At 39.3% G+C, this 61,396-nt stretch overlaps 1 protein-coding gene and 1 long non-coding RNA gene across 7 annotated transcripts; one reads left to right on the plus strand and one right to left on the minus strand.

The window, feature by feature from the left end:
* Positions 1-15,480: 15,480 nt before the first annotated feature.
* On the minus strand, positions 15,481-38,549 carry LOC140895677 (uncharacterized). Its single transcript, XR_012154307.1, has 3 exons — positions 38,288-38,549; positions 29,086-29,203; positions 15,481-15,968 (listed from the first exon to the last, which is right to left on the minus strand). It is a non-coding gene; the product is annotated as an uncharacterized LOC140895677 (long non-coding RNA).
* On the plus strand, positions 37,215-59,924 carry HNRNPA3 (heterogeneous nuclear ribonucleoprotein A3). 6 transcript variants are annotated; one of them, XR_012154303.2, is made up of 14 exons: positions 37,751-37,875; positions 38,991-39,107; positions 42,314-42,416; positions 48,666-48,788; positions 48,878-49,024; positions 49,107-49,317; positions 49,569-49,658; positions 49,741-49,851; positions 49,948-50,022; positions 50,964-51,131; positions 53,681-53,806; positions 53,890-53,959; positions 57,733-57,808; positions 59,846-59,924. XR_012154303.2 is itself a non-coding variant. In XM_073305958.2 (13 exons), exons 3-12 carry the CDS (start codon positions 42,351-42,353, stop codon positions 53,940-53,942), a joined length of 1,170 nt encoding a protein of 389 aa, XP_073162059.2. In that variant the 5' UTR covers positions 37,215-37,292; positions 38,991-39,107; positions 42,314-42,350; the 3' UTR covers positions 53,943-53,959; positions 54,070-57,073. The 6 variants fall into 6 exon arrangements, 4 of the variants coding, with proteins under 4 accessions (XP_073162059.2, XP_073162060.2, XP_073162058.2 ...); XM_073305958.2 differs by lacking the exons at positions 37,751-37,875; positions 57,733-57,808; positions 59,846-59,924 and adding exons at positions 37,215-37,292; positions 54,070-57,073; XR_012154304.2 differs by lacking the exon at positions 53,890-53,959 and having other exon boundaries at positions 37,742-37,875.
* The last annotated feature ends 1,472 nt before the right edge of the window (positions 59,925-61,396 follow it).

Genomic DNA, 61,396 nt, shown 5'->3' on the forward strand with positions numbered 1-61,396 from the left:
AGCGGTTCCCTGAAAAAGTTCCCTCTTAACCTACAATAAACCCATTTGACCAGAGGCACATGAGCTTGCAGACAGAAAGGAAGGACTGGATAATCTAATTTGTTGTGTCACTTAAACAACTGATTTCTGTTAACCATAATCAAGGAAGGAGGCTTCACCTTTTGGCAAATATACATTAAGGCCATATCTATACTACAGATTTATATCAGTATAACTATGTCACTCAGGGGTGTGAAAAATCCAGACCCCTGAGTAATGTATTTATAGCAAACTAACCTCCCAGGTAGACAGCACTATCCTGTTGACATAATTACCATTTCTCGGGGAGATGGATTAACTACACTGACGGGAGAAGCTCTCCCATCAGCATACTAGCATCTTCACTAAAGCACTACAGCTGCACCACTGCAGCACGGTATGTGAAGAAAAGCCCTAAGTGCATTTGCTGGAAACGTTATATTTTTATCTTTAAAAAATATACTATGTAAATAGTGTAAGATAGCAAAAAATATTCGGCTTCTATAATTTGAATTCAGGGGTGTGAATGAGAAACAGGACTGGGCCCAGCTACCTGTGAACTCAACAAACTCAGGAGTCATCCTTCCTTCAAAATCACAGCAATCCTGTGGAAGCAGAACTTAAAGCGGGTGTAGTTTTCAATATCCTTTGTGGAGTAGGTACAACCCAGTTTTCATGTTATCAAAGAACTCTAAGGGTATGTCTGCCCTGCAATGAGACAGCCATGGCCCATGTCAACTGACTCAGGCTCATGAGGCTTTAAAATTGCATGGTGGATGTCCAGGCTTGGGGCCCAAGCTCTGGGACTCTGCAGTGGGGAAGGGTCCCAGAGCTCAGACTCCAGCCCAAGCACAAATGTCTACACTGCAATTTTACAGCTTTGCAGCCTAAGCCCCAGGAGCCCATGTCAGCTGACTCAGGCCAGCCACAGGACTTTGTAGACATACCCTGTGAGCTCTTTAAGCCCTGATAAAAAAAGAATGCATATGATACATTCATTGCATAATACTAACATTTCATGGAACAGAGAAAAACTCATTGAAAACACTGTATAATTTTAAATGTTAATATGTATTCTATAATACAGTATTTTCTTCATACTAAAACATCTAATAAACAACATGGCCCAAATTCAATACTGACTTACACCTTGTGCAAACCCAACGAATTGAATGGCCCAAATCCAACCACAATGTAAATGGGAGAAGCCAACATAGTTGCACCCGCTTCCACCATGACTGGATTTGGCCATAAGTCTATAAAAGGCTCCTGCTAGATACATTTATGTAACTTCTTCTAGTCCCTATTAATAACCTGATAAAAATAACTCGATTTTACCCCAGTGCCTTTTTTTCAAATTAAGTCGTGGGTAGAAACATTTTCTCCCATTCTGTCCATTCTTGCCTGAAATAAATAGATGTGTATAGTTCGTGTATGCAAACAGAAGACCAGTTAATGAGAAGCCAACTAGGAATAAAAACTACAGACTGTGCCAAAGTACCACCATCATTCATATCATTAGCACTGAACAAGTCTCATATGTAGATTCATAGGCAGCCAAGATGACACAATGTGGCACACAAGCCACACATCTGAGTGAATTTTATTTACTGCAGCTATTGACCTTCAACAGCAAAGTAAGGTTTTTCAAGTTCTCCAGAAGCAGAACTTGAGTTAAAGTCAGTGTACATTCCACATACAGCTTGACTGACTGACCAGACTCAAAATCCTTACGCCTGTATGTGCCTATGGGATACATATTACATACATTTGAATTATTATAGGCAGAGGTGGTAGCACCCCTTATTAAAGTTGCTCAACACTTCCAATTATAAGACCATGTTTTCAGTTGCTGATAACTTTACCAAACTTTAACTGTTCAGACTGAAATTTTCCATGCCAGTATCTGCCTACACAGTTCAGACATTTCCATGAACAAGGCTGGGCAGAAATATGATTTGTCCATGTTAGAAATCTTCTCTGAGAATCAATAAGGGCCTCATACTTTAGAGAAAGGGGAGTAGCCTTTGTATCAGCCTTCCCCATGAAAATCTGTCCACATTTGGCCAAGTTATAAGCACACCTAGTTATAAGTCTTTGGGGGAAAAAATAATAGCAGTTCACACATGCCCAGAGACTTGCTAGCCCTAGAGCTGGACACATCAGCAAATAAAGACAGATATAGTGATGGATTTTAAAATGCCTGGTGACATACCAGGCATTTTAAGTGGTTCCAGTATGGGGGTTACAGAGCTCCCTGTGACATATTATAACTAGAACCCTGCAAATCTGCGGATATCAACGGACCATTATTTGTGGATCACAGATTGGGCTCTAATTGTAACCCATAGGTTGGGGTAGGCTCTCCTCAACCTACCCTAAGATTCAGCTCACTCTTCTGACTCCTTTTGCCCCTGCCCTTGCAAGGAGGACAGAAATGGAAGGGACCTTGGTGCATGAAGGCCACAAAGTGTCCTCCTATCCTATTTGTAGAAGGCCCATCAGTAAAGTCCCAGAATGATCTTTTACATGTGGGAACCAGACCTTTTAGCCTTTTAACTGCACTAAAAACTGGCCTCAAGTTGCAATGAACTAACATACCTACTAAGTACTCCCACTAATCACTAACTCCTACTCCTATTTGACCTACCTGTGCCTCCACGATGCTGCAAGGCAGGCAAAAATCCCACCAGGGCTCTGGCATTTTGGCCCCAATGGGAAGAAAAAATTCCTTCCTGACCTCAATCAGGCAAGACCTGCAGCATCTGCGAAGCGCAGCTCTGAAACTACAGTTATAAGAGGGAGGGTAATAGAGTTTAAATTAATGAAATGGGAGAGTGAGGGACCAATAGCTCTCCTCATCCTCCAAAAGGCCAGTGGGTGGATAGAGCCTTTGGAGGATGAGGGGCCACCCCGGATTCCCCCAGGTTGTGCACTCCTTCCCCCTTCTAATGAGACTGTACCAATCATCAGTGGTCCCATCAAGTTTCCCCACACCTGGAGGTGGCTGGGTGGCATTCAAAGCTAAAACCTTTGAGGAGTCAATCCACACTGAGCAGACTCCAGCCTGGGGCTGAGCGCAACTTTCCCTGAAATTTCAACTCTGGGTTGCTGGCAGCCCAGGTGGCAGGTACTGGAAATGAGGGCAGGGAACATGTCTCTCCTGTGCTCTTAATGTTCCCCTACTCCATCCCTCTCCCTCCATCTCCTGCTGGACCCAGGCAATGAGGAGGAAGAAGCTGCCTGATTTGAATGCAGAGGGGACAGAAGTCAGACTTGGAGGGTTTATGTAGTGAAGGAGGCTGTTGTCTGTGAAGTTGGAAGCTGTGTACTCTTTGAAGTACTGGTGCCCGCAAGTCTAGGCTTGCCCATAACTAAGTGCCCTCCCCCACAATTAAGGGAGAGGAACAATTAAGTCCAAGCTCCAATTGATTACTGGGGGACAACAAAGGAAAACCAGGAACAGGAGTGAGGTCAAAGGTTGAAAATCAAGGAACCAGAAAGGGACACCAAGTAGAGAATCTGAGACCGCGCCCACCGCTCCTCACAGGCATTTAAGGAGTCAGTGGACACTGCCCAAAGGAACTCTCCCGAGAGATGTGAGCAGACAAGAGACAAGAAATAGGCCCCACAATTGCAGGGCACCCCGACCCCTTTCAGCTTCTATCTTGGACAGTGCCAGAAGGAAGTTGATGAGGAGATCCTGTGACTTTGTGGGGCCAAGGTTGCGGTGTGCATAGATCAGCAGATGTGGGGGAAAGTTTAGCCAGAAACTCAGTAGGAGGTTCTGGAAGAGCCAGAAGATGGGCTGCACTCTGACGCATCCTCTGTAGATGTACACCAGGGTCTCCCTCTTGCCACAGAAATGACAGATGTCAGGGGGTTTTGTGCAGAAGAATGTCACAAGGCAGTATCAAAAGAAGCATCAAAATCATTTTAGATGGATAAACAGCTAAAAGTGGTACAATACAAACAGGCAGCAAACATACCAAAATGGGGTTCCACACAGCTGTGGAAAACACAGAAAAACACCAGCACAAGTGGTAACTGCCCTTAAACAACTAAGGTCTTGTCTTCACTGCTATATGAGGATTTGTTTTTTTACCTCAGCATGACTAACATGTGAGCTATCTCAAGGGAAAAAAAAACATGAAAACAAAGCACTTTAGCTTTCTTGCCAGGTAAACTAGATGGGGTCAACCATAGGTGGCAGTAAAGTGCTGACCTTGACGGGTTTACCTCACAATAAAATGAAAGTGGGATTCACTTCTTCAAGGCAGGGATCCCACATCATCATTTGTGTTATATATGTGTATATTTATATATATGTATATATATATATTTGTGTATATACATATGTGGTATAATAGTAAGTTCTGTACAGTAGAAATACTACTGTGATGAGAGCAAGATCAGAATCTATATAGAATTGCTCCCTGATCCTATGATATGAGCATAAATATGAATATTAAATAATAATAATTCAAATGTATTTACATAGACAAATGTAAAAGAAATATTCCATTAAAATTTAGACTTTGTCCCACGAGACTAAGATTCTAAATTATATAAATGTCAAAGAAAAGTACTTCAAGAAGATTATTCTGATCAATTAAAAAGACTGGATTGTGCACAACTGCATAGTTAAGATACAAATAATTATGAAAGCAAAATAATAAGTTGTTGATTGTTAGTTGTAAATTAAATAAAAGTAATTTTCAAAATTTTGAAATAGACATTAAAGCAATTATTTTTCAGAATCTGAACAAAGCCTGTATTAATTTCAAATTTTGAAGATTGAGACTCTGAATTGTGAGACTCTCAAACTCAAAATTTCTCTGGGATTAAAGCAAATTTGAATAAATCTAAATCTGAATCTCAATATGGCAGCATATTTCTGTTCTGCCACTTCACTATCAGTACCTACTGATTTAAATCACATTCACTGTACATAATAATACTGAGAGATTGGCTGCCTCTGATCCTCAGTGCAAGTTCTACTCTCTGAATATTATGTTTTTGTCAGCAAAATGTAACTGTTCTAACAAAACACATTAATCAACACCAGGAGTCTTTTTAGACCTATCTAAATACTATCTAAATGAATTATAAAATATTTCTTTAGAAGAATTGGCTTTTCCTAAAACATCTTGAATTGGAAACAAAACTAAATTAATGCAGTAATGCCAAGACTTTTCATGATGAATAAACAAGACAAAAAGTGTATCCTTGAAATATGCAGAAGCAACATATTAAAGACAAGCAGATACGTTACATTTTCTCCTGATAATAATGTATATTTAAAGGTAGCCACTAAGGTGTCAATACTAATTTAGTGGATCAATTCCATTACATACTGTTAACTTTTCCCACTTAATCTCATTTATTAAAGCTGCTATATTTGTTGAAAATCTGCAACTATAATTTAATAAAATATTATAAATGCAACCAGGTCCAAGAAATATCTAATTTAGTTTATTTAAACATACATGCCTGTTTCTAATATAAACACTTGAGCTTTCCATCGAAAGGCCCCAGAAGCATTATTCCTTTATATTCAGGAATGAACCATTGCTAATTACAATACTGCTTACAGTAACTCATCCAGTTCTGTGTGCTGAAGAACAGGAGAATCCTGTTCAGAAAGATAGCCTTTAACATTTTTGTAAAATGTCAGGAGTTTAATAAGTGAGTAAAATATTATTTAAAACATTTGGTACCTATGTACACACTGAAAACTCTGATGGATGATGATAATTCTTTGCACCCACAGCAATTTAATTAAACTACCCTACAGCCCTGCAAGGCAAGTGAGTATCTGTATTCCGATTTATCCTGTACGGATGGCTTGAGAGTTTTCTGTACATCAGTGGGCCATGTAAAACATAATGACTCCAAATTCACTCTTTCAATGGAATCTCTGGGCCAGAATCACGGTTGATGCAAATCAGCATAATGATTTATACTACCAAAGGATCTGGCTTTCCATGTCTAAATAAACTCTTTCCGTATACTTGTTTAAAAGATATGAGTTCTTTAACTCTGCTAGCTATTAAACAGATTTGGCAGACTGTTCTCTTTGGGAAATCCTAAGTGTCCACATTTGCAGTTTTAATAACAACAATCTGCTTGAACGTAAAATGGATTTGACACATAGAGTTTGTAAATTGATAAAGGTTGAGCAAGAGAGTGATACATACAGATACACTATTAAATATACTGCATAGTACAGTATCTCATTTGTTTTGAGCTAGTCTTCTGATTCTATTTTTACTCACTGTGATTTACCACCAGTATCCTCTGGGTGATAGTTAAGGAAACAGATGCTGGGAATCTCTGTCCCTCTGGTTCCTGAGAGGAGGGCTCTGACTCACACTCATGCCCAGTCTCTCCTTTGTACTCACACATGCAAAGGGTGGTGGAGTGAAACTTAAATTACTGCTTGATTTCCAGTTTCTCATTGCCAGTTTCCTCAAAGTTTCCACTTACGTATTTTACTGCCTTACCAGTTTCATTTAAAACAGACTTTATTACATGTTTCCCCTTTCAAAACCTGAACTGCATGTTCCCAGGATAAAGTTAAATTCTTTTCTTTCAAAATATTCTTTATTTAGGATTTTCCAAATGTAACTAGATAGAAAAATGTACAGATCTGGGACTAAGTTAATTTTTAACAGATGTTTTATTCTGAATTTTTCCTCTGACACTGGGGAAAAAAATACATGTATAGAATTTAGCATAGAGTTTAGTACTTAAGAATGAAAGACATATTAGATCACCAGTTTCATCCCATAAAAGGGAAGAACAGAGCTCTCCAGCACAGGACATATATTATGAAGATATTATTATACCGAGTGTGTGCTTATTTATAAAGGCTATCATAAAACTATTGTGTGTTTGAATATATAGGCAAATCTTAACAGGATTGTTGGCTTAAAGTGACAAATGGGTTGAAAAAATGGGTTGAAAAAGCCGTAGGCCAAGGTAGTTTGTAGTGGTCCTCTCCAGTGCAGTAGGACATACCAGGTGTGACCTTGCACGCTATTGATCTCAATGGATGTTCTTTAAAAACTGGTGCCAAAACATGCAGGCCTGTAGCAGTGAAGGAGTTAAACTGCTTGCCTTCTACTGTTTAGAGGAGATGTCTGCTTGACTAGAATAAGTCACAGCACAATTCTGAGATGTGGTCCAGTGCCATTCAACAATGTGTTCTGGCCTGGCACAGTTTATAGAAGAAACAGTATAATTAATTTGGTGGAACAGCTGGATACACAGAATGCAATTAATTTTGCTCTGAATATTAACAGTTCCACAGTAGTGGGAAAGGGATGATATCAGTCAATAGATTTTTAGATTAACTAGTTTGTGAGCAATAAAGCAAATTAATTCTGGCATTCTAACAGAATTTAGATCAACTGGAATATGAGAATAAATTTAACAATTTAATAAATATGCACACAAATTTATATCAGAGTACATAACACCTAACTTTCAACCTCTAGCCAAAAAGTGAAGAGAAGATTCAAAGAATCAGACTACTCTGTTCATTAAATAGGGCAAACATGAATCTTCCTCAGTTTACTAGTTCATCTTTTAGTATGTAAATAGATATATCAGAACAGTGCATAACTAACATTCATATGTTGAAAAACTGTATCTCAGATAATCAGAGATATAGGAAATGTCTCTTTAATAGCTTCTTTCAGGAATATTTCTCTAGTAAATGCTGGACCTCCAGACAGATGGTCACTGAACAAGAAACAGTTGAACAGTGGCACCCAGAGGTGAAAAGTGTATTGCTCCTAGAGATTTATATTATTTACAGTAAATGTATTTCTCAGCTACCCCTTCTGTCACTGCCATCTTACTCCCTTCTCCCTCCCCCATCCAAGTAATCAATGCCAGAAATAGTCCTTTTTGCTGCGGTTTAGAAGAGCATATTCCAGTTTCCAAGAAAACCTGCTTTTTGTAGCAACTGCCTCGTGTAGTTGTGTAGAGAAACTTTCTTTTCCTGTTTATTTTCTCTCACAAAAATATGATAAAAATAATCATGACAAGGAGCAGTATCACCTCAGATGTAGTGCTGAAGACACAAAGCCCTGTACCCTCCCTAAACCAACAAAATGTAATGGGTAGGGACAGGGTATTAGAGCAAACTTTAAGGCCCTACTCTCAAAGGTTGGTGGATGTCTGGGGAGGGGAGCTGGGGAAGGTGGTAGGTGCAGCAGTGCCCCTGCCACAAGTGGTCCCTATTCTGCAACATGAGAACGCGTTCAATAGCTTTCTACAAGCTGCATTATAGAGAGCACAGAAATTCCAGCACCGAGAGCGTCACAACTCATCTGTACTAATCTCTCAGCACTCTACTGAACACACACCTAAGTGCCAGTTATTTATTAAAGAAAATGCGTGGTTCTCTTGCATCAATCTAAGCGAGGCCCAATAAAATCAGACCCACTGATTTTTAATTAAAAAGGCTGTCCACCTTTGCAATTAACAGTGGGTGCCTGCACTGCGCAGTTAAGAGTGGGGTTTGGTACCTGCGCTGAACTGCGGCAAACCACATCCACGCGCTCCCAGGCGCCTCCAATAAAGCTGCTGCTAGTGCGGCCAAAAGAGGGCAAGGATTTCTGCAAACATCTGTTTAAAAAAAACACACACACAACAAAACTGGCCTTTGTTTTTAGCTCGGATCTGAAAGACAACGTTTATTTAACTGGGGTAGGCAGAGGGGACTAGGGAGGTGGTTGGAAATAATCTGATCCCATGGATTTTCATTTGTTATTTAACCTTTATTGACAGCGCGATCCTTTTGTCTGCTATCTTCCCCACACGTTGATGTCAGGGCGGGGGGTATTATTATTATCACGCGTAAGAGGCAAGGTTGATGTGACAGGCGCCGGCATAAAACTCGTCTTTCTCGAGCTGTGCCTCCAGTTCAAGGGTCCATAAACTCCAGGCAGACAGGAAGAAAAATATTCCCAAACTTATCCTCTGCTCCAGCCCGCACAGGGTTTCATTTAAACTGCCTACCATCCCTGCGTCCTACAGGAGCCATCAGCTGAGGTTAATTTTCCATGATTTATGGGGCAAAATATTTCCCTTCACCTGCCTTTCAAGCAGGATTTAAAACAAATATGTAAACGCACATGAGGAAAAGAATTATGGCTCCATGCAAATCATATCATCTCCCCTCACTCCCAAACAAGAATCTGACTATTTGCATGCACTTTTTTGCACTAGAGTTCCAGTGCAATAATACGCTGCAAAGATTCAGGATGTTGCAGTTGAATGCAAATCGTTGGGCTGGGGGAAGCTGCATTGCAGGCAGAGAGCAATCCCCTTTTCAGTGCAATGATCCCATAATGATCCCTGCCCAGTGATCATATTACCATAATTGTATCGCATAACGTCAAACTTATTGCATATTTTAACAGATCTTAGGGTTTATTGCACATCAATCATATTGATCCATTGAACTGCCTCGCCGCATGCATGGAAAATCAGCAGCTTCTCGAAGTGCAGAGAAAGGGTGGGGGCCGGGGCGAGGATTCGGAATACGGAGCAGTGGGTAATGGCGCCACCCTGTGGCTTGGAAATATAAATCGTCTAGCCTACATTCAAAAAAATAAAAAACCTTGCTCTGTGGAGTTATTCCATTGCACACTTAATTAAGTTTGTTTCCATGTCCTTAAAATACATTGTCAGGACGTCTTGGTATAAAGTCGGACACTCACCAGAATAGGGCAATGATAATCATCAAGTGTTCTTTCCACATATAGCTCTACAATTCATTGACATTGAAGACATTATTCATTATTTGTACTAACTGAAGTTTTCATTTATAATTTTTTTCCTCTCAAGGAAAGCCCAATAAAGATTGATTCAGACATGTAATGAACATTATCAGTGCAAAATCCCAGATTATGTAATATGCAGCCTTTCAACTGCATCAATCATAGGGGGGATTTACTTTTGATGTCCAGAAAATATTATAATGAGAGCATTTATGACTGTTTGGCTTTATTGTATTCAATGTGTGTTCTTTTAGCAGTTAGGGACGGGTTTTGGCTACATTGTTTTTACATTTTAAGTTTTGGTTCCCAGAAAATGTCGTCTGTAAAGTGATCTATTCCTTCTGCAGCAAAAGTGACTTAAATGCATGACTGAAAATATAAAACTTAGCAACAATGTTTTGACTGCAATTCCTTTTTCAGGACTGAGCCATAAAGAAAAAAGGTATAGAAATAAATTATATTTATTGCCAAGCTATAAATAAAGACAACACCTTTAATTTCATATAAATATATAGGATGGGGAGGAAAACTCTGTGAAGGGAAAGAATGGAAAAAATGGTAAATATTTCCTTTGAAGGAAAAAGAAAGAAAGAAAGAAAACCACTGTTCCTTCTAAACAAGCACAGTTGCCTTATATGGATGTACAAAGAAAAATTAACAGTCTTTACTGGTAATAGACCAAGTAAGAGAAAAGTTGAAACAACATTAATCTTCTTAAAAAGAAAAGGAGTACTTGTGGCACCTTAGAGACTGACAAATTTATTTGAGCATAAGCTTTCGTGAGCTACAGCTCACTTCATCGGATGCATTCAGTGGAAAAAATAATCTTCTTGTTTCAACATCAATATTAAGATAAGTGGAATACCAGGGGCAGGGTAGTTTAGCCTCCCTCCACCCCACCATTCTTTAATTGCTTTTCTTTATGTATGTCCTTTTAAAATAGCTGGCTTTTGGGAAAAACCCTTTCCAACCCTGAAAATGAAAAGATGTTGCCTTAACCCTTGTTGTTTTACTTGCATCCCTATATGTCTTTTTTTCCTAGACGCTATTAACTAAGGAGATCTTTCCATATTTAATTGTCAATGTTATGCTTAAATACCCAAACATATTTCCCTGCACCCTCATCCCCCACCCATCTTGCAAACACTGCTGCTTACCCTGCATGGGTGTGCTTTAACACAAGAAAATTGATGTTTGCAATACTCTTGCATTTGGGTAAATAGTGTGAGAATTACAACTGTGCACTCTCTTTTTCCACTATTAACATTACTGTTGCCTGTGTTCATGCCTAGAAGCTGAAGTGTCCTGTAAAGTGTCCAGCCACATGTGGGATCCCCTTATCGGCCCCAGGTGTGAAGGGTGGCTGCACACTGATCCTGTCCCATTTTAAATCTGTTTAGAAGGGCCCGGCTTGGCAAATCAAAGCTGGGGACACACACAGTCCGATCAATTATAAGAGACTGTTTTCTGACATCAGCTGCAGACTATTCTTAACACCATATCAATACCCCAGAGAAATCTGGGCAAGGTAAGTGGCCCCATAGTTAGATTATTTTATATATACCCACCTCAAATACAAATTATGGGCCTGATCCTAAAATTCCTGCTTATGTCTATGATAGCTGAGGAGTGCTAATAGTCTGCATCAATTATCATATTAGTAAGTGATGCAGGTGCTGAGCACTTCTCAGAAACAAAGTAATTGCCAAACTGGATCAGGTCAATGGTCTAGTTAATCAAACATCCTGTCTCCCATAGTAGTATAGACAAGGTGCTTCACAGGAAGGTGCAAGGCAACCCATGAAGTACAATTCTGGAATAAGCCATCCATAGTTAAGTTTTTTCCCAACCTCATGCAGTTAGTGGTTGGCATACATGCTAAAGCATGAAGGATTATATCTAATGTAACAGTGAATGTTACTATTCATATTACTGGCTACTATCTTGGATCAAAACAAAAAGATTTAATTTTGGATTGAAAATTGGAAGTTGAAAATATAGCTGAAAAATTGGAAGCCTTCAAGAGAAGAGTAGACTGGACAAAATATTACACAATGTAGTGTAGGGGTTACACCTGAATTGACATGGAGATGGGCTAGATTATCAAAGAGGTCATTTCCATTTCTAACTTCAATGACTATGATTAAAAGGTTATAAAACACTTGAATTAAGTTATTTAATATAATTAAAATATATCAGTGCTATATAAGCAAACTCAATGATATATCTTTATTTCTGGACATATAATTTATATGTTAAATAAATAAGGCAATGTTATTTATTTTATAATTTCTGACACCATTTAGAAAAATTAATTGCTTTATACACAGATGTATAAAGCCTTTATCCTGCCATTGGATCCATATAGACAGATCCTTGACCTGTGCGAATCTGACTGTAGGTTCAGGGCCTAACATTGGACAATACGCTACATTCTACCAAACAAATACATATACTAAAATGACAGCATTGTTTGATAGCACTCTGAGTGTAAAAATAAGTTACATTTTACATATATTTATTTTAAATCTTTAAACATAGGCCACATTTTCTCCCCACAAGTGCTCTGTATAATGTGTTCAGTGATTTGTTAAGGGCCAGATCTTGCAAGGTATAGATATAAACATACACACACACACACACACTTTCATTTATATATATATGAAACATTTTTGTTCATGTTTTTATGTTGACTTCTGTTGCCAAACTACAATGCTTAAACTATGTTCTGTAGGACAAATAAGGGCTGGATCGTGAAGCATTTACTCAGTCAAAACTTCCAATGATATCAATAGAAATTTGCCAAAGTAGGGCATTAAGTGGGCAAAAAGTTTGACAGAACTACATATTTTTGTAAGGTGATGATAACACCCTAGGTATCATAATCATAGGACCAACATGAAATATAGGGGAAAAATTACATAATAATGGTCAGTTATTAGACCAAACCAATGTGTTCTACCACTCGGGAGTCCTTAGTTGTCTTACTTTCTCAAGAATTCCCCTCTCCTGCAATGGAATATGTAAATCAATTGCAAAATGTAAATCAACAGTAATTATTTTACTACTCAAAAGAAAATCAGTTAATCCACTTTTCTCTTGTTTGCCTCTCATTCCAGAATCTTTTATGCTTTCTGATACTTTAAAAGCTAATTTTGATGGCCAGATGAGATAAGAGCAGTCATGAGTCTTCTTATTGGATGTGGAGCTTGCCAAGCCAATTTACCAATTAGTGCAGAGCTCTCAGACCACCATTAAATCTGGTCAGAGGGCAGTCATCAATGATGGGTGACATTGTCTGCCTTTGGCCACAGCCACATATGGGATCCCCTTATCGGCCCCAGGCGTGAAGGGTGGCTGCACAGTGATCCTGTCCCATTTGAAATTTGTTTAGAAGGGCCTGGCTTGGCAAATCAAAGCTGGGTACACACACAGTCCGGTCAATTATAAGAGACTGTTTTCTGACATCAGCTGCAGACTATTCTTAACACCATATCAATGCCACAGAGAAATCTGGGCAGCGTAAATGGCCCCATAATGGGCACTTTGGCAACAGGTGCACTCTTGGGTGGTCAAAGAGGTCTATTGTGGTAGGCTCTGCTTTGCCTGATATTCTCAACCATGATGGATGTGTGGAGGAGTGATGTTGTTTAACACAGGAAGCCATGGTACTGGTGTGGGTCTAATCATCCAAGTTACTATTTGCATAGTTGAATATAGTTGTGTGTCAACCAGATTAACATGAGATGATTTAAACCAGACCAGAGCACAGCATCATGCTGCAGAGTAATAGAGGGCTAAACTGGTTGATCAGAGATTTTTGAACATTTTCTCCCCATGAAATGCTAGCCAATTTGCTTAGAAGGTTGATATGTGAGTAAGGTATCTTAACCAGTCAGTTTTTCTCAAGTGGTTAAGATATGTGAGAGATCTCTCTAGGGTTACTCTGAAGTAGACTGGATGGGATTCGTGTTTCAAGCGATATCCATTGAGAAACATATTCAGTTCTTAGGCTGCTCTAGTGTTGTAAATATGGAACACACTTGAAACTGTCTCAGTCACACTTGGTTGTAAAAGCCACCAACTACAGTATTTGGCCATCTTAATCAAGTTAGTGTTTAGAGCATCTTCAGTTCTGGGAATGACTGTGCTCAGATGCCAAAGCAAATATCTTCTGCATATGTGAACTTGCAGGACTAGAAAAGCAGAAGTCATGAATACCGATCCACTTTTAAAAGATCACATAATCCAAAGAATATATAAGCACCTTTAGAACCAATGAAGTGAATTAAAATAATCATTTGTGACTTTAATATTTACCAGTTCTTAGAGGACCATGTAAAAGGAGGAGTTAACATTGTAATAGATAAAATCTAATTTCACCAGTACAAAGGTACTAGAGCAATGTTAAAATCAGGAAAAAATGTGTTACTCTTTCAATTGTGTCTTTGCTAACAATTTGGAGGCATCCATTGTATTACTACTGCAGTGTTATTGAGCTAGTTTTATTAAGGCAAATTTATAGCAATGTTAGAAATTAATACCACTCTTATTTCCTCCTCTGCCTGGCTTTATTGAATGCCATGGGGCATATTAATCAGTAAAACCAACTAGTGCATGAAATAAAAGTATAAATTAACCAGTAACATGAATGTAAAAAGGGGCTTAATAAAATAGAAATAAATAACACTTTAGTGATAATCAACCCAGCCTGGCTTAACCAACCACATAGTGTCATACTGCTAAATACAAAAAAAACCCACATTTAAATAAAGTTTAACAGACAAACATAATAGCCAGACTTCAGGATAATACTTAATTCACTGCATTGTTTAAACACACACAAAATCTTTCAAGGTCCAACCCTGATGTAGGCAAAACTCCAGTTGACTTCAGGATCAGGCACAAAATGTGAAATAAGAATGATATCGGAGTAATTCTGCTCTATGAATCTCTATGGTTAAATATGCAACCATATAGGATATTTTGCATGGTATATTTAACATATATACACATCTCCAAGTATCCAATATTTACCTGATAGACCAGAACCGTCTTTTTAAAGCCATTTCACCCGACAGGTGGTATATGTGTAATGTGTATAGTGATTGACCTTGCAAAGTGTGAAGCCATTCTAACCTGTCATTAAAATGCATATTTTTTAAAAAACATGGTATACTGAAACACCTTTTTTATCTCTAGGGTCCAATGCAAGTCAATGAGACTACTCACCGTCCATAAAGTTAAGTCCATTGTAAGACTTTGCAGGATCAAAGCTCATTTTTCAAGCATAAAATTATTCATGAATCAATTTCTACCATTACTTCATTTGTCCATACAAATGCAATACCACCTGTTTGTGCCTGCAAATTCATTAATTGTATACTCAAAATGTTTGTATTCAAAATTAGAGGCTGAAAATTTGGCCCTAAACCTGTGAGAAGCATAAAATAGCAAACTGTGAGCTCCTCCTACAGGCTCCGCTGCAGAAGTAAAGTAACAAACTTGCCATAATTGTTCTGATATGGATGATGCTGACATACAAACATGGAGCAACTTCATGACAAACATGAAGCTGGATGGAGGTGAGGGGGGAAACACTGCATCAGTGTTTGCCAAAGGAAGAAGCACAAAAATGGTGAAGAAAAAAATGTTTACTTGCAAGCTAAGATAGTACAAAATAGAAAAAATTAAAACAGCAAAAAAATTAAGTTCATTATATCATCATTTGAGAGATGCAATAATAGCAGATGCAATAAAGATTTAAAAGATACTACAAGCTACTACAATGTTTGAGGCACAATCCTTAGATAGAGGCTTGTACAATGATAACCGGTGCTGTTTAACTTAGTCACATTTGCCAATTGTATAAAACAGGATTGCAGTCTGGCTGCATTTAAAAGTGTATCCTGGGTCCAATAGAATTGGTTAAGAATCTTATTTTAGAGAAAATGTAATGGCACTGAACAGGAGGCAAGCTTAACATTTAGTCCAAGTGAGGTCCCAGTACTCTTCGATGATGTTCACTAGGAGTTCTGTCAGCTAATGAGTTGAACCATCTGTAGCAGTTTCCTAACAGATGTGGAAAATTCCCATACTGAGTCACAACATCTTCTAAGGGAGAGATCTGTGGAGGGTTCCATCGACAACATTCTGAATAAAGGATAGGATATTTAGCCATCAGAAACTCAAATGTAGCAATTCTTCTTGGTAAATAATAAATCAGCTTTTTTTGCCAGAAGGCCTTCTATACACAAAATTCCCATTGACTTCATAATGAGTGCTATGCATGGAATGACTGAAGAATCAGAGAATCTTTTCTTTTCAGTCCAAGCAGAATGAAATACAAAAAGTGAACAAACAGCACACATAGTGAAAAGCACACTGGTTGTCTGAAATGCCTTCACAATTAATATAAACTAATTTGCTTTTAGTAACAAAGATTTTTCTTCCATATAACTTTTAGCTCAACTATCCTTTTAAATAATATGCCTGTGAGTTTGCACCAGTTGATGTAAACCCTCAACAAAAATCATTGTTTTTTTTAATTCAATGGCATTAGATATAACAATGTATTTTCACACTAGTGCAGTCACACACATTAGACTGCCAGTAAGATTGTGACAGTTCTGCTTTCTGCTTGCAGATGTCACGAACATTAGATCTATCTTCACAAAACATTATTGCAAGTGTGTTCATCTGGGGTATCCTTATTCACAATAGGTGACCTTCATGGGTACATGTGACATTTAAAAAGAAAAGTTCTCCTTTATAACCTTCAGTGTGCTTTTAGTTATAAATTACTTGTAGAGTATTAGTAATAATAATTGATTTTAGCAGTAAGTAATAGAGTTATAAATAGGTCCCACTATTTAATGAAAGAAATGCCTCAGCCTTGGATTTTATTTATTAGTATCCAAGAACCTTCCACACCCCCACTAAGATCAGTTATTGCTTAATTAAACTAGAAAAATGGCCAATGATTATTTTCAATTTCCCTGCAAATTTTACTTCTTTCTATTCACTTACATGATGATTTGAATACAAATGTTTGATGTACATAAGAAATTAGCTGAATTTTATCTTAAATGCTTATAAAAACTGGACTTTTATTTTCACGTGATGAATAAAAAAAATAGTCATTGAAGAGTTTTACACTTTATTAGCCACATTATAGCTCTCCTTCTTAGTGTTCATAAGTGAATCAATAACAGAGATAGCTTAGGTACACTCAGGAAAGAAATATTCTCAACTGAATTTTTTTGAAAAAACCACAATATTAAAATATACCACATTTTTAAGAAATGTAGTATTTCTGATCAAATGCTACAGTAGTTACATGTCCAGACTAGATAGCTAGTGATGTCCACAAACAAGAAACCAGAGACTAAAGATTGGCAAACGGTCTAATGCAATCTCTCCATCAATAATGGCAAGAAGGTTTCAAATAAACAATCCCCAACTGGAAAATGATGGCAGCTGTCTGATTTTATTTTTTTTCAGTCACAATGCAGTGATAACTGACAAATAAAATGTAATGTCACATTATCATGATGCACATAAAAATATACTGTACACTTACATAAATGACAGGTCTGAGACACCAGCTGTATATCATCTTTCACCACTAGCTGGCACCATAGCTTTAAAAATGTGGTGATGTAGCCCATTGTATATTTTACTAATTAACCACCCAGCCACATAATTTTCAACAGAAAACAATTATTCAGAGCAAATGAGAAATATTTGGGGTCATAAACTAAAATGAGTCTGAAGGTAGTATTCTCCATGATGACTAAGTCATTTGCTGAAAAAATAAATGTATAAAGTTAATGGACTCTGAGCTCATTTTTATTAAACAGAAGTAAATGGTTCTGTGCATAGACGTAAGGGTCTGATTTGCCCACCGCCCCCAGATGAGAAAGTATACAGATCACCATGTTGGGTTATGAGGGGTATAAATCCAAATCAGTTGCCACTTCACCAGACTTTCCAGTCCCAAATAACCGCACAGGGCACATCAGGTTCACTCCTAAGGAAGCTTCTTTACTGGACCTGCTAATAAAACTCACACAGTAGGTCTCTTTTGCTGGTTTCCCTCTCCTAATTACTGCCTGTACATGATGCCCCAAGAGCCTAGGTTTCTGCTCTGGGATTGGAGTAGCCCTGACACTGCTAAAATCTGCATTGCTGTGCTCTGTTCTGACTCTTTCAGGATGCCTTTAGAAGAGATGGCAAGCAAATACATGGCAGCCATCACAAATTGTCCATTAGCTTTATACTTGTTTACGTGAAAAAGAAAACTAAATAAAAATGTATATGTAATACAGATATCAGTACCCTGGGCAGAAGCAAAGCAAATCTGGAGCCTGAACATGCGTGCCCTCCTGTGTGAAAAGCCCCAAGGAGGTTTAACACTGTGAGGAAATCGTTACTAAGAATAATCCAGTTTCCCACATCCACACAACAGAAAAGCCACTCTGAAACGTGGGGCATGCACAGAGGACTTGTGCAGTTACAATGGCTCTTCTGTCCCTCAGTGATTTACCTTTGAGGCCTAGCAGCACAGCTTCATTGGAGCCAGGCCCCTCTGGCCATGATGGCTCCATGGGGGGATTATCAGGAAAGTTTGTGCAACATCTGGCTGTGCTGCTGTACTCACTTTTTCAGCTATCTTCCACAGAGCCAGAGAGAGACTGTTTTGCACCTTGACTAGCAATGTCATCCACATTACAGATTCTGTGTAATATCTAGCCAATACCCCTATTTCCCCACAATGGTTGAACAGGTCTCCTCTCTCTCCCCACAGAAAAGCTCACACCACTGAGACAACAGGAAATCCCAAATTCACAATGTATTTGTGGGAGGGGTGATATTCAATGAGATAGAAGATAGCAGTTTTAATCCCCAATCTGAAAAAGTACACCTCTTACATGATTTTTTTGTCCTAAACCATTTTCTGGATGTGAGGAATATAACTCTTGAAATAGTCTGTACACAGCACTACAAGGTACTCTCTGTTCCCAATACCCTTGAAATCAATGGGGCCATTACAGAGTACGGCACTACTCCATGTTGGTAAGGGTATCAGAATCTAGCCGTAAGACAGCACCACAGCACCTTGCTTCACTACCAGAGCAAAAAGAGGAGCAAAACCAGCAGTTGCATTAAGCACTTCTGTCACTGAAGAGGTTACACACAGACACAGAATTTATCTGTGCTACTGGAGTGAGACTTCATAAAGTCTGTAGTCTTGACTGAGACCACCATTTCTCCTAGGTTATGGATTTGGAAGGATATATATGGCAGAATTGGGGGTTATTGAATAAAATGTCAGCAACTATTAAAATTGGTGCCACATTTTTTCCTTCCTCTAATTAAAAACTGTTACTTTTCAGAAAAAATCCTGAAGAGTAATAAGAGGAACACTGCCAAAACATATTTTCTTTCGATGTTTTAAATCTCTCTAAGGTTGCTCCACTTGCATTCTTGGCCAATGTGGCAGTTTTTTCTAAGCAGGTTTCAATCCTGCATTGGCCAGGGTTGTGAATGTGAACACTTTGTTGTCTAATTTCTTTTAAAAACAGAAGAGCACAAAGAAACAGCAATGGCCACCTCTCCATTAGGAAAAAAAAGATTGTGTGGGGGTGAGGGCACATATCTTTTCTTTCACAAGATGTTTAATATCAACATTTCTTAAATACATCTGGAGTTTACAAATGCCCAAATGTTGTTTGTTACAGGTTATCCTGGCACTGTGTTGTTTCTGCAACTAAAGTTAATACAACAGATTTTGAGACTGAGCTTTGTCTAACAAAACCCTGTCAATAAACAATAAGTTACAGCCCCTTTCTAGGGTGCTACAGTTGCCATTCATTGCTATATGTTCTGTCATGGCATCAACACATCATAATGTCACAACAGAGCATGCTGGTGTTGCACTGTCCCAAAGTTATTTTGGATTACTTTGATGGTCCTGCACATGCTCAATAGAACAGTCCCATGTAACCGAGGCAATTCCACAAAATTCAGGACAGATGGCAATGTGAGACAAAGGGTCATAAATTGGAGAAACACTAGTTATAGTGATTGCAGTAGAGAAGCTTGTAATGGTTGCAGTACGATAAAGAAGTGCTAGAATTAATCCACTGCTATCTGTCTTTATTTTGCTAACCCATTTGAGTGGACGCCACAGCACTGAGACTACATTAATCAAAATTTGGAATGACCTGCTTTTCATTGCAAACTGCAGTTATCTTTCTTTACTGATTGGCCTTGACCTGTCAGCTGCATTTGGTACTGCTGACCCCAGGGATCTTTTGAAGAGCCTTGAGTACTATGTTGGGTTGTCTGACTCCATTCTTGCTTGGTTTAATTCATATTCTTCTCAACGTACCCATTTTATTTCCAATAGAAATTGCTCATTTAATTGCACTGTAAGTTTTATGGGGTATGCCCCAGGCTGCATTCTTTATGCCAAGCTTCTCAGTATTTATATGGAGAGTGGTTGGGAGGGGGGAGGGGAAGGCATTTACAAAGCAAAATCAGGTTTCACAAAACCGACAATTTTCACCTCTTTATTTTGTGCAAAAAGCAATTCTCTGCAGTAAAACACAGTTTCTATGTCACAAGCATAGACTTACTTGTCAAATGTATACTTTTTTATTTAATGAACTTCAATGTATATTTTTTTCCTCATAGATTCAGGAGCCCTTTTCTTAGTGCTGATGCATATTAAGACTAGAGATGGACCCAAACCACATCTTTGCATCTAACCACTCCTGAAGTTTGTGGGGATGGGGCTGATAATATGAACCCAAATCTTAATTTTGTAGTTCAGTTCCAAGACATTGATATTAGTGCTGCTGTATAAACTCCTCTCTTTAGCTCTGCCAAAACAACTCTGATTTGACCTCCTGATGTTTCCAATCCCAGGCATCAATAAACATGCTAACTACTTGGTGTATTTGATGTTTGCTAAAATATACAAGTGATTAAAACTGAGACTACAAAACTATTTCACCTAATCAGTTCATCTGGATCTGATTTCCAGTTTCCAGATAGAAAAGGAGTACTTGTGGCACCTTAGAGACTAACCAATTTATTTGAGTATGAGCTTTCGTGAGCTACAGCTCACTTCATCGGATGCAAGGTGCCACAAGTACTCCTTTTCTTTTTGCGAATACAGACTAACACGGCTGTTACTCTGAAACCTGTCAGTTTCCAGAAAGGCATTCAAAAATTACGTGTCGTAAACAGACTCTTATCAGAGCAGTCCATAACCCTGCATAGGAGTGCCACTTCTTTTAATAGGGTTAGGTAGAAGGCAGATGGACCATAGCATTGCAGCCAGTATTTAGGACCATCAGATTCTTTGATCACTAGTTGACTAGGGAAACAAAAGGCAACCAAAGTATAAGGTATGGGTACTAAAAAAAGGATGCTATATACATTCTGGTTTTCATTGCATACTTTGTATTTATAGTATATTTCAAAATGCAGACCTGGGCCTCTGGCTCATATATTTTACTTTATAATAGAACTAATTAATTCTACTAACAATCTCACAATCTCTCTTGCAAAATTTAAAGTAGCATTACCTTTCAGGAGTTCTGGGAGAGGGGATACATTTATTTTAATGATAGAGAAGAACAGGACTAACTTGGGCCCTGCTTCTCCAATTTGTTCTCCCATACAGATGCAATTGCAGGATTAGGGCCTCAGAAAGCACAATACTGACACTGTATTACTTAGAAATAAAACAGATTTTTCTTGTGAGTATTGTTTATTTTTAACATGTAAGTAAGTTTGTTTTGTGCAGTGCAAGTCATCACATTTAAAAAAAGATGGAGAGGGCTCAGAGGTGAAAAATTAAAATTAAAAAGGTATGAAAATAAAATGTATGAAGAAAAGTTTTGAGAACTGGGTAAAAGAAGAGACAAAGAGTGATAGGAGACATGACAACCATTTACAAACAAAGGAATATTATATAAAAGGACTATACTAGTTTCACTTATCAAACAAACAAAGCAATGGACAGCAATTAGTGAAGGACCAGAATGCAAACCTTGAATTCAAATAACTCCAAACTTCACGAAAATTCAGATCTGAATCTGAATTTTGTGACTTGGGCCAACATCTAGTAAAACAAGGTTAAATGCAGCAGGAAAATTTTAGACTATTATGTAAACACAACTTGACAAAATGCAGGAATGACTGAGATTCTATTCATGTAGCCCAGTTTTACACTCAATTGACTTTGGTGGAGTTATTCCCAGTTTCTTCCATATGTAAGTAATATCCAATCTAAACCTCCCCCACTCAAGTTGCAGTGGGGGAGGTTTAGATTGGATATTAGGAAAAACTTTTTCACTAAGAGGGTGGTGAAACACTGGAATGCGTTACCTAGGGAGGTGGTAGAATCTCCTTCCTTAGAGGTTTTTAAGGTCAGGCTTGACAAAGCCCTGGCTGGGATGATTTAACTGGGAATTGGTCCTGCTTCGAGCAGGGGGTTGGACTAGATGACCTTCTGGGGTCCCTTCCAACCCTGATATTCTATGATTCTATGATTCTATGATTCTAAGTATGATCAAAGACAGCCCAAGGGAGTCTGCGGCTATGTCCACACTAGAGAGCTTACAACGGCACAGCTGTACTGCGCCGCTTTAAGATCTCTCATGTAGTCACTCTATGCCCATGGGAGAGAGCTCTTCTGTCAACATTATTAAATCGCCCCCAACAAGTGGCGGTAGCTATGTCGGTGGGAGAAGCTCTCCCGCCGACATAGCACTGTGCACACTATCACTTCTGCCACCATAATTTATGTCGCTCAGGGGTGTGCTTTTTTCACATCCCTGAGCAAGATAAGTTTTGCAGACAAAAATGATAGACATGGCCTCCACAGTCAGTATCCACCCACAAAAGATTTTTTTTCTTTCTATATCTTCCACCGCACAATTCTCCAACAACTTTTTTACTATATCAACAAAAACAAAAATATTTTCTCCTACTAATCTGCAGTGCTTGGCTCAATAGCAAAAGTAGGAGAACTTGAGAATCAGAAATAAGGGCATTCTTACTCATTAATAGCTGATTTTTCTTCTTCAGATCACTCACATTGACCTTCTTTTCAGACCAAAGTCTCCCTGTTGAACAATAACTGCCAGGGCAATACTCTGATTGAGACCACGTGTCGTAACAAGCTGCACTTTGGCTTTAACTTTCAGCTCTACTTCTCAGTAGCACGCACATTACAGAAGGGGAAAAAAGCACCTTAAAAAATAAACCAGGGAATACTGTTTTTCATTTATGGTAAACTTAGTCATCTGCCTGTAGCTGTATGTGACACTCTTAGGCAAAAAAAAAAATGATTCTTTCCCCTCACTCAGTACTATAAAAAGCACACAGATATATTCTCTCAAATTCATTATATGTGTGTAGATTTTTCTCAAAAGTGATAGGAAACATATCAAATCTGTGTTCTCAAAACATTTAGCTGTGACACTTGGAGTATCTTCCCAGACTTAAGAACAGCTCTTTGTGGCTTGAAAGCTTGTCCCTTTCACCAACCGAAGTTGGTCCAATAAAAGATAATACCTAACCCACCTTGTTTCTCACACCATGTTTATTCTGGAGAATACCCATTTACAAAACAGTTCCCCCACCTGACCTCCATCCCCAGTTAAAAACACATCCCTGTTTTGCAGCATAGATGGGAACAAACTATAATATATCCACGTTCCCAAACCATGCTACAGTCTGTGACTTTGAAGGGTTGTAGCACAATTTAGAAATTGTAACAAGGTAGCAGGATCTACAATCCTACACAAGTATTCAGGGCTCCTAAACAAACCCAGGGTGCAAGCACTACGTTCTGATCAGAGTGATGTAAGAACAGGAACAGGAACAGGGAAGTCCCGCAGGAACAGTTAGATTTGGGGAGAAAATTTAGGCTTGAGGTTTATGTTCAATTATTTAAATACCAACAAAGCAGAACCCCAAGAAGGGAGTGAATTTGGCTTTTCTAGACAGTGTAGACATTATTTGGCTTAAAACATGGCCCAGTCCCCTCAGTACCATACAACAAAACTGTGTTTTAACCATGTTTTAGTGTAGATGGGAGTTTAGTTACTAAGTAATGATATCTATATACTGTGTCTTCAGTCCTGAATCCCACCCTAGTGTCTTTGCACTACTCCAGCATAGCCATGTCTTATGTCACCCTCCAGACAGCCCCCAGCATGGGCGGCATGCTAGAGGCCTTCCTCTGAGAAGGAGGTATGGCTCGAGTGCTCACACTACCCTCCAGCAACCCTCAGCTAATGAATAGCCTCCTGGGGGCAGAGACAGCCAAACACAGCTGCACCCATGTAGCACGGTAGTGAAGACAAGCCCTTAGGCTCTGTTCACACTAGCACACCAAACAGCAGCAGCTAGAGGTGGTCAAAAATGATAAAGAGTGTTTTTGCAAAAAATTAAAAATCCAGGGGTTCATAAATTTATTCAAAATGTTTTGATTGGAATATTATCAGTTCGGAGTTTTTTCTCTTCTGTCTTTCCCTTTTTACTACTTTCCCCTTTTGACACTGAAAAAAAAGAGTGGAAGGGAATGGGAAAAAAAGGAAAAATTGAAATGCAAAAAATGAGAACCAACTTCTTTTGGTTTTGGAGTTCATAAAAAAATTAAAATTTCAAAACATTAAAACGTTACACAAATTTCTGTTTTAAAAAAGACTTTTTTACAACACTTTTTAAATCAAAACATTTCTACCATCCCTTGCCACAGCAGTATTTGAAAATTCACATCAAGCACTGTTCCAATTATTGATAACTGACTGTTCGTAACTAGCAAACATTAATGCCCCAGTGCAGAAAGGGATTAAAAAAAAAACAATACACAAATGTAAGCACATATATATTTGTTAAAACCATAATGCAATCCATAGGTTAAAGTAGAAATTGTTGACAAAGGGTCACTGAACCAAACAAAAGGGTAAAAATAGAGCTGGCAGCAGGTTAGTAGCTAGTGATATTGCCAAGTGTAAGAATCATCCACAATTGGCTAACAGTAATAGCTCTCTCCCGAGTCCCGCTATTAGCCACTATACACACTACAGTCATGCTCAGGACTGGCTGAACTTGTGCTTCCCACTGGTCAGTTTGGAATATTACATCAGGGCAATAGTTAAAGAGTTCCTTTCTTCTGTCCAAGTGGCCTGAGAATGGCTTCATTCACCAGGGAAGCAGAGGATAATCTTTAGCCAGGAAGAACCCTCCCAGCATAATGGGAGCAACCTCCGTACCATTAATGGCCACAGTAACCTGGAGGCAGCTTCCTTTATTCATAAAGGCAAACAGAGCTGAGTTCCAAAAGATCCTAGCATCATGGGACCTTTGCACACTACCATTTATGTTTATGCACTTTCGACGGTGCTCAATCAGGCATTGGAGCACCAGGAAGAAATACCCCTTTCTGTTTATAAACTCTTGAGCCCTGGTGAGAGGGGCAAACAATAGGCACCTGGGTCCCATCAATTGCTCCCAATACAGTTTGGGAACTCTATGTGTGCAAAACCATCGATAATCTCCTGAGCATTACAAGCTTTATAACTTGGTGCACTACCTTAATGCACAGCATCACACACCTGTATGACAATGCCCCTAACAGTTGATCTCCCTATGCCAAATTGGTCTACAGATTCAGACATCTGAGGCTCACTCTACAGCATTAAAAACAGCAGTATAAACATTGCGGTTCGGGCTGGAACTCAGACTCTGAAGTACTTTACACACCAACTAGTGTGTGTCAACTTAGTATGAACTAACCCCCCCGTGTAGACAAGGCCTCAGTTGCTATAAGTTGACACAGCTCTATCAAGGTCTCAGGAGCTTACATCAGCTGAGGATTTGATCCTATGACTTTTAAAGACTTTATCCAGGCTTTTTTTATGTTTTGAGGACATTGTTAAAAAAGAGTTAGATTCCACCAACACTACAAAATCATCAAAGTGTTTCAATCACATTGGGGAAAAGAGTATTGTAACCAGTTCCCTTGACATATAGTAAGTGTAGGTTAGAGGGACACCATGTTGAGTGTGATTGGGTGACACATGGCCAGAAAGGGTTAAACATCCTGCAAATTAAACAACCCTTAAAAACATGTGGGTAGATAATGTTTGTGTTTTTGTGTAAATACATATATATGGATAGGGGGTGGACAATGTAATCAACAGTCCTTGTCTATACTGTAGTCTGATAATTCAATCAAAAGAACATACTAGTATTTAAATGAATTGTAAATACAGGATCTCTCTGTATTCATCTCTCTTTTAAATGTATAGCAAGTCATCTGTGAATGGTGGAGGAACAAGCAAATTGCCTTATGTTAATTCATATAGCTAAGTACTGGTGATGGACCTCCTTCAAAGTCATGCTAATTACCTTTTGTTCCTGGAAGAACTCCAACTTGTCAAAAAGGACATGAAATTGTATAAAAGATCCTTGGGTCCTGATCCTGTTCATCTCAGATCCGCCTAAGGCTTCATACAGGGGAAGCTTAGGCCATAAGGACTGAGATCCCAGTCCTAAACTGGAACACCCTACAATGACATTGGACTATAACCTATGAACTATTTCTGAAATAACTCTTTGCAACTACAAAGATCACCATCTCTGCTATGAATCTGAATCTTAAGAACTGAACTCATGTCTGTATGTATATTGATCTTTTAACCATACTCTCTCTCTTTTGTTTTGTAATAAACTTTAGTTTAGTTAATAAGAATTGGCTGTATGCGTGTATTTGGGTAAGATCCGGAATAGTCAATAACCTGGGAGGTAATGTGTCCGATCCTTTGGGATTGGTAGAACCTTTTCTTTTATATGATGAAATAAGATTTTCAGAAATCTTCATCATATTTGACATGGGTACCTGGATGGAGGCCTGAGGCTGGATCACTTTAAGGAAACTGTGTTGTTTGAACTTCTGAGTAACCAGTAAGGTATAAAAGAAGCTGTTTTATGCTGGCTTGGTAAATCTAAGTATTGGAATATCCACCAGCTTTTTGTGGATTGTCTGTCTCATTCTTTGCAGTTCACCCTACTTGAGTGATCACAGCTGGCTCCCACTGGGACCCTGGTCACAGGTTGCAAACCACATTTCATCTGTGTTTGAGCATCAGTGTTTTTGCAAGCATTGATACAAGCTCTGGTGTGGGCAAAGCCTTACATTATGAAAACTTCTAGATAGTTCAACTTCTCAACAGGACCCAGAGGAGATCAAATGGATATTTCACAAAAGTCCACATTTGTCTGCTTCTTCTATCTAATCCTGCTAAGTGCTGTTTACTTGAAATAGTTTTCTCATAAAAAAAAAGACAACATTTCCAATGTGAATGCTGTTTCAGTTATGTGAAATCACTTGCTAAAAAATTAATTACTGTCTCAAAATATTATTCCATTTTTATGTATTATACAGTTGACCTTATCTTAGATTTTTGTTTGTGTAAACTGCTTACATTACTATCTTTCATATTAATATATGGAAAATGATTAATTATATGGTCAAGGAAACCAGGAGAACTCAAATCAACTGTGCCCTGAAGGTACGAAATGTCATCAGGTTATATATTGCCATAAATATTTCTAGTATATTCAGCAGTTTCCAACTGTGCCTGTTGCAATGTGACCTACAGTATTTGGTAAGCAGGTGTACACTGTCATTACTGTGGTGAAATCTGAACATATTAGTGCCACACAAATGGTTTTATCTTTTAATATGATTTGCTGTCTCAGAAAATATGTCCCTGTTTTTCAGGCGTTTAAAAGTAAATTTGGCCCTAGAAATTAGCTGCTGCTGTTGTTCACTAACACCTACGCAGACATCTTGTTTTAGATTAAATCCTCCCAGTTGATTTTACACATACATCTCAAATAAGCAATTAAAATAGCTACAATGTGTTAATGGGGCTCTGCCGTTCTCTATGGTTTTATGCTAGATGCACAGCTTTCATTTTGGAGCTGCAGGTGTAGTCCAGAAAAAAAATTAAGGAGAGGGGTACTTAGAAGAAAACATGTGGAAGTCACCTATGGTCCTGACACAATCTTAAATTAAGACCATTTCATATAAAAGGGGGAAATGTGTTTGTATTTAGAACTATTTATTCCTAAATAAAAATGTTCTTCCGGTTTATAGGGAGAAATGAATGATATACAGCTGCTTACTCAAAAGTGGGATCACTAGACAGATGTCGTATTTTTCTAAGATATGTCTTAAGGTGAAAGTCTCATTGCAAACATTAGTATAAAATGTGGATGTGAGACACTCCCCTGGAGGAATCAACAAATTCATTTTGGCACCTTGTGATAGACACATCTCTATTTACATATGTTTTGTGCTATATATAAAAAGAAACTGTACCCATGTTCCTCAGATAAGTACTCTGAAAGTCTCAAAAGACAAGAAGTTTCCCTCAGCAAGAATAGACGAGGAAATATTGTATGTAAAATCAATTTGAGATCACCTTTTAAAAATTTCAGACATTTTTTAAAATGAAGCACAATTTGTGAACAGAACATGGAAAACAAAAAGATAAGGCATCCTACAATCAGAAAGCAGGATCCTAGCCACTGGGAACAGTAAACATAAGTGGGAGAATAAGTGCAGAGTAGGAATTGCTTATTTGAATGTAATATGATATTTTTTAAAAACTCTGGGATAATCCTTCATAAAACAATTTTTAGGGAGCTATTGTTTATGCTGGAAGAGTAGTCACAATTGTGCTTTATATAATGTACTCAGAGTCAGGAGAGTGTGTAAATTCAGATTAGAAAATAAAAGTGAGAGTTTTCCATGTTTAGCAGTGAGGGAATAAAAGCATTTTGAATCAATCCCACACATTTTAATCCAGTCCCAGATGGAAGGCTAACTATTGGTTGAATGCTGACCATGTGTTGAGCTGTACAGATCTGAAAACCCCTCCCAAGCCAGATCTGCATTGCAGTCAGTGAAGGAACAAGATTTATTTCCTCTACCCTCTTCACATGCACAGATATGTAGACAATCAGGAAATTCAGTTGCAGATCGCCCCGAGTAATACACTATAGCCTGTAATGTTTAGTATTTACCTAATAATACAATTATTTCTTATTAATGTCTTCCAAGCTGTTAATCATTTATGGGGAATTAATAATCATCTAAAATATTAAGGTTTATTCATAAAATAAAATATTACTCTGAACACTTTGATTTAAGGAGCAGAAAATGTCTTACCTGAATTGCCGTAAAGCTCATATCCTGGGTTTGTTTTCGCGTTTGGTAATATTACTTCTGTGAATTTCTCTTTCCCATTCATGGATCATTTGCTTGATATCTTAGGATCTTTTCTTTCCTGTGGAGAGGACACCCACATTAGTTAGATCTGTGTCAAAAAATCTTATATTTATTCTTTGCCTCTTTCCATATTGTGATGATTTTTTTTATATATATATTTGAGCAGGGCTGGATCTAAGTGCATTTATTAGTATTACCTTCAACACGTTAGCCTGCATCTTAACAGGGTTTTCAATAGTGGTAAGCTAACTCAATTGAGCTAACAAGATTGAAAAAACTCACCTTTTTCTCCTGACAAAACACACCCAATCTCTTTGTCCTTGTTCAGGCTACCGGCCTGGTCTATACCACAGAGTTACGTTGCCATAAGGCAGCTTATGTTGACTTAACTCTGTAAGTGTCTACACTAAAATGTAGTTCCCACCGATGTAAATTGACCACTTCACTGACTTTAATAACTCCACCTCCGCAAGAGGCATAGCACTTAGGTCAATGCAGTTAGGTTGACACAGTGTCAGTGTAGACACTACATTGCTTACATTGACTGTTGCTGCATTCCAGAAGCCATCCCACAATTCCCCACACTGACAATTAAATTGGTGCAAGCACTCCTGGTTAGCTCACATGCCAGCAACACCAGAAGCGTAGTGTGGACATGCAAAAGCAATGTAATTACTGTGGTGGCTGTACATCGACATAAGTTAGGTTGATTTAATTTTGTACTGTAGCCTTGTCCTAAGATTTAAAGGTGATGTGTTAGCTGACATTAACACATTTGAAAAGCATACACAAAGCACACTGCCTCAAGCTTTGCCCATTAACGTTAAGCTGGTCAAGTTTGTTGACCACCAACCATCAACCTCAGCCTGGACCAGTCCACACAAGAGATCCACTTCCTGGACACTACTGTGCTAATAAGCAATGGTCACATAAACACCACCCTATACCGGAAACCTACTGACCACTATGCCTACCTACATGCCTCCAGCTTTCATCCAGACCACGCCACACGATCCATCGTCTACAGCCAAGCTCTTTGATACAACCGCATTTGCTCCAACCCCTCAGACTGAGACAAACACCTACAAGATCTCTATCAAGCATTCTTACAACAATACCCACCTGCTGAAGTGAAGGAACAGATTGACAGAGCGAGACGAGTACCCAGAAGTCACCTACTACAAGACAGGCCAAATAAAGAAAATAACAGAACGCCACTAGCCATCACCTTCAGCCCCCAACTAAAACCTCTCCAACGCATCATCAAGGATCTACAATCTATCCTGAAGGACGACCCATCACTCTCACAGATCTTGGGAGACAGGCCAGTCCTTGCTTACAGACAACCCCCCAACCTGAAGCAAATACTCACCAGCAACCACACACCACACAACAGAACTACTAACCCAGGAACCTATCCTTGCAACAAAGACCGTTGCCAACTGTGCCCACATATCTATTCAGGGGACACCATCATAGGGCCTAATCACATCAGCCACACTATCAGAAGCTCGTTCACCTGCACATCTACCAATGTGATATATGCCATCATGTGCCAGCAATGCCCCTCTGCCATGTACATTGATCAAACTGGACAGTCTCTACGTAAAAGAATAAATGGACACAAATCAGATGTCAAGAATTATAACGTTCAAAAACCAGTCGGAGAACACTTCAATCTCTTTGGTCACTCGATTACAGACCTAAAAGTGGCAATTCTGCAACAAAAAACCTTCAAAAACAGACTCCAACAAGAGACTGCTGAATTGGAATTAATTTGCAAACTGGATACAATTAACTTAGGCTTGAATAAAGACTGGGAGTGGATGGGTCATTACACAAAGTAAAATTATTTCCCCATGTTTATTCCCCTCCCCCCACACTGTTCCTCAGATGTTCCTGTCAACTGCTGGAAATGGCCCACCTTGATTATCATTAAAAAAGGTTCCCCCCCCCCAGCTCTCCCGATGGTAATAGCTCACCTTACCTGATCACTCTTGTTACAGTATGTATGGTAACACCCATTGTTTCATGTTCTCTATGTATATAAATCTCCCCACTATATTTTCCACTGAATGCATCTGATGAAGTGAGCTGTAGCTCACGAAAGCTTATGCTCAAATAAATTTGTTAGTCTCTAAGGTGCCACAAGTACTCCTTTTCTTTTTGTGATACAGACTAACATGGCTGCTACTTTTAAAGTCTAGGGTAATTCAACCAGTTTAGCATTTTTAAACACATACACTGCTTTGCCTACATTAGATTTTTCAAATGTGTTTGCTAACACATTCTAACATTATCTCTTTAAATCCTAGCCTGGGAAATGGGTTAACTGGTAATATTAGGTCCTTTATTCTCTGAGCCAGCCTATCCTGTGATCCAGCCACTGGAATGCAACTTTGTTCACATTCACACATTACGCTGACACCTCAGGAAGCTGCCTTTGCCTGATTTTTGGAGGTCTTATTCATTATTTGGTAAGTCTGAATAGGCCTTGGAAAAACATGCCTGGTAAGCAATTTCCCCCTCATTTTTTGTCAGAGGGGCTCTCTTTTATTCAAGAAAACCATTTGTTCAATAATACAATTTAAAAAGAGAAAAATGCCATCCAAACAGTCTGAAAGGAAAAAAGGGAATAAGATTGAGCTAAAACCACAGAACCTAAACCATAAATATGTTCAGATTTGATTAGTATTTAGCATGTTAAAGGGATTTGAATTGTCTACAAAATTGTATCCAACTCACAGTAATCCAAGATGTAGATTATTTTTCCATATGGTAAAGGCTAATTGCAGAGTGTGTGTGCACGCAAAATCTTTACAAAATATAAACACTTTTATACAGTATGCTGCTTATAGAAAAAATCTCTCTCCTGACCCTGAATGAAAACCAAATATACAGCATCTCCAAGGGAAAAAAAGCTGTTTAAAAGTGCTTTTAGTTGAGCTACCTGCTGACTATTTAATATTCTTTTTTCACTGTTATAGCCCATGAGAGTCACAGCAACCAGATGTGCCTCTTTGGGGGACAGAAGTCATACAATGTAAGTCTAAGACAACAGACAGACTAGAGCAGTCATAATTTCAGGGGGAAAAGGTGTTTGGAGTTATTTGTTGGGTTCCTTTTGTTATTCTGTGCATGTATATACATTATATACACAGAGAGAGAGACTTTTTAATAGAATAGATAAAAACCAAACAATGTTTAAAACAATAAATTTATAGCTTGTTCAGATTTTTCATCCTGACACCTATTGTCATTTTGGCTTTAAACATTTTAACATTAATTGAGTGAAGTGAATGTTTGCAGTCTACACTGGATAAAAATGAATATAACTATGACTAACAGAATTTAAATACATTTACATACTGTGTATGTTCCTGTGTTTGCTCAGTAAAAGTTGGGTAATAAAATCAAATATAGAGGTCAGAATGATGGGTCCTAAATAAAGAAATTTCAGATTATATATAATAGTTCAAGCTTCTGCAGTAGCATCCATATTTAAATATACAATATTCTTATAAATCCAGGGAAAGTACTATACACTGAGCAGCCTACTGCCTTGCAAACTCATCTTGACTTTCGTGAACCATACAGCACTTTTTAAACCACATGCTTTTTAAAAGTACAAACTACTGTCTATCAGCTTTGTCATTGTGAAGGGGAGCCTGAATATCTGCAAAAGCAGCTGGAAAAAAAGGAGACATCTTAGTTGCCTCCACTGGTAGCTGCTGCTACCTAATATGACACATTATAGGGAAAGAGGAAAGTAGAGCCACCAGCAGAATGGATAAAAATAACTACATTACATTTCCATGTAAACAACGTTGTGTGATCACAAATGGAAAGGGATATGTCCAGGAGATATGATTAATCAGTTTGAGAATCCCTGGGGCATGCTATCTAGCTAACAAAAATGCTATAAACTCCTGTAACTCACTGGCAAAATCAGTAAATTATATTCTGTAGTTCCTTAGTTATTCAGAATGGTCCCATTATCATTTTTTGTTTATACCATTATATCCCAGTTTTACAAGAGGAAGATTGTCCTGAATCTCTGTTATTTCATCTATGCTGATACTTAGTCCTACATCCAGTTCTGGTAAACTAATGTGAACCTGTGTAATGTGAAATCGTCAGCCACATTGCCCTGCACTTTATGTAGTCCTTGACCAATGCAAAGTGAGTGTAAATGTGTTGTAAAATGCTACCATTCTAAGTTAGTAGCATTTTACTACAACTTTACATTTGTGCAAAGGACTTCATGAAGTTCGTGGTGACTGTGAATTAGGACTATTGAACTCAAACTTGATCTGCCTGTGGATTGGTAACAAGATCAAATCAGAGGAAAACAGAGTTCCAATACTACTGAACATTATTTGAAACAATTTACGCTCCTAAAATTATTGTGATAACTGCAGGTGATACATGCAAATTAAACCTACTTTCTTGGGACTGAGATTTTTACAATAATGTCTGAAAACATCATTACACAAAAAGATGATTATAGAAAAAAATCTTTAAAGGAACTAATAGGAAGATTACCCTGTCTACTATGTTTTGTGTTAATGAACAGAATATTTCTATATAACTGTTTACTCGTGTTTAATGTTTTGTTAAACCAAATGTATTGATATTATATGAACCACATTAGTCCCTGAGAAACCATCACCTTTCTCCCACATTGTCATAGATGGATCAGAGTTTATTATTTTACCTTTACGTTCTCTCCTTATGAGTATTATTACTCCTTTCCAATAAAGTATTCACTGTATATTACACTGTTATCAATTGTATTTTATTCACTGCATGACTGCAAAGTTAAATTCCACAGATATAGCCTAGGTCAGAGTACTACTGTTTCCAGTCTTAAGTTTAAATATAAATAAAAAGAGTACATCTTGAGACCTCAATAACTTCTTGGCTTTTGCAGTTGAAGGAATACTAAAGAGTCGAACCATGTCACTCTTTGACTGCTGTAAGGCAATCCTAGCAAAAACCAATAGCAGACTTTTTGCTATTTTTTTTAGTTTAAAAAAAGTTTTGGTCAACACTTGCTACAATGATCATTAATTAGCTTTGTTGCCCATAGTACCTAATTCTGTAGGAAACAGAGCATGAGTAAAACAAAAGCCAAATTTAGGGGAACTATTTTATTTGCAAACAAAGCTAGTTAAATGCAGAGAAGTTTGTTTAAATATCAGATATTAAGGGCCAGCTTTGGATTTTTGGTAATGGCCATTAAGAAGCCATCTCCCCACTAACTGAGAATAGCCAGAGCACAATAGCAATCTGATCACATCCCCTCCCATCTCCAGTACACTCCATACACCAGGTCCAAGGATATACCATCTCTGCCCCAACTTGGTGGAATGCTTGGTTGATGAAATCTAGTAATTTTCTAACCCCTTTGCATTAACTGGAGTGAACTAGAGCATCTGGCCTGAATCTAAAAGAGTAGCAATCTTCTGAGTACTATAGATTTAAGATACTCGATCTATAGAAAGAAGAGTCATTAGATACTGTGCTGGAGACCATGGAGACCTTTTCCCCCAAACTTTGTTTGTATAACTATAACAATCACAATGTGTTTATCAAAAAGAAAGTTTAAATACAAAACAATAGTTAAATACAATCTTGGAATAATAGTAGCTAACACACTTGTAGCTATTTTCCTCTACATTTCTGCTTATTTACGCATAACTTTCTGTATACTGTTTCTGCTCAAATTGTATAGAGCCTTCCCCCACCTGCACCCCCTTCAGTAAAACCACACCTATTGACTTACTCCACCCAATAAACTGGTCTTGTGACCATACATAGGAGGAAGAAAGGCAAGCCTACAAAGGGCTAAATACTGATTTGTTCTACCTATTATTTTGGCTAAAAGGTGTATTTGAGTTAGTGTATCCTCCTGAAATGGCTATTACTACAATCAAAGAGGACAAAGATATTCAAGACTATGTAAGAAGAAAGGAAGAAGACTTTTACAGGTTGAATAGTTTTGGGGGCTTTTATGTTTATTTTAGTGTCCCTCTCCAGAGAGAGAGAAAGAATTGCCTACCTATAGTTATAATTATTCAGTTTGTGTCCTTCTTCTATGCTATATGTAACAAACAACTTTGAGTACTTCCCAGTCCCATTTACTCGGTTACTTGACAGTTTGTTAGTCCACTTCTTCTAGTTCCCTACATATGTGTGTGATAACAAAATCAGGAGAAACCAGGCCTAATTAGTGATAAGCTTGCTTGTTACAATACTGCAGCTAAAACTTTCAGAGGTGACTGCAGATTGAAACTATTACCTTTATTTTTAGTGCTCAACTTGGGACACCTTAACATGACCTGACTTTGAAAGTGTAGGTGCTCAATAATTCCTGCAAGTGAAAGCTGTTTACAGTATATCCAGTTGAATATACAAAAACTAAGGCATGCAAAATCACTCCTGAAAAATCTTGACCACATTTGTGCACAATTTAGTGCTAATCGAAGATTACTTTTGCAGACTTCTGAAAAAATACTATTTTGAGACAGGAGGCAAGGCTTTTCCAATATTGATATGTCTCATGATTTTATCATGACTGTAGTGATTTTGTGGTATTTTTAATGTCTCATGAAAACATGCTGAATAGTGCCAATGCATCAATTTCCCCTTATTCAAATAGGCCACCAACTACTATCAATGGAGCTGAAGCTACCAAGCTGGCCACTGTTTTCCTACAGTTCCTCTGCATATGGTAGTGAGGCTGCCCATTAGAAAGTTGGCAGCCATCTCCCACTGTTTTCAGTGAGATTGAAGCCATCCCTGTAGGCAAAATGGTTGCTGTTCTGTGGTTTAGGGAGCTAGACAGGACATAGGGACCATGAGGAGCAGCAGAAACACTGTGAATGGGGGAGAATAAGGTAGAGCAGCAGGTGGATCTACAGGTTGCATGGGGCTGAGGGGGTGCAGAGTAAAGTGCTGGAGGAAAGAATGGCAGCAGCACTCCTATCCTAGGTAGTGGTTGGGAAGGGGAGGCCCCTCTGAGCAACTTGGAGAAGATAGTTATGCCAACTCTTGCAAACTGATCATGAGTTAGGGCATTTTTTTGGGTAGTTGGAGGAGGAGCACTGCTGTCATGTGAGAAGTTTCTCTGAGCTGTGACTTTTTTTCTGGGCTGGGCAATGGCATACTGGCAAAGTCTTGTGTGAGTGTCTTGGGACTGAGAATACTACAGACCTGCCCTGCCTACGTGCACGGTCCTAAAGCAGGGAGAGGGAACTGGGGTGAGGGGAAGCAGCGATGTGATGCTACTCAGCCTGGGCAGAGGAGAAGCCCTAGAGAAGTAGGGGGTGGTGTGTCACAGATGGAAAAGTCCCAGGGCAGCCAGAGACAAGGAGGTGTTTCTGTTGGGTGAAGACCCTTATCTCAAGGGGTGTGGAGAGTAAGTGGAGTCTCCATCTGAGCATCCAGTGAGAGGATTGCATGTTGTGTGCATTACTGGTTGACTTGTCATCCTGACATTATCACACATTGGCAGAGGAATAAAGGGGGAGTTAAGAAATCAAAGACCTTTAAAATACTGATTAAAAAACTGATTTTTCTGAGCCAGTCTTTCCTCTTTAGAGGTTTGTCTTGTGACTTTTGATCTCTTGAGGGTGGCAATCCTGTTCTTGTTTTTGTTTAAACTCTAGAACACTGTTTTATCTCGCTAAGTTACTAACTTTCATAATATTCAGCGTTTGAAGAGTGGGTAGTTCTCTTTAGCTAAGGCTGTTTACTGGCTACAATGTTGTGTATCTTTCTTTGCCTTTCCTCAAAACTGCTGCTATTTTCCATTTTGCTTGATGGAAGTGAGCCCACATTACCCTCAGCTGAATTGTGTAGGATTTTGAGGGTGAAAGTATGGCTGCCCTTAGAGAAGATGGCTCACCCCCATTCGTTCCAGCGGGAATGAAGGCAGTTGGCTGTCAGGGAAGATGGCTGCTTCTTTGAATGGTCCGATATAGCCGGAAGAAAGGCTGTGGTGAGCACTATTGGAAGGGCTGAGAAGGGAGGGCCTTGGAATCTGGAAGGGCAGGGAAGAGAGACTGGGAAACTTGGAGGGGGCGGGGAGGGGCAGGCTCGCTGGACGTAGAGCAGCAGTGGGACAGAGCTCCCAGACCGAGGTGGGTAGGGTCCTTCAATCAGGTCGGGGGAGGCCCTCATTTTTGTGTATATGTACTTAAGGGTGATTGTTGATAGTACATTGCATGTACAACTCAAGCTCCCCAGGCTGCTTTCCAGGCTCTTACAGGGATATTCTCTGAGGCAAAGGGTTTGGATTTTTGTGCCGCCACCCTAGGTGGATACCAGAGTCAGGGCATGGCGTTCAGGAGGCACGGCGTGCCTGGCCCAGGGAACATTCGTTTCCCCGCCCCTCCCCACGCTGTATCTTGGATGTGTATCCTCCCCCTCTCCCAGCTGTGGCTGTTTCATACAGCACTCTTGTTCGCAGCTTTCTTCCCCCGTCACGGGTCGGGCTGGCCCTGAGGCGCCCGCCGCCGCCTCCGGTTTTCTGGCGGGAAGGGGAGGACGGGAGGAGGCGACCCTGCCACTGCGCGCGAAAGCTCTGCCCAAGTCTCTGTTACTGAGCGCACGCGCTGGCTCGAGCCAGCCTCCCCTCTTCTCACGTGACCCCTCTTCTCCTCTCCCTCTCGGCTCCATATTGAATTTGAAACTGAAGGAAACGAGTCTGGTCACAAAATGGAGGTAATCGCCGCCACCGCGTTAGCGCTGCGTGGAGGGATCGGGGCTGCTGTCTGGTCAGACACGAGGGAGGGGTAGTGAAGCCGCTTCCTGCCGCGCTGCTTTCGTGCCCGGCGGGGCTCCATGCGGGTGGATTTGGGACGGGAGCGCAGGCAGCTGGGTGTGTTGGGCGGGCTGGTGGCATAACGCCCCCCTCCCCCTGTTCTTCCCCCGGCCCAGCCGCCTCGGCGCTGCGAAATGGCGCACTGACCGGGGGCGGGGGGAGGGCTGTGTTTCATGCTCCAGCCCCTCAAGCAATGGGGCTGCAGCCGCCATTTTGCGCCCTCTGAGCTTTCTACTCTCCGGGGGTGGGGGAGGGAGGGAGATTGACACTATGGGCCCGGCCAGGAAACAGCAATGCTCGTAATATCCTTACCGCCGGGAGGGTGGGGGTGGAGAGTGAGCCTGGGCCTCCAGTAAAATCCCCAACGCGCGCACCCAAGGGAGGGGCGTAATTTCCAGCATTGCCCCCTCTCCCGGCGGCGACAGTCTCCAGTCGGCACCCGAGAAAGCGGCTGTTCCAGTGTAAGACGGGGGGTGGGGAGCGATAAACACCCCGCAACAACCCACGGCTGCAAAATGCGATCCTACTTCTATCCCCCCCCCCCCGGTAGAGAACCGCAAAATGCTATCCTTCTCACTGCACCTCCTGGGGGAGAGGCTGGTATACGTGACACTTCCACGCCCCCAGAAGAGTCTTGCATTGCACCCACAGCAGCACAATCCTCACTGTCCCCACGGAGGGACTAACGTCTAAAGCCAAAGTCTGTCCTACCCACCAAAACAACCAACATGCAGCTGCCACGACTCTGGGAAGAGTCTCCCTCACGGAATTTGATCCAAAGCCCACTGAAGTCAGTCAGACTCCTATTGACTTCAATAGATTTTTGGATCTGGCCCACACTGAGAATAAGATACAAAGCAAATCCTACCACCACCCATGGAAGATCTTGTAATGCCCCAACTGTGGGAGAGAACTATTGCACAACTGTTCCTTTCTCTGCAATCCATTGGGGAGGGATGTGGGTATTCCTTCCCAGTAGAAACTCACAGCAAGATTCCACCACTCCGTTTCTCAGGTATCCAGGCCTGAAGCGTGTAAAAGCAACTAGAAGAAAGGGAGAACCTGGCTGCCTCCTATAGAAACTGCTACTGCGTAAGAGGCAGAGAGGAAACTCCAGACGGTAGTATAACAGGTCAGAATAACTTTCCATGTAAGCAATTGTTTTAGTTGCCTCAGGGATGTTGCACAGTTTGCATATGGTAGGGGAACTGTCCTACTGACATTTAACAATGTGGATCATGATTAATAAAGCTTGAAAATCCATGGTGTTCCTAATCAGATATTTTCCTGCTCTTCACCAGAGATAATGCTGCTTATATTGGGAATGGGTTATCTGCAACAGTGTAAACCATTTACATTGTTTCTAGCCCAGTTTTAATTCTGTTTATGAAACTATGTTTTAAAGGAATCTTCAGATATATTTGCAATATATTATCCTTGTCAGAATTGGCTTAACTAGAGCTGTGTTTAAATGCAGTGCCCTAACTTTGTGTGAAACACATTGTAGACATAGCACTGTCAAATGTCATGCATGATTGCAAGCCCATCAGGCCTGTCTGCATCCCAGTTGATATCTCATGCATTCAGCTGGCCTCTAAGCAGACAGTAATATCTCCTTCTGATCTCCTGTGTTCATTGTGGCACCAGATTTCAGGCAATCTCTCTACCCCTCCTGCTAGTGCTGGCCTGCATTGAGCCTAGCTTGCGGTGACAACAGCTGCTGATAGGAAATCGAGGGGATTTAGAACTTTAAAAAGGCACAATAGAGGTCTAAAATGGGGAACAGATTGGGGAATCTCCTCCCACACCTCTAACAACTCCCCCAGGCCTGTGCTAGCATGCGTGAAAACCCACACATGCTCCCCTTTGGCAGCCCCTGACTGCCTCCAATTCCTGGTTCCACCACCTCCAGCTACCCATAATTCCTTGCTTCTGAAGTGTATAGGGAATAGACTCCTATTTTCTCCAACATCTGCTGTAAGGAATCTTGAGAGAGAAATTGGTGACTTTTACTTCTGAAATGACATGTATGAAGCTGCACAAAACTTAGCAATGAGGTAGATCACGTTCAAGGACAACAGAGATGCTCTGATGGTACTTCATAAATGCTCCTATAAAAGCTTTTGCTTCTAAACAGGGTGGATTGTTTTAAATCACAGCGTTTAAATTTTGATTAAAATCTGGTCAAATTAAAGTTTTATGTAAATCTTGTCTTTTTTTTTTTTTTAGTTTACAGGATAAATGTTCATTCTCATTTAATGTAGAATCAAAACTTTTATCTATTGCATGCATTAAATGTGTAGACTGCCTACCTAAAAAGCAAATAGTTCTGTTTGGTAACTTGCACATGTGATGGTCAAGCAGTTACTTGGTTTACTAATTACATTTTTCAAATACCATTGTTGGAATAATCCATAAAATTGCTCCTGATTTACTAGATTCTACATTGCTATATTTCGCTGAATAAGTTAACTGTATTGTTAGAATTAAATCTAAAACCAACATACAATATTAAAACTATTTTTCCCTTATTGGGGGTTCTTATTAGTAACAAAATATTTTGCATACTTTGATATATGGGATAATTTTAGATTATGATACTACTTGCCCTCTGAAGAACTGTACATCTGACTCTTACTAACTGGGGTCTCTGCCTTTTCCAGGATATTCTTTAGTGCCTGAAATAAAAAAAGTACACTGAAATCACTAATTTTTATATATCCTGTAAAAGACAGTATATAAAAGCTAAATTTAGTAAACTGACTGAATTATCACCAGGGCAGAGAAAAAATGTCCTTGTGTTTTTCAGCTTATACTTTACTCCCACGTTGGAATACATTTACCAGAATATTTCTCTGCTGAGTAGATTATATTGTAAATTTCGTATGGTGACTAAACCTGTGTGCAGTCGTTTCCAGCTATTAATTTAAAAGTGTAGAGGAAATTGGGGGACTAAATTTCAGTGTTAACTGAAATAACCAGGGAGCAGAGGGGACATGCTGTCCTTCACTTGTTAAAGGACAATAATCTAGTACAGGGGTTCTCAAAATTCATTGCACCGTGACCCCGTTCTGACAACAAAAATTACTACATGACTTCACAAGGAGGGACAGAAGCCTGAGCCTGCCCAAGCCCCGCTGCGGGGGAAATGGGGGAAGCAAAGCCGAAGCCCAAGAGTTTTAGCCCGGGGGGGGGGGGGGAGCCTGTAACCTGAGCCCCACTATCTGAGGCTGAAGCCTTTGGGTTTTGGCTTCAGCCCAGGGTAGTGGGCCTCGGGTTTTGACTTCAGCCCTGGGCCTCAGCAAGTCTAATGCCATCCCTGGCAACCCCATTAAAACAGGATCCTGACCCACTTTGGGGTCCCAACCTACAGTTTGAGAACTGCTGATTTAGCATGTGAGCTCAGACGCTTTTCAATTTTGAAGAGTGTCTTGTTGACTACCTCCCTTATTTGTGACTGCATGTGCCCTTGGTAACTGTAAGCAGTTGTTTACAAGACAGGTATTAGAAATGTTATAGGTTTTTAGCTTTAATGAAACTTACAATGGGAAACAAAGATGAGACAAAACCATGTGACCAGTTGTACTCTATATACAGATCACTAGTGGTCAACTGATCACTATTTTGGACTTTCTGAACTAGCAGAAACCCACAGTGGCATTAGAGGATTCTTGCATTAATGTCTAAAGTAAAGCATTAGAGCAATATTTGCTGTTATGGCAATGGTTTTTCCCATGTTATAGTGCTCCAGTCTTGTAGGCTACTTGTTCAGTGAGTAGAACACACGGGGAAACATACCCAGTAAAGTAGGGAAATCATCCTGTTAACAAACAATATTTTTTAAACATTGGAGGCTTTAAAGCAATGGTGGGCAACCTGCAGTTTACCCTAATGGGCTGCGGGTTGCCCACCACTCCTTTAAAGGATATCAGGAACAGAATCTAAGACGAGAAATAAAATTTTATGTAGTAAGGTGGATATCTGCTGTTGTATAGCTATCATAGTCAACATATGTCAGATTTCATGGTGTTTTATAAATCAGCTCTGAAACATGTTTTCAGACCTCACTTCCCTAACTAGCAATTAGAGTAACTATCTTAAAAATAACCTAAAGGTTAAACACAAACAAATCCTGTTGTAGCACTCTTCCTCTAAGCTTCCATCTACTGGCTCATAACTTGTTCTACTATTTTTTTCATAGAGCTTTACCCCACTGGCATACCCTGTCCCTCTTAGTAAAGCCACTCTTTTGTTCCAGCCCATGGAAAGGCCTGCTTCTTTACATATGGGGAAGAAAGACCCACAGAGGTAAATACTGACTCACTGCTTGTTACCTAGGTTAAAAGGAGCAATTGAGTTAGTGCATCCTTCCAAAATGTCTGGGATCAAAGAGGAGAGAGATATTGAAGACTACAAGAGGAAAGGAAGAAGATCTTCACAGGTAGTGTTTCCTTTATTTCTTAAATTCATTCTGGTTCTCCTGTGTGGGTAGATGAGTCTTGTCTGTCTGTATGAATGCTTTTATGCCAGGTATATAACAACACTACACCATTCATGCCTGGTGGGCTCTATTAACCACTTGTTCAGACACTCCTGTCCCTTGCATTACAAAAACCGAAACAAAACAAGGTCTGAACAACAAACTTGTTTACTAAAATGTTGTGTAGTTTATTACTTCTACAGGATAGACTCTTAGAACAAGATAAAATCTATACTTCTCTACAGTTACTATAACAAAATTTATCTTACAAATGTCCTCAAAGTTGCCAGTTTTCACTATTGATTGAGGTGTTTTCTGCTTTACTGCTTATGATCACAGGAGCATCAGCAGTAAATGAATGAATTCTTGACCTTGTTCAGAATTCCTTCCATTGCTCTCAATGGGAGGCAAGACAGGCTATCTGTAACTAAAATGAACATTCCTTACAACCTCTGAGAATGGAAGTGAGCTATACCTCGTGGAAGTGACAACTTCCCTATCAGGTCCCTCAGTCTTTTCTCGGAACTAAAAATGCCTAGATTTTGTAACCTTTCCTTATAGGTCAGGCTTTCTAAACCTTTTATCACTTCTGTTCCTCTCCTTTGGACTCACTCCAATTTACCTGCATCTTTTCTAAAGTGTGGCACCCAGAACTGGACCCAGTACTCCAGCTGAAGCCTCACCAGTGCCAATTACAGTTGAAGAGTTACTTCCTGTGTCTTATATACAACACTCCTGTTAATACACCCAAGAATACGAGCCCTTTTAAACTTCTTCATACTGTCTCATTCAATTTGATCTATTATACCCTCCCAGATACTTTTCAGTGGTACTACCACCTTGCCATTTGTTCCCCATTTTGTAGTTGTGCGTAACGATATTTTGTACCAAAAGTGGTCATTAAACCTTTTAAAAACAATGCCATAACTATTACATTTTATCCAAAGATGCAAAAAAATAACATCAGTCACTCAGCATCTGAACCCACAAGCACAAAATGAGTTTAATGGTCATTTTAGGGCTGCAGATTTCATGGTGGTGAAAATGTTATGGATGTGGTTTCTCTGACTGCCATGCAGGAAGGCTCTAGGTGGGTTGGCCTGCCAGCCTGGTGAAGAGGGGAGGCCCTGAGGATGGGGGTATGTCAGAGCAAGCCTGCCCCACATTCGCTGCTCAGTGGTGGCTCCTATGGGGTTGGGCCTGGTTCTCCATTCAGGGCTTTGCAAGATGTGCACAGGGGTGCAGTGCCACCACGACTGAGGGGTGACCAGGCCAAACCTGAGTGCTGATGTGATTCCATGCAGTAGATTGCAATATCCAGAGCAGGGAACCAGGCTAAGTCCTACAGGATGTAGGAGCTGCCACTGGTATGAATGTAGGGCAGGCTTGCTCTTCAGCCTCCATCCCCTTCTTCATTGGGCCAAGATTAGAGTTGCTGTGTAGAGGATAATGATATTGTTGTGGATGTCAGTGCCCCCTCAGCAGGGTAAGGAGAACACAACAGAGGAAAGGCTGTAGATGCTGGCCTATGATTTTAACAAGGTATTATGTTAAAGTATTTTATAAAAAATCATAACCTATGGCTTTTACTAAATTTACCATGATTGTGCTGATTTTCTTGATTAAAAATGCCATGACAAATCTGCAGCCAGTTTTCCACAGGACAAGTGTGTCCACCAAACACTGTCACTAACTGTCAGTCTTACTTTTGGACTCTGAAAATACTTAGTGGTTGAATAGGCTTGAAGATTGTGCTGCCATATCTTATTCTTAGCTAGGGTTGGTCCCTGCAGATCCGTTTATATACACTGACAGTGCCAACACAAGCTTCTCCACAGTTCCTATCTGCATGCCTTTTTCCTGTTGATAAAGGATACTGATATCTGGGGCTGTGAAAACAGCACCTGTAAATAATCTGGGAAAGCACTGTAATCTAGAAGGGTGATCCTCAGAAGCTGTTGTGCTATAAATATGAAACAAATGAACTGGTGTTGGAGCTGCTTCCCAAAAGTTAATTTGGTGTTGCATTTAAGTGCTTTTTAGTCTTCAGTGGCTAGCTTGCAGCGAATCCAGACAAAGTAGGATTCTTATGGAGTGCTGTGGGGGCTTGCAGAGGGGTTTTTGGCAGCGGTCTCCATATGTAGGTGGAAATGCTAGGATCTGGGGATGCCTGTGCAAGGGAAGTACAGAGACGTAAGGAAGACACAGCGTTCGCGCCCGGCTGTGTCTTGTATTTCGCCCCTTCCTCATGCGCGCCTGTTGTGGCTGCTTAGTACAACGATCCTGGGGGCACCAAACAGAAAACGTTGGTCTCGTATATGGGGCCAGAGACGCTGCTCTCACAGGAGATACCGTCAGGTCGTTGGAGACGGAGAAAGAGGAACAGGCCCTCGCCCTCGCTCTCCTCCCCTGGCCAGTAAGCGACAGCTGGGTGCGCGCGCTGGTTTCAAGCCCGCCTTTCCCCTATCACGTGATCCCTCTTTCCTCTCTGCTCCATATTGAGGCGAGGGTGAACGCGGCGACTTGTGTCCGGTCACAAAATGGAGGTAACCGCCGCCGCGCTAGCGCCGCGCGGAGGGAGCGTGGCAGCTGACCTAGGCTGCCGGGAGGGAGGAGGGAGGCTGGCGGCGGAGCGTGCTGCCTGTGCCGGGTCGCAGCACAGACTGGCCGCTTCTCGTTCCGGAATGCGCCCCTTGCATAGGCGTCTCGGCGCCGCGAAATGGCGCGCAGGCCCGCAGTGTGGGCTTGGGGCAGGTTTCCCTTCTCCTGTGTAAGGGGCTGCGTTTCCTTTTCATTGTAACCATCTGCTCGGGAAGAGAACAGGCTGAACGTAGCTGATAGGAGAAGTGTAATATTCAGCATAATCTTCAGTCTTGGAGACTAACACTACAGTCCATTCCACACACGCTTGAGGGACAATGCTGATCCCATCCCCAAGAAACTAACATCCAGAAAACCCCAGCCATCCGTCCCCATAGCGAATGAAATCCTTAACAAGGTACCCCTGCTTCACAAGTGACAAACTCACAGGGGGGGAAAAAAATAATTTTCTGGAGAGCTTCTCTAAAATAGAAGCATCCCCTTTTCAGAACTCTCATGCCAAAAAAAAATCGCCATGAGGAGAGTGCAGTACCCAGCAAAATACCTTCTGCCTCAGGGAGAAATTAATACACCAAGATCTATTCCTTCTTGCCCAGTGAGAACACAGTGAAATCCCAAGGAAAGGCTGCAGTGTGTGCACCAACCAGGGGGAGAATGTGATAGCAGAATTCCCCTTCCACCAAGAATGACTCTTTTCAGTTCTCCAGTCATGTTCCTGGAGCATAAGCTAAGACCTGAATTTCTCTTATTTGTATATTTATATTAAAATGGCAGACCTGCTACATGTCAAAGAACAAAAGGGACCCAGGTCCAATTTTTCTCTTTGCAGATCCCTTTTAACAAAGGAGGAACCCAGCTCAGTTTCTCTGTTAGCATGCTGAACTGCCAAACAAAATTCATGTTGAGATAGCTTTTCTTCACACTTCCTTTTGCTCCATTAATGTGAGCAGGCAAGTTTGAAATATTCAAGACCTTTACTTCTATAAAGTCAGTGCCTGCTAAGACTAAAGCAGACAGGCACAGCAGGGAAAGGAGTCTGTCCATATACAATCAAAAACAAAGCTAGCTAATGTAAATGTAAAAAACATGTTGTAGGTTAAATACTGAGTCTTCATGTAAAATTATGAATGCTGCTGATTACACTATATTGCAGTTAGTATCAAGCAGTAATTACACTATGACTAAACTTGAACCTTTAAAAATTTTAAATACAGATGTAACTAAAGTATTTGAAGTAAAGGTACTCAAATATTTTCAGAGTCTGGACCATTTAAAGTATTTCAAGAACCATGTCTCCCACTTGCAGTCACAGGACCCCTGAAATCCTCCCCTCTCCACTTAACCATTACATACTATTTGTATAGTAACTAAGTCAGTTTAAAATATAAAACTAATGTGGGGGGGGGGATGCTTTTGCTACCTATACAGTTTCTCAACTGAAAATGAGAGCCAGCTCTTCATGAACCACCAGCCATAGGTCTTTGCACTATAGTTTGGAACCCACTTAATTGAATATTTCCCAGAAGTGGTACAAAATTCAGTCTTAAGCATTTGTTTGCTAAGCACTCTTGAACAAGTAACTTACAAATATGTTGTCCTTCAAAGCAGCCAAATTGCATTCACTCAAAGGGAAAAACATTTTTTCTGAAAAAAGCCAAATGACCTTCCCTAACCTGAGAGGAGGACTGGAATGCTCTACTTGCAGATTGGAGTGGCAGATCACATCTGTCTGAGGCCAGGGTTACTTGATCCATATAGTTGTATCTACAATCAGCCGTCCTTCAGCTTGCCCTGTATCTGCCCCACATTAGCCTGTTGGGAGCAAATGCAATGGGTCCCTCATGCACATCCCCACTGTAGGGCTTTAATTGTGCACAGGGCCTTATGCCAGCACTCCACTCTGGGGTGTTTCCTATTTCTTATTTTGTGACTATGCTTTCATGAAACATTACAATATTCTTCCTCTTTTTCCACATGAGCTGTTGTATGAGTTGCCCAGTAGACTTAGAGATGGTATCAACTTGAAAAACACTCTTAATTTTTAACCTACTGTGTAGTTTAGTAAAACCTGTGGTTACAATAATTGGGAAGTTTGCCAGAAAATGTTGTACATTGTCAGTACTTTGTCAGTTATCTCCTTCATTGCTTAAGTCGCTTGAAACTAATAGGAAGGAGAGAACCCTTACATCTTTAAACTTAAAAACAAAATTGAAAATATACTGTTAAAGAATGCCCTGAGAAGCTGCGCTCTGGAAAACTAAACTGCATTTCATTTTACTAGCTTACATTAAAATTTAGCTCAACTAAACTAGAAACAAGCTTTTCCTTACTTTTATTTTCCAGTAGATGTTCCTCCAGCTTTAACCTTGTTTGATGGGCACAGCTCAAGAAAGCATCTTGGGGCCAATTTTTCACACAGCACTGTTGTGAGACTTAGTGTTTCAAGATACTTTACAATGTGGCTTTTTAAAAAAATGTTTGTTGAATGAAGACGTAAAGTAAGCTTACACTTAATTCAAATTTCCAAAAATGTCTTAAATTTGATCTACAAAAATAAGTCATAGAACATGTTCTAACATGACCTAAATGTTCTTTAAAAATACTTGTAGTTGCTTCACTAATATTGGGAAGCACTTTGGTGTTCTATAAGAGTCACATTTTAAGAGCGGTCTTCACATGTTCATGCAGCTTTTTGCAGCAGTTTAACTAAATCTGTTTTTAAAATAACAGCTTCAGGTAAATCAGTGCAACTCTGCCATTTAGACAAGACCTTGTTTCGCTCTTGGACAAGGTGTGGGCCACAGTGCTTTTTGTTACACTTTCAGCCTAACCTAGCTAATGGCTGGTGGTGGTTGGAATTCTTGCTGTCTAGTCAGAAAGGTTGGCAAAGGAGAAATTTGAATCTTGCTATAATAAAGCTTTTACAACTTTATTTGCCTCTGTACAGGGGCCAAGATGCTCTAAAAGTGACTGATTTTTATATCTTAGTTTTTGGTTGCTTATCTTGAAAGATCTCATCCTCTGAAAATTTGGGCCCCTTTATAGTATGTCAAGTTGGGCTCCCAAAATCACTGGTCACTTAAATCTAGCAAAACAGCATGTTCTCAGACCACTGAGACTCTGGTCTTCAGTTTCTTGACAGTGCCTTTGGTTTGGGGTGTCTTGCTTTATTTTTAACCCTGTAGAAGCTATTTGTCAGTATATAGTGGTGGTTCACTTATAATGAAATCCATGGGGTATAGTTCCTGAAACTTGCATATCAAATAGCATTAACATGCCATAGATACTTGGATACACTTTAAAAATAAACTGTTTGATACTCTTGTATCTAGCTCTAGGTAGGACCAAACTTAATATTAAAATTCAAAACCAGAATTCTAGCCTTCTAAACAAAACCACTCATCACTAAAGAAGTTAACAACTGAAATTACTTACAGTTGTTCTTCACCAAATGTTAAACATTTTTTATTGTTAACAAAAATAATTTTATGTAAATATTTATATTATGAAAAAAAAACTCAGAAGAATTGTTAGTAATGCTACCAAACTTAACTTTACAGGACATAAGTGTTTGGTGTGGCTTTATGAGAGAATGTCTTGTTTTTGCAGGGCCATGACCCAAAGGAGCCAGAACAGTTGAGAAAACTGTTCATTGGAGGCCTGAGCTTTGAAACAACAGATGACAGCTTAAGAGAACATTTTGAAAAATGGGGCACGCTCACAGACTGTGTGGTAAGTTGTCATAATTCAAAAAATGTTTCTGAAACAATGTAAATATCTAAAGGTAGTAAGGTGATACTATGTCTCTTATGCTCTTGTAGGTGATGAGAGACCCACAAACAAAACGTTCCAGAGGCTTTGGCTTTGTGACATACTCCTGTGTGGAAGAGGTAGATGCTGCAATGAGTGCTCGACCACATAAAGTTGATGGGCGTGTGGTTGAGCCCAAGAGAGCAGTTTCTAGAGAAGTAAGTTAATCCATTTAATTTGTACTGAGTATATCCAGTCCTGAGAAATATAAAGTACTAAATATAATTTCTGGCCTTCTAGGATTCTGTAAAGCCTGGAGCACACTTAACAGTAAAGAAAATATTTGTTGGTGGAATTAAAGAAGATACAGAAGAGTATAATTTAAGAGACTACTTTGAAAAATATGGCAAGATTGAAACCATAGAAGTCATGGAAGATAGGCAGAGTGGAAAGAAAAGAGGATTTGCTTTTGTAACTTTTGATGATCATGATACAGTTGATAAAATTGTTGGTATGTGACTGTTATAGAATGTGAAATTACTTGAAATAGTATAACTCTGATTTTACATAGACCTGAACCATGCATGGAATGTGTTATTAGTAAGCAAGTAGTTGACTGAAAGCACACTACAAGAAATGTATTGCATGCAGTATAATCTTTGCTTTTAACCTGTGCTTATGCTTTTATTTAAGCTTTGTGTAGCTCATGTTCTAGTGGACAGTGAAAACGAGAAACTATTTCAAAATATGTTTATTTTTTAGTTCAGAAATATCATACTATAAATGGACATAATTGTGAAGTGAAAAAAGCACTTTCTAAGCAAGAGATGCAGACTGCTAGCTCACAGAGAGGTGAGTTTGGGGTGGTGCGTAATGGGATATTTTTACGTAGATTAGTTGGCATTTCATTTACTATATGTAAAATGTCTTGTAGGTCGCGGGAGTGGATCAGGCAACTTCATGGGTCGTGGAAGTTTTGGAGGAGGAGGAGGTGGTGGTGGTGGTGGTGGAAATTTCAGCCGAGGAGGAAACTTTGGTGGCAGAGGTAGATGATTGAGTCTCTTTCATATTTCATCAAAATGAGATGTTGGCTCAACCAGACTTGTATTTGTTCATGAAAACCTCTTTTTTTTTGGTCCAGGAGGCTATGGTGGTGGCGGTGGTGGGAGAAGTGGAAGCTTTGGAAGTGGTGATGGATATAATGGATTTGGCGATGGTAAGCATATCCTAATACCACTCGATCAGAACTGGCTTTGGACTTGGAAAATGAGATTATTTTGGCAGTGATTGTTTACTTGGATATTGTGCAACATGAGTTGAATGACTTCCTTTGTTGTGTTTTTTCCGGCGCAGTTTCATTTTACCTAGAGATGAGCAAGTTGGTTAAAATGAAACTGATCCAAGTGGAAACTGAGCCGTAAACACATCTACATTTAAGTAAATGATAGTCAAATATGCATTGAGTGAAAACAGTTAAATGAAAGTTAACTTTTTTCCAGTCCCTATGCCTGCTGTTGCGTGAAACCTCAAGTGTCCGACATGACAAGATTACCTGGAAGTTGACTTAATATCTGAGGTTCATATGTAACAGATTTCATAAACTTGTAATCTCTGCTGACTTGGGTTTGGATAAGCCTCCAAACCCACGTCTGGACAGAACTTCTAGAAGTTACACATCTCGCTGATGGACAAATGGCACTTCTGCCTCTGAAAACAATAGAGGAAATAGTCCACTGTTCTATTTTAGACCTGATTTTGCAAACACATGTGAAGTAGTCACATTGAGATCACTGGTCTACTCTTGTGTGTAAAGTTACTCCCCAAAGAAATGTTTGCAGGATTGGTCCCTTATGCAGTATATTGATTTGAATCTTTTTCAGCGTGCATTTATTTATTTATTTACTTTTATTTTTATTTATTTATAAAAATAAATAAATCAAGAACATATGGCAGTGATGCAAATATAATTAAAGGTACTTTATTGCTTTTGGTACAGACATATGGACTAATGTGTTGTGACTTATCTAGCTATTAATTTATCAAAGAATATTCTTGTAGCTGAAGAAAACATAGCATTTCAGTTGCAGCATACTTACTCTTTCTACATAAATCAACACTTAAATTTTTGTGGTACACTGACTAGTCTTTCTTTTTTAGGTGGGAACTATGGAGGTGGCCCTGGTTACAGTAGTAGAGGGGGTTATGGTGGTGGTGGTGGAGGAGGACCAGGATACGGAAACCCAGGTGGTGGATATGGTGGCAGTGGTGGTGGTGGAGGAGGAGGTGGATACGATGGTTACAATGAAGGAGGAAATTTTGGTGGCGGTAAGTAGTAGTTGCAGATCTTTAAAATGTAGCTCATAAATCTAAACTCTATAGAACCTAAAATTATGGCATATAGTAACACTTCTAGAAATGACAGAGGTTAGGCTTTGGCCCCAAATATAATCAACATAAGGGTATTACAGAGGGGGTAAGAGAATTTTCCTTATGTTTATACTTAATTGTACGGTCTTCCATTGCTCAGGAATTCTTATAAAGAGCAATGACCATAATTTGTGAGGGGGGGAAGCAGATAGAGGAGAGACTTTGGTCTAATGTCTTGAGCGAGGAGGAGTAGAGCATTCCCAGGACTATGCCCAACTTAATATATCAAAATTCTGTATAACGTGGCATGAAGGTATTCAGTTTCATCTTTCATAACCTGCAGTGTACTGCTATTTTGGCCAGTAAGTTAAGATATGAAACTTCCCTTTCTCCATCCTCCACAAGGTTTGAACATCAAAGTCTGTATAAGACATTTAAATACTAACACTAAGTATTCCAGTTTATTGCATTTTCTTTCATTAAGAAATGAATGCAAAATTACTAATTAGACTGTAAAAGTCAGGAAGTTAGTCACTACCACTGTCGTATCTTGATATGTAAGCTATTTTTGACAATTAAGCTTATTAGTCTCAAACCACCAATATAAGTTAATAAAGGGATTACATACAGCTTAATTATTAGCAAAAGGTTGCTTTGCTAACAAGACCCTGTGTGTTATGAATGGCTAAGGAGGGAGGGGCATTTTTGAAAAGTTGAACTATCACCAGTGTCTATAGATGCAGCTTTCAATGAGGACACTCAGTGTTTTTGGTTGTATAATTGTGTATTGGAACAAAGACCAGGTCTGCAGTACACATTTTTGCTAGTATAGCTGTACTGGTCAGGAGAGTGATCCCTGATCAACATAACTGTGCTGGTAAAAATCCTTACTGTGGGATGCAGGTACACTGGAAAAACTTTTTTTTCCAAATGTAGCGTACATCCCTTGGTGTCTGGAATAAGATATGCCAGCAAAAGCAGTTGTGAAGGTACAAGCTGAACTTATACTAAGAGCACTCTGCCATTGTAATATACCCCTATAGCTATACCCACAAAGCCCACCTAGGGCTTGTCTTTGGGGGTGTGAGTTGCAGTATGCACTAAAACATTGTGCTGTAAATGCCCTGTGTAGACCTTGCTAGCATGAGCATAAAAGCTACCTAGTTCACATTCATATACTCCTGGCAATGCATGCCACAACTCACTCCTGTGGCCTGCCCTGGGGTCTGTGTAGACCTGGCCAAAGGATGAGTCTGTTTTGAAAGGTAACTAAGACCCTATCAACAACAAAAATGTCTTTCCACTAATTTCAATCAACTTGATTGGAAACTCTTCCAAACACATTACAATTGTCTATATAGGTATTTTATATCTTATGAGCTTATCTGGCTTGATTGGAAATTTTTTTGCTCATGTTGACAGGGTTTATGGGGCTTTTATACTCTCAGGCATTGCAGTGATTAATAGGATTAGCTCACTGATTAACAAATTGGCTTTTCAGTTGATTTAGTTAAGCCGGTGGAACCCCTTTGGCAGAAACTTCCTTAAATCAGTGAAGGAATGGCTAACATAAATTTAGCTAAACTCGGTCATATTAGTTCAGCCACTCCTAAACTGACTTAAGAGCCCCCGACAAAGGCATTTCAGTAGTTAAACCAGATAGTGTTTTTGTTAAGTACGTGGCTAACCAAGCCATTAATGGTTAACTGGCCTTTTTGGATCTAGACTGAGGAGTGGGGCCTGAGGTGATAGAGGAGTTTTTTTTCTATAAAGAAAAAATCCAAGCTCTCTTCAGTCTTCCTGGATAACTTCTTTTTCCAGGTCTGGTTGGTAGCTAGTTAGCAGCTTTCAAGGACTTAAAAGGGGTTCATCTTGTTTAACTGTTATCTCTAACTGTAGAATCTTCATCTACCTATTCTTTTCGGCAACTAATATAGCAGTATTTGTGGGTTCCTACTACAAGTTCTGCCTTAGAGATACTGAATTACAGGTGAAAGGTAATTAATTTTGGTAATTATGGTTAGGGTGCCTCAGTAGAAAAACTTATTTTCTGTCTTAATGGAGGTTGAAATAGGAGTGACACAATGATGTGGACGCTTGGTCAAAGGCGAGGTAGTACATGTTCTCTTCCCCAAGATGGTGTTGAAAGTTGGACTGGCATGGGTTAGTGTGAGGCTGTGGAAAGCCATATGACCAGAATTGTGTAAAACTCTATTATAAACGCTAACTTGTCCACATTGCTCTCCCTCATAAGAAAGTTAAGACCACATCTGATTTAGGGGGAAGTAAGAAATGGATGGTTCACGTTTTTTCTTTTGTTGGTGGGGGGGGAGAGAACTTCTTTGTTAAGGGCTACATCAACAATACCAGTTTTGAGTTTGCCTTTCACTTTTGTAGCTTAAGTATATAACCAGAGGCCAATTGGAGGGGTTCTTCAGGTTTTTGTGTTTGAAGCTGCCTTAGATGGTAAATTAGGGATGATTAAAAATAAATAAAATTTGTTTCAGGTAACTATGGTGGCAGTGGAAACTATAACGATTTTGGCAATTATAGTGGACAACAGCAGTCAAACTATGGACCCATGAAAGGAGGTGGCAGTTTTGGTGGCAGAAGCTCAGGCAGTCCCTATGGTGGTAAATATAACTCCTTTGAGCAAAAAATTTTAAACGCTTGCAAAGAAATTTTACGTAAAAATATATGTGTGTGTTACTCGTAGGTGGTTATGGATCTGGAGGTGGCAGTGGTGGCTATGGTGGCCGAAGATTCTAAACTGAACCAGAAAAAGGGTGGGTATGTTATTTATATATATATATATATATATATATATAGATGACAATGATGAAGAATTTATACAGCTGTTCACTGAGTAATAATTTTCTTATCCTGTATTCAACAGGCTACAGTTCTTAGCAGGAGAGAGAGAGCGAGGAGTTGTCAGGAAAGCTGCAGGTTACTTTGAGACAGTCGTCCCAAATGCATTAGAGGAACTGTAAAATCTGCCACAGAAGGAACGATGATCCATAGTCAGAAAAGTTACTGCAGCTTAAACAGAAAAACCCTTCTTGTTCAGGACTGCCATAGCCACAGTTTGCAAAAAAGTGCAGCTATTGATTAATGCAATGTAGTGTCAATTAGATGTACATTCCTGAGGTCTTCTATCTGTTGTAGCTTTGTCTTTCTTTTTTTTTTTTTTTCTTTTTTTCTTTCATTACATCAGGTATATTGCCCTGTAAATCGTGGTAGTGGTACCAGGAATAAAAAACAATTAAGGAATTTTTAACTTTTCAATATTTGTGTAGTTCAGTTTTTCCACATTTTAGTTCAGACTTTAACAAAAATAAAGAAATGTAGTTCAGGGTGTTTCTTGTTAATAGAGAAGATTGATGCATTTCTCAATTACCATTTTGTGTTAACTTTAACTGTAGAAACACCTGCTGATTTGCAGTCTTAAGGGGTCTAGTCTCAATGTATATATAACTCACATTGACATGAGTTATATATATATATATATATATATATATATGCAAATAGAGAACATATGTTGCATAATAGTTTGTTTAGATGTATTAGGATTGAGTTATTTAAACTAGTGTTTGTGAATGATAGAATTAAGCTTACTTTCAAATGAAAATTTCAAATTACTTTTTGGTTTGTGCATATTTTTTAATTTGTAGTTCTGTATTACTTAGTGCTGGCTCTGCAAGAAAATAAGGCATGATAAATATTTTAACAAGACTCTCTTTAGCTACATTCAAACTGCCTCCAGTCTCATTTGGAGATATGTAGGGGATATCTGCAGTCTCTTGTTCAAGTTCTGGGTGAAGAGGAGATGGACTTGCTTTTACCTTTTTCAAATTCTTGTAAAGCTCAAAAGGGTGAAACTCAAGTGCCTATTACCATAGGGTATGAAGTTAGATATTTTTGTGGATGAAATTGTGCTTTGAAGAGAGCAGCCATGATGTCTTTCTCTTGAATTAACTATTTCATTTGAACCTGCTGTTGTAGTGAGAGAATAGGTATATGTTGTAAAACAATTTAATGGCTATATGCTTCCTTGTACACACCCTAGGCATTTTTTCTGGACACATCCTTCTGACTTGGAGCAAAGAGTAGCACAGGTATAATCCCTGACAGTCTCAGGTAATTCATTAAAAAGCCTCATGATGATGGGCAAACTGTCATAGTTCAAGTCATTTACTTCTGACGATATGGGTTCAAGTAAGGGATTTAGGGTTATTTGAAAATAAACTTGGTCATATTTTAGTGGCAGGAAATCTTTAGTTCCATTGTTTGGGCTAGATTTGATACCAGTGTCAGTTTGCTTAAGAGATGCCCATAATCAATTCAGATATGGGTGGTGGTGGTGTATTAAAGTGGAATACAAGCAGAATAACTGGATAGGTGACAGTAATGCTGAAAAAGATCTGGGGGTTATAGTGGATCACAAATGAGTCAACAATAATGCATTTGCAAAAAGGGCTAATATTCTGGGGAGTATTAACAGGAGTGTCTCCATGTAGGGTATGGGAGGGGAGAGAAGGATGGTGTTTATTACTCCTCTTTGCTTGGCACTGGTAAGGCCTCAGCTAGAGGATTTTGTGTCTAGTTCTGGATGCCACACTTCAAGAAAGATGTGGATAAATTGGAGAGTTAAGAGGAGAGCAACAAATAAAAGGCTTAGAAAACCTGACATATGAGGAAAGGCTAAAAACACTGGGCATGCTTAGTCTTGGGAGAAGAACATGGAAGGGGGACCTGATAAGTCTTCAGCAATATTAAGGGTTTTTACAAAAAGGATGGTAATAAATTGTTCTCAATATGTACTGAAGTTAGGACAAGCAGTAATGGGCTTAATCTGCAGCAAGGGAGATTTAGGTTGGCTGTTAAGAAATTCTGTTTAACAATAACAATAGTTGAGTTCTGGAATAGGTTTCCAAAAGAGGCTCTGGAAAATCCGCATCATTTAGAAGCCTTTTAAGAACATGTTGGACAAAAACCTATCAAGGATTGTCTAGGTTTACTTGGTCCTACCTCAGCACAGGGAAATGAAGTTGATGACCTCTGAAGGTCCCTTTCAGTCTGCCATTTTTGAGATTGTGGTATATAGCCCTAGCAAGTATGCTTAATGCCTTACTCTGAACCCCAAATTGAGGCACTGGTCATCCTTTCCTCTACTTGATTTGACTTTTCTCTCAACTCTGCCAGAGCAGTGCTTTCTGTCATACAGACCCAGAAGAGTAGGGATACAGTCAGTAGAAGAAAAACCCCAGACATTTGACAGTATGTGATGCTCGAATTGCTCTCACCTGTTTTCACCTCTGAGTCAATGTGCAGTATAAGGTAAATGCAATTCCAGCACAGGAATCCATCTTCAAAGATATTATGAAATGGCTTAAGTTACGACCAGTCAAACTACAATAAGTTACTATTTAAGAGGTTGTAGAAGAAATCAAGATTATTAAACAATGTTGCCAAACATTGTTATGGGAGTGTGTTCAAATTTCAGAATACTAAAGAAACAAGGAACACTGTCAAGGTTAGTAGGCACCAAACTGGATTTTTCTCCTCTGCTCAGGTTTTTTTCCTGTGGGAACGTTCTAAAATTTTTATCTGTAGTTTTATAAAAACCCCAATAGTCCAGTATCTGCATGAATCCAGACTATAGTAAAATGGCATGCATTGAGATGGGAGTTGAAAAGGTAGCACTTAGATTTAAATCACCTCCAAGGAGCTTGTAGAGAATGGCCAAACTTAAAAGATACATCAAATATGGCATCTGATCTGGATACTTTCAAAATTGTGGGTGAGTTCTGCAGTCACACAACATTTTAGATTACTCCTTGACTTGCATGTGCAAATTCTTGCTAACAAGGAGTTTGGGTAGTCTTGGATCTGCATCTGATTGTAGGAAAAGAATTAGGATGGGTTGAGGTAAAGTCTTGACAGTGTTCTTTTTAACAAGGCCTCTGTAGTTGCCCTGTAAAACTTACTACATTAGTTTCAAGATTGATTATAATCAAGACTCATTTGCAACTTTAAACAGTTGAAGTCTGCAAGTGAACTGTTCCTAAGTGGGTGGGGTAGCTTAGTTGTGGTATGCAATATGGAAAAGTGTAAGCTGTGAGACAGTGATTAACCAGCTTTAAGAACCTAGGATGTACTTCTTAGCAAAGTATGGATCAAAGGACTCAGACAGGACTTCAGCAGCCTATTGAGTATGGACAAGTCAGCATAATTAAAGAATGACAAGGCAGCGGCAGCAACAGCAGCTTCAACTTCCAGAGAAGTGAAGGCATAAGATACTGTGCTGATAGTGAGCAGCTTTCCAAAGGCTAGTTAAATCTGCTGAAATATCGAAGAAAGTCTAGCAAGAGTTCTTCACCTTTTGGAGCCTCCTTGAGTGATAGCCACTTGAGTTGACACAAAATCAATAGGTCTAGCATTTAGACCTGAAAGGAAGGGCAATGAGATAGGTAAGGTTTGCCTTTAAAAATTTTTCATGAATTAGAATAGTAGTGGTTTTTTTAAACAAGGTAAGAGTAATTTCTTTACATTGCAGGTTGAATGAGAAGCTGCTGCTTGACAAAATGAGGAATGTCTTGCATATCCTCTTCAGTTCAAAGGTTTCTGACTAGGTAAGACTTGTCATGTACAACAAGCATCTGATCATGACCCTTTAACTCGCTCCCTTCTAGATTTTTTTTTCCCCCTCCCCTCTCTCCTTTTTATTAACTTGAGTGAGCTTTTTTCCTAGATCGGAGAAAGAAGTATATTAGCAAATCACAGCATTTGCTGCCTTTTTAAGTTTTTTGTTTGTGGACATGAGCCTCCAAATTTCAGAATACTGTTTTGTTATAATCTACCATCTGCCTTAAGCAAGAAAGTAGAAACAGATGGTATGAGCTGGATCAGAAGGAACAAACCACTTCTCAGAATTAAAGATATTTTTGGGGGGGCGGGTTGAAAGCAGTTCTGTATAATTCATTTCTCAACTCTGTCTTGCAATAATATGTGGATCAGTAATTGAGCAGCGGATAAAAGTCTTCCCGCTGTTAAGAGAGCTTCTAAACAACCTTTTGACCACCATTCAAAATAATCTTTAACATGGTGACTGTAGAGTAATGCAGATGAAAGCGTTCCTCCTATTAACGAGAACAATGATCTAACCCTTTGCAAAAGTCTAGGCTCATTAACGACATTAGTAATTAGCAAAGGAAATGACACATCAGGATATGTAGGTTCAGTCTCATTTTTCTAGCTCTTGCAGTTTTTTCCTTAGAATGTCCTATAACAAGTAGGGATCACTTAAAGTGGATTTTAGCTCAAAACAATGCTTTTATTTATTTGGGGACAGAACAATAAAATAACTTGTTCTCTCTAAGTTGCACACCAGTCCTTGACTCTTGGACGCTTGCTGGGTTGGTGTTTTGTTTTTTTTTCTTTTCCCTGTGTTCATCTCTCTAGATCTGAAGCTGTCATGGTGGGGAATGTTTCTGTTGTAGCCCTTTTTTACACTGGAGTCTAGGACCTGTTTTTATTTAAACTTTTCAGTCAGATAAAGTAAAAGTAAAAACTAGTTGATATTTTAAGACTTTGAGTGAACAGTCGAGTTCAAGTACAACGCAGCCGGTATTGTCTGCTTAAATTGCACTAAAATGAAAAATTCAAATGAACACATTTCACTTAAACAGTTTTAGTTGTGAAGTGTTCATATATGGATTTTCATTAGTGCTAGAATCCCACCAGTTGAGTCCTGTCAGCACCTGCCTCTGAGCACCTAAAAATCCAACCTTTGAAAACACAGTGAATCATTGTTAAATTTTTTAGTTTTCATTGACTCATTTGATCTCTAGTAAAGATTTTTTTCTACAGTCAAACTTATTTTAGATGGCATGTTTGTAAACACCATGAAAATTTCACTTAATTATCATTCATTTAATTTGTAATCATGCACTATTTTCCCTCACCCTAGGTTGAGCCAAGGTTGAAAAGGTAGCTTTGTGTACTGAGGCAGAAGGCTGCATCCTTGGTGCATGCTTTCTTAGCCGGAGGTTGAAAACTGCTAGTGCCTGCCTGCTGTAACCTTCCCTACCCTGGCTAAGAGGAATCTCTTCTGAATGCACATGATAAACAAAGGGTCACTTTCTAGATTAGTTTCAGAATAGCAGCCGTGTTAGTCTGTATCCGCAAAAAGAAAAGGAGTACTTGTGGCACTTAGAGACTAACAAATTTATTCGAGCATAAGCTTTCAGTGCATGCATCCGATGAAGTGAGCTGTAGCTCACGAAAGCTTATGCTCAAATAAATTTTAGTCTCTAAGGTGCCACAAGTACTCCTTTTCTTTTTTCTAGATTAGATCATCCATTGATTTGCTGCAGCCTGCCTATAACATCTTCAGGTGCTAAGAACGTATGGGGTATCTAGGTATACAGTTCCAGGAAAGTATTTAGTTCAGTTGTAAGATTGATATATTGGTGGTTCTTCCGATGACTCCAGAAAATAGCTACAAAACATCAGTCTTTTCTGTAGATTTACGTGCTTTGGAGGTCTTCTTAATATTTTAAGTGTAAAGCTTGGATATCAGAGTTTCTGAAATTAGTGTCTCAATATGGATATATAAAATATTGAACGAATTTACTTCTGCTTACTGTCTTCCAATTCTTTGTTTTTAGTTTCATCAGACAAGGAGATGAACAAATTACCTTAAAGAAAAGTTGGACAGATGGTATACCTGAATATCTGAACTTCCAGGTAATATTTACATAGGCACTTTAAAGAGTGAGGATTGTCCTGTTTTCATGACCAGCACTTTCCTTTCTCCAAACTGGGATCCGCTTCAGATATTGGAACCAATTTACTTGGTGCAGTTGCTGAATTAGCAATAGCTGCCATGCTTGTGAACAAAGTAACTGCCATACCAGTTTCTAATTGGTTGCTTTGTAAAGTACTTTAGGATACCAAGAGTGTGAAATTTGCTAGATAAAATCAGCTTATAATAGAGAGAATAAATCTTAATTTTCTGTCCTTCCTATCCAGGATAAAGAGTTACAAGGCATTTTTTCCTACATTGCAACTGTAATGGGAAATTTCATTAAATACTTAAAAGTATGAAAACTTTTCAATAAGTGTATATATTTTTAAATGTCCCCTCCATTCTGTGTGTGTGGACTGTCCTGTTTCCCAACAGGGACCCAGTTTGATGTAGAGTGAGACTGAAATTTGGTTTGCTGCTAGAAACTTTGGAAATCAGTCTGAACGTTTTTAATTAAACTGGTTATCTTATAGTGCAACTTTGAAACAGTCTGGTTTCCAGTACTTTAATGGTTGGAGGGAAAGATTGTAGTCCTGCATCAGAATGTCACAATGCCTTGGCTTACTGTCTCTTGGCTATATGTTTAAGACACTTTAAATGTTGTTTTATTCATTGTACAGTCTGGAGTATTCCTTTAAATATCAATCTGATCCCATTTATCACCACTTGTATTTTTAAAATATGCTTAAAAATATGGTAGTGATACCAAGACAGTCTGGGGTGTGCTAACTTTCTAATGTATCTGATTCTTTTTCTACTGTGGATGCTGCAGGTTGACTCCTGTACCTCTAAGATAACTTTTTCCTGAACTCAGTGGTGCAAGTCTATCCATCGTAGAAGAACAATGACCCTTCCATAGAGGATAATGTCACAAGATTTGAAAACAGAAATTAAATCTATAATTAAAATGTCAGATAAAGGCTTAAAGGGTGGTAATGTAGTGAAACTTTACAGCTTGCATTCAAACAAGGTTTAGAAAAGAACATCCATAAATGTTAACTGTGTATATCAAAGTATTGTCAATGCATATATATGAATTAAAATATTTCTCATTTTCTGTACAAGAATGAGCTGTAAATTGTCATGACTTTTAATTTTTTTAATAAAGTTCTTTTTCGAGCATATAGTGTGTCAGTAAGATCTTTTGTTGAGTCTTCCTATAGTACTGTAGAAGACTGAGTAATTGGATTTAGAGCCATTAAAAGGATGCCTGTGGCCAGAAGCAACCCTTCTAATGCTAGTTGACTTGAATGAAATGTGTGGTCTTAAGTCAATAAAGTTCCTAGTCCAGCGTTCGCAGCACTTGGAACTGGAGGAGTTGACCAGGAAATGAATTGAATCTGCATGGAGATTTGAGACTATAGTAGGTCAGTGTTGTGTAACACTGGCAGGGTTGCATAGGAAAACTTGC

Source organism: Lepidochelys kempii, chromosome 11, assembly GCF_965140285.1.
Source record: "Lepidochelys kempii isolate rLepKem1 chromosome 11, rLepKem1.hap1, whole genome shotgun sequence".
Taxonomy (NCBI): domain Eukaryota; kingdom Metazoa; phylum Chordata; order Testudines; family Cheloniidae; genus Lepidochelys; species Lepidochelys kempii.

Bases quoted from the DNA above. Each gene is read 5' to 3' on its own strand.
- HNRNPA3 (XM_073305958.2), top strand. From the start codon at position 42,351: ATGTCTGGGATCAAAGAGGAGAGAGATATTGAAGACTACAAGAGGAAA. The intron at 48,789-48,877 runs GTAAGTTGTCAT...ATGCTCTTGTAG, and splicing joins GCACGCTCACAGACTGTGTG to GTGATGAGAGACCCACAAAC. The intron at 49,659-49,740 runs GTGAGTTTGGGG...AATGTCTTGTAG, and splicing joins GACTGCTAGCTCACAGAGAG to GTCGCGGGAGTGGATCAGGC.